This window comes from Musca domestica, unplaced genomic scaffold (assembly GCF_030504385.1).
Source record: "Musca domestica strain aabys unplaced genomic scaffold, Musca_domestica.polishedcontigs.V.1.1 8, whole genome shotgun sequence".
Taxonomy (NCBI): Eukaryota; Metazoa; Arthropoda; class Insecta; order Diptera; family Muscidae; genus Musca; species Musca domestica.
Window position 1 is genome coordinate 952,473 of NW_026712409.1, and position 67,759 is coordinate 1,020,231.

General features: G+C 36.4%; 6 protein-coding genes across 10 annotated transcripts; 3 read left to right on the plus strand and 3 right to left on the minus strand.

Moving 5' to 3' along the window:
- Window positions 1-201: 201 nt before the first annotated feature.
- Window positions 202-17,815, minus strand: LOC101893791 (uncharacterized). 2 transcript variants are annotated; one of them, XM_005177924.3, is made up of 14 exons: window positions 17,030-17,815; window positions 6,803-7,150; window positions 5,603-5,710; window positions 4,010-4,107; window positions 3,793-3,945; window positions 3,453-3,584; window positions 3,130-3,366; window positions 2,940-3,071; window positions 2,735-2,864; window positions 2,500-2,622; window positions 2,335-2,424; window positions 1,674-1,797; window positions 1,119-1,426; window positions 202-1,058 (listed from the first exon to the last, which is right to left on the minus strand). In XM_005177924.3, exons 2-14 carry the CDS (start codon window positions 7,127-7,129, stop codon window positions 906-908), a joined length of 2,115 nt encoding a protein of 704 aa, XP_005177981.1. In that variant the 5' UTR covers window positions 7,130-7,150; window positions 17,030-17,815; the 3' UTR covers window positions 202-905. The 2 variants fall into 2 exon arrangements, with proteins under 2 accessions (XP_005177981.1, XP_058986865.1); XM_059130882.1 differs by lacking the exon at window positions 17,030-17,815 and having other exon boundaries at window positions 6,803-7,845.
- Window positions 17,816-19,860: 2,045 nt separating this feature from the next.
- LOC101890526 (uncharacterized) lies at window positions 19,861-23,797 on the minus strand. Of its 4 annotated transcripts, none has more exons than XM_020034858.2 (9): window positions 23,286-23,797; window positions 22,638-22,987; window positions 22,102-22,293; window positions 21,884-22,035; window positions 21,464-21,802; window positions 21,274-21,372; window positions 21,095-21,201; window positions 20,192-20,380; window positions 19,861-20,135 (listed from the first exon to the last, which is right to left on the minus strand). In XM_020034858.2, the coding sequence occupies exons 1-9, from the start codon at window positions 23,407-23,409 to the stop codon at window positions 20,017-20,019; spliced, it is 1,671 nt and encodes a 556-aa protein (XP_019890417.1). In that variant the 5' UTR covers window positions 23,410-23,797; the 3' UTR covers window positions 19,861-20,016. The 4 variants fall into 4 exon arrangements, with proteins under 4 accessions (XP_019890417.1, XP_019890418.1, XP_019890419.1 ...); XM_020034859.2 differs by having other exon boundaries at window positions 19,861-20,114; window positions 23,286-23,796; XM_020034860.2 differs by lacking the exon at window positions 23,286-23,797 and adding an exon at window positions 23,064-23,214.
- A 2,351-nt stretch (window positions 23,798-26,148) lies between these two features.
- LOC101890814 (transcriptional coactivator yorkie) lies at window positions 26,149-30,787 on the plus strand. Its single transcript, XM_005177906.4, has 6 exons — window positions 26,149-27,329; window positions 29,602-29,675; window positions 29,743-29,922; window positions 29,982-30,085; window positions 30,156-30,324; window positions 30,388-30,787. Exons 1-6 carry the CDS (start codon window positions 26,467-26,469, stop codon window positions 30,513-30,515), a joined length of 1,518 nt encoding a protein of 505 aa, XP_005177963.1. The 5' UTR covers window positions 26,149-26,466; the 3' UTR covers window positions 30,516-30,787.
- A 2,695-nt stretch (window positions 30,788-33,482) lies between these two features.
- On the plus strand, window positions 33,483-40,015 carry LOC101891161 (uncharacterized). The gene is made up of 4 exons (XM_005177908.4): window positions 33,483-33,936; window positions 33,995-34,332; window positions 34,437-35,292; window positions 38,648-40,015. Exons 2-4 carry the CDS (start codon window positions 34,195-34,197, stop codon window positions 38,896-38,898), a joined length of 1,245 nt encoding a protein of 414 aa, XP_005177965.1. The 5' UTR covers window positions 33,483-33,936; window positions 33,995-34,194; the 3' UTR covers window positions 38,899-40,015.
- Window positions 36,762-38,166, minus strand: LOC101890988 (protein lifeguard 2). Its single transcript, XM_005177907.4, has 4 exons — window positions 37,982-38,166; window positions 37,711-37,868; window positions 37,395-37,643; window positions 36,762-37,337 (listed from the first exon to the last, which is right to left on the minus strand). The coding sequence occupies exons 1-4, from the start codon at window positions 38,046-38,048 to the stop codon at window positions 36,981-36,983; spliced, it is 831 nt and encodes a 276-aa protein (XP_005177964.1). The 5' UTR covers window positions 38,049-38,166; the 3' UTR covers window positions 36,762-36,980.
- Window positions 40,016-40,928: 913 nt separating the features above from the next.
- Window positions 40,929-43,810, plus strand: LOC101891332 (mitochondrial-processing peptidase subunit alpha). The gene is made up of 5 exons (XM_005177909.4): window positions 40,929-41,170; window positions 41,228-41,618; window positions 41,679-42,095; window positions 42,800-43,445; window positions 43,510-43,810. Exons 1-5 carry the CDS (start codon window positions 41,124-41,126, stop codon window positions 43,677-43,679), a joined length of 1,671 nt encoding a protein of 556 aa, XP_005177966.1. The 5' UTR covers window positions 40,929-41,123; the 3' UTR covers window positions 43,680-43,810.
- The last annotated feature ends 23,949 nt before the right edge of the window (window positions 43,811-67,759 follow it).

Here is a 67,759-nt window from a genome sequence, read left to right on the forward strand (position 1 = left end):
TAACTGGTCTCTCACTAATACGCTGCCTTCTTTTTGTTCATTATTCTATGGTACATGGATAAACCATTTTTTGGAACACTGTTCTATTTCCAGCAGGTGCTGTCCAATAGTTTTACGTAATCCTTACTTACCCTACATCATCTGAAAATACACTAAAATGTTGTCCAAGAAACAAAACAACATTTAGGCCAACAACATTAATTCTAGAGTAACCCTGATCGAGGGATCGTCGGGAATTATAATTTTTTATTACAACACTGATGTGGAAAATACCCACACTTACATATATTAGTTTTGGCTTCAAAAATACAACTAAATAATTTCACACACTTATAATCGTTGCCGCTTTGGGTCAATCTGGATCTGAAAAGGAGTCTAGCATGTTCGATTGGATGTCAACTTATGTTTGGCTATTTCGAATTAAAGTAAACGCATTAATACTGGAGTTAGAGTTCATATTTCGATTGCTGTGAAAGGGTGGAAGGAGTGTAAGCAAACGTGGAAATTGCTACAGAAGCTCTAACACATCATTAATGTGGCCAACGGCAATGCTTCTGTCTTACGTCATTTCAGCAATGGCTGGCACCGTCAATAATAGGGTGACAATTTCTATGGATTGTGGACATTGGCGTAATGGTAATTGTATGTGGCAACGTGTTATTTTACGAATGTACATTCACACAAACACACATACACACTACCATTGATACGTTTGGAAGATCTTTCGAATGTGCTGCGTTTGTATGTGCCAAAATAAAAAAAATAAATTCAGTACCTCCCTCCCAACGCCCAATCTCATAAATTGCGATGTGTGAATACAATTGCAAACGCTGGAGGCGGACCAGGACGATGGGACACACATCAAAAATAATAAACAAACTTCTCGTACACTGGAATGATTCGACTCATTTTTTCAGTTTGCTACTCCTGTAGGCGGGATCCAATTTTAGATTCTCCAAAAAGACCGGCTGCATGTCGGCAAACCAGGCAATTTCCTCCCGGACTTTGACGGGCCCATCTTTGCAGGTTAACCAATAGGTACTCATAAGGCCTTTACCCTGCAGAGAGAAAGATGCATACAAAAGACCAGATGCACACGTACAACAAATTAAACGTACCTTCACATCAATCCAGCCACGGTGTTCCGTCTTGAAGCCACCGACCCTCATCAGGGCCTCATTCATTTCCTCCGTTATGTGGATTTTGTGTGCCTCGCCGGTTGACTCCATCCGGGATGCTGTATTTACGGTATCGCCGAAGAGACAGTAACGCGGCATTTTTGTGCCGACAATGCCAGCAACGACGGGGCCCGTATGAACGCCGCATCGTATCTGTAGAATGTCCATGGAACGTGGTATCTTGAAACATGATGAAGCGTCCAGCAAATCAAGGGCCATTGTTGCTATTTCGGTAATGTGTTTGTTGCCTGCATTCCAAGAAGGAGGGAAAAGAAAAAGGAGAGAATTTTAACATAATTTTGTACAGCGACGTACGTAGAAATGTATTTCGGAACCATGTAAAAATTTCGGCAGCTCCCCTCCCTCTTGAACTCGATTGAACTCAACAGGTGCGAGTGGTTCCAGAGCTATACAATATTCTACTCTTGCCACTATCCACAGACGAAGACAGTGTCAAACATCTTAGGCCAACAAAACAAACAAACAAACACTTACCATTCTTAACCGGTAATCCAGAGGCCACCATATATGAGTCGCCTATAGTTTCCACTTTATAAACGTCATAACATTCGATACGCTCGTCGAATACCCGATATATTGAATTAAGGAATGTAACAACCTGCCCGCCATACCGAAGGCAACAACCAATGACATGGTATCCAGAAGAAAGTAGACCAAGGAACGGCAATGTCACGTGCGAACGAAAGAAAAAATCATTTATATTCATTGATAAATCGCCTCCAATATGATGTGTATATGTATATAGGCATGCATGTATGTGTGAGAACGTATATATATATTTGGGATTGGAAATATTTCTGGCTTCCTCCGCTCCAATCAAACCATCAGTGCAAAAAGCAAAAGAAGACAACAACCTTTGGTATTTGCACAGGCATCGAAGATCCAACAGAAAACATTAAAACGTTCGATAATCCCAGCAATGGAAGCAGATTTACTGATGAACACTTTTTCTGTTATTCTTGCTCTGAATTGGTTTTGCTTAGAAATCAAGCACTTATCCCCTCATGTCTATAGTGAACTTGAACGCTCGTTTCACTTAGCCCAAACGAAAAAGTTGAGGAGCGGTACATGACTCCAAATTGATACTGGGTGTGCGATTCTCGAACTAGCCACTAGAAGTGCAAGTGATACATACCTCCAATGGAGTACAACGAGCAGCTATTTCCGTGAAGCCAACAATGTCACTGAAATATACAGTTGCCGATTCGTAGAGTTCCGCTGGAACCTGTGCAAAATAAAAAAGGGAGAGACACGTTAAAAAGATCCATAGCGCACAACTATTTGCCAAATGGCGCCCAACCTGTTGTGTTTGTTTCAATTGCATAGCGACACTGGGTGGTAACATCTGGAAAAGCAACGAGTCACTTTTCCGTTTCTCCCGCTTCAGCTCCTTAGCCTTTTCTGCCAGATTTAATGCATACATCTAAATGGAACATAGAAAATGGCCTGCATCAATTGAAAAATCCATAGAGACGGAGGCACATAAAAAGAATGACATGTGCCTCCGTTTTAAAGAGGTTCAACGCTTGACCTACCTGAATGGTAGCTGCGGCATTTTTCACCAGGACAATAATTATGGGCGAGACACACAGCACCACGACCAAAATCGAAATGCCAATGGCCTCGTTCTTGGCCGCCACTTTCAGAGTTTCCCCCACGTATTTCCTATGGCAGCGAAAACCGGTTACAGTTACATAAACTCAAAATAAGGACAGAAAGAGAAAAATAGTTTTGGCTTACTTGATTTGCTGTCGCAGATCCTTTTGCAATATCCTAAGGTCGTCGGTGTAGTTGTGCATTGCGTCGTAGTATTCAATTGCACTTTGGATGTCGGACACATTGCGGCGTTTATTTTTCAGAACTACGGTGCTCCTAGTGGCAGAACAAACATCAGACCGGGGTCTATTGTGTCGAACCCATTCATACTTACATGTTTTTCATTTTTTTGTAGGTGTTCGTTTCTGTGATGTTGAGGTACATCTTCCTCAGGGAGGGCACATAGTTCAGCGTGGAGTTAATAAGTTCCCTGGCCAGGAACTCGTGACGAATGAAAGAGGCAAACCCCTCTGAGCCCAGCAATCCCCGACCATAGTATTTGATGCCGAACGAGGAGGCTATATTTTGGCTCTCGATGCTCTTCAGCAGGTTTTTGAACCCTACCAGATACCTGCAACGGTCAAAATCGAAAACAAAAAACAAAGCAACATTTTAGTCCCTCGTTTAGCTTGTCAGGTTGTCAATCAAAATGCGAACCTCCACACCCCGCTGTTGTCCGCCTCCTTGATTTGCTCCGAGAGATGGTATAGCAGAGCCTTGTTAATCGCTGTGTACCAATTCATGACATCGGTGATTGAATTATCCTCCGGCTCGGTACGCACCCTGTCCCTGTGGTGGTGGTGAGGGAGATACAAAACGTCAAACATGCAAGCAAATCCATGGAAGGATTACAAAATTTACATATTAATTACATTACAGGCGCACAACGACACACCCCCTCCCCCCTCGAACTCATATCCACATCACTTTTATTTACACAATGGTAGGGGGAGGGGGGCCGGTAAACGTCGTTAACCTCAGTAATTTGGGCATTTACCTAAACTCATTGAGACGGCTTTGGAATTCGCTGCGATTCAGTAAAACCCCATAATCGTCGTCATCATCACGCGTTGGGACACTGACCTCACTCCACGTTGTCATGTTGTTCAATGCCTGGTCCGTGACAGCGAAACGCTGGGTCAAATTAGAGCTGTAATGGAATTAATTCCGGATGTGAGGACAGACACACACACTCACACGATTGCACGCCTTACCGAACCTTGCTGCCATTTGTGAATATATAAAAAGCTACCTCTGATCTCTCCAACTGCAGGTGAGTAACGACTTTTCCCAAATCCGTGGCAATGGTTACCTATAACAAAGCCGCCAGAGGTTACAGGATTAAAGATTTTCGAAATTGAAATTAATGACCGCCGATTCTCGAAATATTCGTCTCCAATCGATTACACAGCGCTACAATTAAATGTCATTCACTAATTAAACATTAACCCTCTGCACTCCAAGCTATCTATGTTCGTGCCTAAGCGGACAACGCGTCGCCGTGGTCGGGTGGAGCGGCAATTTGATTCATAAAAACTAAAATTAATCTAAAACACACACACAAACACAAATGGAGATAAAGTGTCCGCACGTGACGCAGAAGATGGCATAAGGTTTCAGCTTTTACTGCAACAATCGTTGCTGGAAGCCGTTCCAATACACATATGTACATACATACGTAGGACATGCAACAGTCCAAAGACAGGATTGGAATACGAGTGTACGGGTACGTTTGGTCGACACTCCTTCCGATCACTATTAGACCAATAACGGGTTCATTCACGGGCTGTAAGCATTCTCCGCACCTGGACGAAATTTTCCACCGAATGTCTGGATCCCAAGGACAAGGGTTCATCTTGGTCTCCCCGGTCAAAGTATTTTGTTACCCCAACTATCCCTTTCCTGTTTTACCGGCTCAGCACATGCACACACACACGCACACACAAATACAAGTATCAAGGATGTGACTATGTACACACACATGTGTGTGTGTGTGTGCGCTCAAGATGTCGATGTGCAAGTCCGAGTGTAAATATTTGCACGCAATTGATGTCCCTTTCCACAAGTATTCCTGATGCCATCTACTGACCATGTAGGGGCGGGGAGGGGGTTGTTGGACTGCGATGGTAACATTTCATACCGGCGACATCTCGCACACATATGTAGGTATGTACATACATATGTAAATAGAACGCATTGAACTCGAACTGACAGCAGTGTTATCAGGTCGGATGATTGAACTGGTGCGATAAATTTTAATTACCAACTGTGAAATAATGTCCTCGTGAAATGCGTTTCGTACCTCGTTTTTTCTATTACTATGGCCTGCTCGAAAGACAGACAGACAGACAGACGAAAACGTTTTCTTGGAAACACATACACAGGTATGTAGTGTCGAATGCAACTTTTTTGGTGAAGAATACCTATCCAGAACCATACAAAATAAAAGAAATGTTAACACTTGGGAGCTTTCCTCTTGTTTTATAACAATGTAGATCAGAGCAAGTGCAAATGTTTTTGTAGAACAGTCAAGTTTCAAAAATTCACGCATCGTTTCCCTGCATTAGCAATTAGAGCTCGGAGAGGGACAATATAGCCCCACTCCTTTTAATACTTCCCATATAAAAGTCAAAATAGAAAACAGAACAATAAAAACAAATATATCGTAGAGAGCGATGTTGGTATTCGGTTTGGCAGAAGCTTCGCACATCTCAATATATCTACCAACATCTGATCAGGTGCGATATGCCGATCCACTGTTTCTGGTACCTGTCATCCATAACATGTATATAATAGAGTCAACATACCTGTGTTTCGATGTCAGCCACCTCAGCTCGATATTCCAGAACATCGTGCAGCGAGATCGATGTCTGCACAATCAGTGCCAGTATCGGTATGAATGGCAAAATAATCATCTGAAACGAAAAAACAAAAAGATTTCGAGGCGTTTTAAAGCAAGTAAAAAAGCAGCTAAGTTCGGCCGGGCCGAACTTTTAATACTTTTAACTGTCTGAAAACTACCACTTAAATGGAAACCGTTATATGGGGACTATACGAAGACGTGGGCCTGCTTGTGAAATTTTTTCTGAATAATTTTAGCCATAAGTTGTAGTATCCATTAAGATCTTCCAATGCGAAATTTGAAACGATTCCGGTAAGTAATGTCGCTAAAATCATGAAAATACCGAATATCGGAAGGTACCGTTATATGGGGGCTATACGAAAACGTGGATCGACATGGCCCATTTACGAACTTAACCTACCTACTGGTAAACTATGCATGTGTGCAAAATTTTAGCCTTCTATCTCAATTCGTTAGAAATATAGCGTGATTACAACAGACTTGGAATTTTACGCTGATCCAGGATTGAATATTTCGAGGAGTTACAAACTGATTGACAAAGCTAATATACCCTCCATAGAATGGTGGAGGGTATAAAAATAAATGTTGACAAAATGCATTCTGAGAAAAGGGCATGTGGCATTAATATTTAGAGTAACAACTCATGACAGAGGCATTTAAATATTGAAAACACAATTATAGAACAAAACGATAGATAAGAATTGGAAACAAAAAATTGTGTTCAAAAGTTCATTCTATAGGCCATTTTAAATAGTTGAGTATTACCCTAGCGGCTAAAATCACTTAAAGTTGGTAACTATGTTGTTATGATATCATAACGACAGTGGTAAATACACCTGTAGCCCTATTCTGTGAGCTTTTTTTACAACTTCATTCACTGTTTATTTTACAAAAATTTACAGTTGGCCTACTGTAGACCTATTCTGTAAATTTTATCGATTGAAAAGTTGTTTAGAATTTATTTTATTATCGTAACCAAAAACAAAACAAATACGAAAATATGCAATGAGTAAAGTTGTTACATCCTTATAAATTGGTTTTCGTTTTATTAAAAACTTTGTGGTCTACATTCCCATACGATAGGATCCAAATTAAATGCTAATCGAGATATATACGGAATATGAGAGTTTGACCGAGTGCTTACCTGCATAAGTTGTATGCGTCGACCCGTTTTTATAGCCGGATTCCGGGCTGCGGCACTACAGCACTGGCCACCGTTCGAAGCCGATATATCTTCGGAGCTGACCGAATGGATGGACATTTTGTCAAACTGCAGCTTTTGGTTGTCTGATGCTTGTACCACGGCTACGGTGACAGGTTCCCCCATGGCAATGACATCTTTGGCCTTTCGTGCTGATGCATTGTTTACCGTCGACAACGTCTGCGTCTGTGGTCTTTTGGCAAGGCTCTTTTTGGCTGGCATGACAGCGACACGGCCCGCCGAGAAATCCCCTGGCCTACCGTTCAGCATATTGCAAATGATCAATTATTTCTAATGGATAAATAAAAAGTTGCCAACATAGGGTCATGAATAGATAAAGATACAAAAAATGGCAATCTGTACGTATGCACGTACATATGAATGTTATGTGTGCATCTGAATGTATGTGTGTGTTTGCGTATGCGGACATTCAGTTATGGAAATCAATTGTCTGCAATAATTGTTAATATTTCGTTCTTACATGAATACCTACAGGAAACCTACATATGCACATATGTCACATCATGCCATGATACAATAACGGCAAGGTAGGACAGGTTGATTAAATGTACAAAATACGAATCGGAGAATTCATATGGGTAAATTTGAAGTTACACGACTCTAGCTTCAGGGTTGTGTTTTTAAAAACTAGTCTTTCTGCCATATCTTGTAATTATTGTAGCATGCATCATACTGCATTCGTTTTCTATTTGAAAATATGATACCCTAGAGCACTCCAGAGCTGCCCTCCGTCACAAATGTTTTGAGGTTATATCGAAATAGGTAAAAATTGGAAGGGGAAAGGATGTTCCAGAATCTGCAAGAATCTTCTAGTTTTGCAATTTGTTCCGATATCATAAAGGGAAAACTGGATATCGCAGTGAAAATGTGAAGTTCTTGAAGTTCTAGAAGAGGCCAAATGTCTCAAATGAATGTATCGGAGTATGTTACGGCTTTGGGACAGCCTAAATTGAATGGATTATATTTATGTATGGACACTGTACATAAGTTCATACCGATTTCAAGTTACTTTGACAATATTTGATTTGATTTGCTCTGTTTTTCGATATCATAAAGGCCAAATAGTAAAAACTTTTACATTCTCGCACTTCTGGAACAGATCGATTTTTATGCAAAATATTAAGTGAAGCATTTGATAATTAAATAAATAATGAAAAATTAAAACAAAATGTATTTAAATAAATAAGGGTTGGGATTTTTTTTTTTTTGAAATTCTAGGGGCCTTGCTGTATAAATACTATTATTATCGCTCTCCAATTATACTCTTGAGGGCTCTTGAATTTGACGTTGGGTATCCTCAATTTGGAAGGCTTAATTTTGGTCTGAACCTCACTTTGATCGTAAAAATGTTGCGTGGTTTTTCCAGAACTTATATGTAATCGGAGAGACTGAACTGAATTCCCCCACAATCAGTCAGGTTCGTCAATGTACGGAAAAAACTAAGCGTGTCTTTTTGGTGCAGATGCGGTCTGCTAAAATAATTCGTTGCACTTTTACACAGTTTGAAAAATGTCATTATTTTATTGGAAATATTATTAATTGGTAAAAAATAAAGAACTTTCTTTCCATTTACACTTCAAGCAAAGTGGGCTGAAAGCAACAAGGCCATGCCTCTTATGTACCTTAACTTTGATACTTTATTCATTAAAACATGTCCTTACTTTTGTTGGTATTTATTCAACCACCAATATTTGATAGAAATGTTATCCTCTCGAAACAAATACGTCGATTCGGAATTCGACTTAATCTCTTTTCTTACATCTTTCTGCTCCCTGGATTGTTCAGATTGAAACATAATTGACAAAATATTTCGCACCACCCTAATGTATTTTCATGTCGCCTCTGCCTACAAATATCTGACTGATGTGTATCCCTCCGTCGGTTTATTGCTGTCTTACTTGATAATTAATTACGAATTAGTTGTGGGACATTTGAGTTCATTAGCACTCCTTCAACGGCCAGCCACATCTTACCCCCTGACCCCGCCCTCACACACACACTTCATATTTCACCGCTGTAATATAATCTGACATTGTGTGTTCAGGCAGTGGATCAAATGTCGGGTGTTTTGGTGGATTATTTTTTTTTTCATCGCAATACATACTTGTCAGGTGTATCCAGTCGTCCGCAAAACACGTCTCTCTCTATGTGCGTCTGCCTAAGGCCAACGGCTCAATCACAAAACACTAATTTGGTCACACTTTTTTCTGTGATTGCTCCCTTTTATATAAATGAGCAACTCAAAATGTTTTTTAATTGGCAATTCAAAAATTGCTAGGATTCATTGTGGGTCATGGCTTGAAATGTAAAAACTAATGGGTCTTGAGTCACCATAAGAGAGAAAACTATGGGAGGACCCAGCCCTATTTGGCGTACTTTTAAGTGGTTCAATAAATGTCTTTAAAAAAATCGGATCAGCAGATGTCGTCTATGTCGTTTCAGGGGTATGATTGAAGATATTGAAGTCACTTAAAATTAAAATTTTGACAGGATGGGATCGCAAACACGGGAGTAATCAATTGGCGTGCTTGAAAAGCGACAAAATGGTTTTTCGAAGTTGAGTAGGTCGAACCCCTCTCATCTCGTTGTTTACAAAATTTCCTCGATTTGCTAAGTTTAACTTAGTTCCTCTGACCTTAGCAACACCTTGATGAAATCCGTCCAAACATCCCCCCGTTGGCTCTGTCAATGTGTAGATTATTATTAATTAAAATAATTATTTTTCCAATGTTGTAACTTCTCCATACTAAGGTTTTTTTTCGTGGATTGAACCAGGTTCCCCACGTCTCGTGGGATTAGCCATTCAACTGCAACAACCTGCTGCAGTATGAATTCTTCAATTGCAATGGCACAGAGATACCTCAATGTCAGCGAATGTAAAATCTTTACCAACATATCTATGCAGGAACGTATTTACGAACCATTTCTTTGCGCTCCTTACTGGATTTGCATTGTTCTCCCTCTCTGTCGCCTGCCTCTTAGTGACGGAGGTATTATTATACTTGCAAATTTTATAATAGATTGTCGGATATGAGTTACGAGTACGAATAGCCATGGCAGGAATATGATTTAAAATTTAGTTCATATACAAAATTGTCGCACATAATTCTAGCCAGGGCCAACACACTCCCACCAACATTATCTTAATAGTGCCAGGTAGGTATGACGATGCTGAAAGTTTCACTTGGTGATTTTGAGGTTTACTTTTAAAAGGAATTTCAGGTGGGAAATTTAGTCATGATTAGTTCTCCCGGTAACTTCAATATGAAAGACAGTAGCCAAACATGGTACCGAGGGCAAGGACAAACCAATAAAAATATGACTTCGACAAGAAATCGTGACATGTGCGACCAGAATGCCATGCACTATTCTCAAAATGCTGATTATGTGTGTCCACATAAAGTGTCCAAGGAAAGATCAATGCTGAAGTGCGATGGCAGTTTTTTTCAAATATATGATTGAAATCCCTCACTTGGAAAATGTTCCCCACCTAACATTTCTTTTGGTTTTAAAATTTGAATACCCTGTATACTCCAGTCCACACTTAGAATTTGCCTCCCTAAATAGAGAATTTATTGAATAAAAAATGTTGGTACCCAATGAAATTAAATGAAAGTCGTCCAATACGATTCAATGAATTCAAAGGATGTGTTACCTGCCATACATCGAATATGTGTACAAAATATTGCAAGAAACAATTCACCAAGGCAAATGTGAGACTACCCCGTACAAGAATTAAAACATATTTTTCCATTATATGTGGATCGCTAGCTATAGGGATAATTTCACTAGGGAAATATATATAAATGCCTTGTGGAAATTAAGTGCGGAGCCTTGAACTTGAAAATCTCATTTTAGGTCCATTGACACCTCGAACAACCTCCTTCCCGTAGAATCGTCAACAACACCAAAAAAGGAAATGCGAAAAATTGCCATATTTTTATCAATTGGTCTGTTCTCGCTCTGCAAGAATATTAAAGTTTTTACCCTTTATGATATCGAAAAAATGCAAAACTAGTATATTCCTGCAAGTTCTGGAAGAGACCCAATGTGTCCAAATTTGTAATACTATATAGTTTGGATTCTCTTTATTTCCCTAGGTTACAGTAATCAGTTCCACTTTGAATCCCTCACTGTAAATGCTTACAAGCGAATGTCGTATGAGCTAACGAATTAACCATGGTAGAAGAATACCATACATATGTCAAAAATTTTTAAATGTTTTGTCAAAAATAAGCAAACTTTTATAAGTTTTCCTATACGAAGCAAATCGGTGGTGGTTGTAGTATGTATTTCCCAATAATTTTTACAAATTTCAATAATTTTTTATTCAACATTTTCTATTCCACAATCGGGTTGACAGTTCATTGTCCCAACAGCTGTGTCGAAGCGACTATCTGTATTCTTCTACCATGGCAATTAACTGTCCCTTCAACATGGCATTATTCTAGTTCCGGGTTTACAATGAAGTACTACTGATGCTCATTTCCGTCTCCTTTATTTGAGTGTTAACATCCATTACTAATTTATATTCGCCACTAACGTCTTTCGTTTATTTGATGATAAAAATAAGTCAATTAGTCTTGGGTCTCATTACTTAGTGGTATTTGTATTAGTGCAGCTTATTACCAGGGTTGGGGTTATTCAAATTACTCCAGATAGAATTTTTGTAGCTTGAGGTTGGATACAGGAATACGAGAACTAATGCACACTATTTGGTTTCCATTAATACTAGAATAGCCTTTATCTCTATTCTCATTAACTTTTTTAGCATGAACACAATGGACCGGAAGCCTAGGAAGGAAGTGGTTGACAAACAAAACAACAAAGCGCAATTTAAAATAAATGAAATGGTGTGCAGAAAGAACACGTCTGACTTCTCGTCGAGAGGACAGTCACAGAGCTCTCTCTCTCTATATATAAGCACTGACATTTCCCCTGTGGCTGTTGTTCTATCAATCAAGCGTCACACCGAAAAATGTGTATCGCGTTCAATCTGTGTTGCATTAAATATCAATTCTTATTGTACCGTGGCGTTACATTGATTGAATTATAATTCAAATCACAAATTGTTATGACGATCTAATGATACCATTAACGACTACTAGCGATAGCTTAGACTTGTTATTGCCTCTAATTTCCACAACTAAAGTCAATTGTCGGTCACCGAACATTGAACCGTGATGTTAATTTTGGAAGTTAACATTGAAATTGGGTACGATCTCAATGCACGATGTCGATGTACTTGCGGCGAAATCCATACAAATTAAGATTTTAATTAAAGTTGAGATCGTTCTCCTGATTGGTGAGTCTCAAAGCCTACTCAATTCGCCTTTTACTTTTTAAAATATTTACATAATTAAATCAAAGTACACAATTACAAATCTAGGAAAATATATTTGTGAGTCGCTTAGGGAAACAACCACAATTCTGTTGCAAATTAAGCATTTACAGCGTTTGGGGAGAATAAACTTTTGCTTTTTTAACGAAAAACTAAGCCATATTAAGAACTCGAAGTTGTTCTACCTTGTAATGATTGTACCATGGTAGAAGAATATAGGTAGACGCGACGACACAGCTGCTGGGACAATAGACTGTCAAACCAATATTGGAATTGAAAATTTTGAATAAAAAATTATTTAAATTTGTAAAAATTTTTGAAAAACGCGAATTTTAATAGCCTCCGACTGACTAGTATAAGGAAACATATAAAAATCTACTTATATTAAAAAAAAAACAACATTTAAATTTTTTTGACATATCAATGCTTCCAAAAGATGTTGCATCTACCTTTATTCTTCTGCCATGGATTGTATTATACATACTAACGATCATGATAAGCTATATAACAAACACATGTTTAAAATAAACCTATTTTTACATATCAATATTCACAAGTGATAATACATCTACCTGTATCCATCTACCATGATCACTGTAGTATAAGAACGTAAACAACTTAGAATAAGGCATAAACGTCCTTTTGACACATATTTTTTATCTTACAAGCCTTGAATTAAATAACTACGATCACACCTCAAATATTAGGTGTGTCTGGTTACTTTTCCAGCAGGAATTGTCCAGCAACTTCTTTCTGAGAGAGTAAGGTAGTTTTATTCTCTTTTGCAAGGAAAATGCGAAAAGTAAACAGACGGTATTCCTGCAGAAGTTTGCAAATAATCAGCTGATTTGTCAAAACAAACCAATTTGTCCCCATAGGGAGAATTAAAACAAAGGAAGCAATACTAATTTTACAAGTTTTTTAAATAAAAATGTTGGAAATAGTCTTTTATTTTCTTATTACATATTAATATTTACTTTTTTTCACATTATTTTACGTTGTTCTCAAATTGAAACTAAACAAACAATAGAAAACATCTGATTGAATGTCGATGAATGAGAAGAAGAAGAGTTGCAAGTGATTGCAAGAAGAAATTTGTCCAGCAAGAATTTGCAAACTCTCACTGAAAGAACTGTCAAAATTTCTCTCTTTAACCGCTCTCTTTTGCAGAACTTTCGGGTTAACAGACGACTTCCAGTAACAATTTGTAACAATTGTTACAAATTTTAGAGTAACCAGACACACCTATTATTGATAAAACAGTTTTTTTTAAGTTTTAATTTTATTGCCTATTTTTATTTTATATATTTATATATTATCCATAATAGTTAGCTGCAGGTACAAATCTTGATATACGTCATGGAATCGCTGGGAAAAACACAACGTCCAATTCAAACTTGAATCAAAATTCTTATATACATAAGATGCACTACATTTAGCAATTTAAGAAAACATGAAAAATACTACTACATTAGCCAATGCAGCGTCGCTGTTTCTATACCGTGAAAAAAGCTTTTGCATCGTCGTCTTTGGGGTTTTGTGAAATATAGCAACGCATTCTTATTGGGATAATAGGGATAATATGAAGAGTACCCTATAAACAGTCAATTTTAAATTATCTCTAAACCGGATGTGAAGGTTCATCATCTTTTTTTGGGAAGAACAAAAGTGGGCAAAAATCTTGTAAATACAAAATATCATCCCAAAAATATCCCCAAAATATCAATGGCGGCGAATTTGATGAATCTAGTTTGTAGAGTAGAAAAACACTCTTTTAAATATGTATTTCCATATTAATATAATTAAGTCAGTTGTATTCCAACACCTGCAATATAACACTAATTGTACTATCTTTACAACTCCAGAATCGAGTAAAAACTTTAGAGACAAAATAAAGAACATGCACACAAGTATGACCCTCTCTTTTACAACTTTTTACCAAGGTGATAATGTCTCTTCTACTGTTGTTAAAACACAACTTATTAATTAGAAATATGCTAAAGGTATTATATACATGGTACAATCTACTGAAATACAGCCCTTAGGCTATATCCGCTTCCTGTCAGAAATATCCAAAATTATATGCAACAAGTTGTTCTTATTATTATTTTTTTAGATGAATGAAATTTAGATTTGCTTTCTTTAAAAATGTGATCCATACTTTTTAATCTTTTAATTACATGACAAAGCGGGGTAATGCCTTTTATCAGTGATTTACAACTATTTTGTTTTGTATTTTTCAAAACCATATGTACTCACTCAAAATTGACAGAAGTTGGACATACTGAGAATAAAAAGGAAATCAGCTCTACATTTTAATTGTACTATGGTTACATCCATGGCACAATTACAGAAGGTAGAACAAAGCTACCCCCTTAATACAATTTTTTTCTTTCGGTGCCCCTATTCTGTCAAAACAAGTTCACAGTTTGTATGTGTATTTGTATTGTTTTGAATAAAAATGAAAATAATTTGAAATTATTTATAACGGGCAATGTAATGTACAATTTTGGGATAAAACAATCTTGTTCTACTATCTTGGATTCAATTTTGTGGGTAAACTCTAATATTCCATTCAAGTTTTGTTGGTTTTCCCCAATATAATAAATTTGTGAAAAATATTAAATAAAACCAGTAAAGAAAGTCTTAAAGTCGGGCGGAGCCGACATTATGATACCCTACACCACTTTGCTAATTTAGTAGAGCTCCGCATAACAATTAAAAAGTTTTTTATGGGAGAATGCAATCATACACGCTATGATTATAATTGTAGTTTAAAGTTCAAAGGACTAAATATGCCGAAGCATTTGTATCTGTTAAATTGTATTGCCCATTTGGTGCAAAATTAATTTGAAATCAGATAAAGATATATATATATATATATGTATATATATATATATATATATATATATATATATATATATATATATATATATATATATATATATATATATATATATATATATATATATATATATATATATATATATATATATATATATATATATATATATATATATATATATATATATATATGGAAGCTATATCCAAATCGGAACCGATCTCGATGAAATTTGGCAAAGATATTTTTTAGCTGTATTTGATATATTTCCCTGAATATCGTTGTTACATAGTGCATATTACGGCTGTGGGTAACAAATATAACAAATCGGATGAACAGTATATATGGGAGCTATAGCTATATCTGAACCGATCTTCACCAAATTTGACATACTAGCTTCTAGACTCAATTCGGTCGTAAGTGCCAAATTTCATACCATTTGGGCAAATATTAGAAGTTTGGTGCACAATAATAGGTAAATCGGACAAAGTTATATATGGGAGCTATATCCAAATCTGAACCGATCTCAATAAAATTTAGATAATGTATTTCTGAGCTGTATTTAATATATTTCCCCAAATATTGTTGTTACAGAGTGCATATTACGGCTGCGGAGGACAAAAATAACAAATCGGATGAATAATATATATGGGAGCTATAGCTATATCTTAACCGAGTTCGATCAAATTTGGCATACTTATTTTCAGGTCCAATCTGATCGTACGTGCAAAATTTCATACTATTCGGACTGATATTACACGTTTGGTGCACAATAAAAGGCAAATCGGACGAAGATTATATTTTGACCGATAATCTCCAATTTCAATAGGGTTCGTCCTTGGGCCAAACAAATGATTTGTGCAAAATTTCATCTGGATAGGGAAATAAATGCGAACTGTACTTTGTTTACAAAAATACATGGACAGACGGACGGACGGACTTGCATAAGTCGACTCAGAATGTGATTCTGTGCAGATCATCAAAAGGAAGTATGGGTCTATCTCGTTTCCTTTTGCCTGTTACAAACAAATGCACAAAGACATAATACCCTGACCACCTTGTGGTGTAGGGTATAAAAACCAATTGTTGCATATTTAAAAAGTCTATTTAACATGTTGAATTTTCCTAGTTTCCTTGAAGTTGAGCAATCTTTCTTATTGAGCCATGGTTAAATCTATATTTCTGCAAATTCCAAAATAGCGTATCAGATTATTATAAAACTTCTTTGAAAATGGTTCAAAATACTAAAAGACTTGGATATGGAATGTTTAGCTACATTAAGAATTATTTCGTTCTGTTCCATACTACAAAATGATGGCAGTAAATTATAAATTCAAATAAATATTTTTAGACAAAAGTCAATTTCGACACTTTATAGTTCTTTATAAGCCTTCACATTTTTCTGATTAAGCGTCCCGAAGGACCAAAACTTTCGAATCTTTGATTTCATTTTATATGTTTCATAAAAATGTTTATTATTTTACAAATTCGTAAATTTCACTTCAGCAATGGGAGCAGACGAAAAGAAAACATAAAAACCTCAACACATTTTTTTTTATTTTAAAATAACTTAGCCACAACATCTACGAAATGTTTTGATTAAATCAATCTTTTTAAATTTTGATAAACAATTCCATTTCATCAAAATGCATTCAGACGATGTGAAACTGAGACCGTCTGGTGTAGATATCGGTGATGACGATCGCTGTTTTATCGTGACCGTTTAATTTAAAGACGGTTTTAGGTTTATTTCAATTTATTTCATACGTGCCGAATGATTCAATCCGTTCAAGGGTTTGTTGCTGTTGCTAATGTTTGTTGACGGAATCAATCGTTTTTGAGAAATTGAATAATTGTCGGAAGGAACTGCTAATTAAAATTCTGTAGATGTTTGCACTTCTATTTGCTCATGTCAATCAATCGACCATGAGACGTATCACTGACTAATGGTTTAATGCCAACCGACCGTTTTAAATTTTCCTGCTCGGATAATTTCCTTTTTTTCGAATGTTTTGATCCGCACGCTTGAACTTCTCTTGGTAAACTGAAGTCCAACCTGTTGAGTACGTTCGTGTTTATAGGAAAACAATGGCAGTCGTAAAATTCAGTTGGGGGATATTTTCACAATGTAGGGATATTTGCAACCCTCCAAAATCTTCAATATGCACACATCCTCCGTTATGTTGTTGTGTGCGTCAATGTGCGCACTAATGTTGTTTGTGACGTAACTGGGGTTCACATGGTTTGGTTTTTAACGGATACTGTTAAATAGCTGCTACGACTAGTTCTGTTCCAGTTCCTTCAATAATCTACTACACTTTAATAAAAACAAATCGCTACTCGTTTTTCTTAATTATGAAACAATTAAAATTTGTAACAATTGTTGCAAAAGCACTGCAAAAGAGTGTGATTTGAGAGAACAATTTCGACAGTTCATTCACTGAGAGTTTGCAAATTCTTAATGGACAAATTTAGTCTTGCAATCACTTGCAACTTTTCTTCTTCCCCTTCCGGTGATTTATATTTGGACTAGCAATTTGAAAACATATTTATTTCGGAAATGGTAAAGACTGAAGAAATTGCATTATGAAAAAATAGTTTATACGAAAAATAATTAATGGCTTAAAAAGCACAATAACAGAGCAGTTCTACGTATAACATTTTCTGCACACAAAAAAATTTGGGCTCAAAATTGTATTTCTCTGGCGATTTCAATTAATAGAATATTGGCTTTGCTGTTAGAATCACTCAACATTGGTGAATATGTTGTTACGATATCATAACAACAAAGGTAAGTCCACCTGGTGTCAATATTTTGACTCTGACTTGTCATATCGTTATACTTCTATGATTTGTGTCGAGTTTCAAATGGCATGTAAAATTTTCGAAATAAAATTGAAACGTGGGGAACTACAAAATAAAGTTCTGGAATTACATCTAAAACAGTAAAGTTGTAAAGAGAAATTTGCCTACAAGTAGTATTAGTTTTTCGGTTTCAAAAAAAATATAGATGGCAGATTCTTCCATGTTCTGGTATCCATATATTTATAACACCCAATGATTAATACTGTTCAATCTTTCATTTTCTCTGCAAAACAGGTTAATAGCTTTAACGCGCGACCCGCAATACAAGTTTCTTTAAACCATTGATTTTGAAAATGTTTGGTTTTCATTTTTCAATATAAAAATTGAAAGTCGGGCACACTTAGAAAAAAATTGTAATCAAGTGGTAGCTCTACCCTACCTTTTATTGTACCATGCTATCTTGTACTAACTTGTATGTTGTGGAACAACTTTTAATTAACATTGGATACATGAAAAATTGGAGGAATTCAACCAATGGTCTTCAACCATAATTTTATTCAATTAGTACAGCCAGAAAGTAGATAAGGCGAAACAATTTGTATTTCGTTATTGAATCACTGGAAAGATTTCCTACACCGTTTCATCGGGTTTGCAACTGACAATCCTTGGAGTGTACAGTTTATAAAAAGAGAATTTTGACGAGATGTTGTCAAATAAATAATTTTGAAAAAATTGTAAACATGTGGTTGTTTGACCCTGGGTCCAAACTGTTCAATATTTCAATTTCATGGCAAATATTCTCGAATAAATGTTTCTTCGTCAGTGAATTTGTTTTTTATTTATTTTTCACAACAATAAGTACCAAAACAAAATTGGCACAAGTCGGGATCAGAAACCTTACATTTTTTTGTACCATGGTTAAATCATTTTTTTCGGGAATGTGTTTTTTTTTTTTTTTGATTTTCCGCGCGACTTTTAGTTTTTAAAGGAAACTACTGTTTGCGCCTAGTTTTCAAAATGCTTGGCTAATAAATATGTTCAGTTTTTTTGCAACTTAGTCTTTTTCAAATTCAAAGCTTTTTTCTTAGGCCTATTAAAATATTATTTTCAAGCATGACTCAAAAAGAAAGGTTGCTCAACTTCAAAGAAACTAGAGAAATACAACTCTGTGCTGGAGTCTTATAGTGTCAAATTGAGTTTTAAATCTGCAACAGTTGGCTTTTATTTTTTTTTTACAAAACTCTTATATTGGGACAAACCTACGAAACAAGAATTAAATGTCGTGGTTATTCCACAAGATGGAATATAAAATAGAAGGACAATACAGTTTTATAACAAAAATGTTTTGACAGAATAAGGGCACCAAAAGAAAAAAAATGTATTTGGGGGTAGCGTTGTTCTACCTTCTATAATTGTGCCGTGGTTATAAGGTATATATTTTTTATTATAGAAAATTCGAACTGACAATAATTGCAAGTAGAAAATAAGATGTTTTATTATTGGCGCACACACAATTATTACATATACAATCATAGCGTCGTTCTGGAACAATACATTCATTTTATATCCAAACTTATGGACTTGTTTCCGCAAAACACCATTAACACCAGCCGAATTTAACTTGACAAATGTTTTTTTCTTCGTAATAGCCAATTTTCAGGTAATAAATTTCATTTGATTTATCGTTTTCAGATAAAAATCACGAAAATTTGTTTTTGTTTGTTAGAATATATTTCTGTAAAATTATAGTATAATACCATTCTTAAACGATTCTACCTTCCACTCTCTCTCTCTGCAATCCGCAGTCAAACGACTAAATAATAACAATGTTTGAAATTTTTCGATTGCATGAAGCCCCTTCTTTTATTTCTCGTTACATTTCATTTGATACGCATTTTTTGCTTATTATCCATACTAAACTGCGGTATTAACAGTGTCCAAATATAAAGAAACTAAAATGAGATCTTCAATAATATGATTAAAAACGAAACGTTTTAAAAACAAGAAAATTTTTAATTGCATATAAGAATATTACAGAAATTCGTGTTGAACGAAACAGTACGGAGAAGGAAGATAAATACTATTTAGATTAATTGTAGACCGGGCTACAAAGTGACTCAAATTTTCGAAGACTCTCATACTGTAGAATCAATCACCCAGGACATGTATGTCATCTTCATGGTCCTTTTCTCGTTGCCGCACAGCAACTGCAGTCTCCACCAGCAGGTACAAACACTTAAATTTGTCTATTACATGATTAGAAACACCTGAAAATGTAAAAGCTCTGTTCAAAATTAAAACATTATCGATCGATCTGTCTTACCTTTGAATATATGGCTAATAGCATTGTTCGAAACAAAGTCATTATTGTTCAAGGAATTACTGCCAATTTGATGAGCGGGATTGTTAGATGTCATAACTGTAGCTTCAGCACCAACACCAGAGACTTCTGGAGCAATAACTTCCCCACTCGGTAGAATTACACTCGTTGATTGATGTTGCATTGTGCTACCTGTATAGATTAAAAAAGCAAGAGTATATCGGGGGTTATCATCTGGGGATGTATGTATATAAAAGCAATTGCAACTTCATAAGTTACCGACATATCCTACATTGTAGTTGTAGCTTTTTATATCGATAATTTGTCCAAAAAAATCACATCACAAAAAATCAGTTTCGAAATCTAGATTGAAATTAACCCAAGAATTTTAACGTCTGTTACACAAAAAGAAAGGTAACCATAAATAAAATTATTTGCAAAGAGGTGACCAGATATCAGTGTAAGATCAAGTATGGTTTGAAGTGTTTTAGTACTTCATAAACTCAATATACTGTTTATTGACTCATGTCAAACTCTATGTAAAAATAGCTGTAACCCATTGAGTTCTACAAATATCAACATGACTATTTGACAGTAAAATATAGATAGGTTCGTAGAAAGAAATAGAAATTGCTTTGACACTCTTATTTTTGAAAACGAGCAATATATGTCATATATTCGACAACATTTTTTAAATATAATTTTTGAGATATTAACAGTAATTATGTTTTTTATTCAAGTAATTTTAAAGGTTTTGGGTAATAGCGATTTGAAAATATACCCTAAAACGTATTATTGGCGTACCTCGATCGGTGCTTTTGCAAATGTGTTTATTTTATAATAAGTAATACTAAAAGAAATGGGAAGACTTTAGACAATTTACCCATATTTTGTATGTATATTTACCTGTTGTTTTTTCGGCGGAAGGACACGCATGTGACAATGTGGAGTGTGAAGAGGACCAATACGTGTGGTTTCCTGTCGCTGGACTTGTTGTTGTCACTTCTTCAGTACTAAAGTATAAAGAATTATTTTTATATGAATGATGGTCAATGTGTGACAAACGGCTTTTTATCAAAACTTACTTCATTACCGATTGCCAAGCATCAGAGTTTTCAAATTTCCCCTCTTCTCCACTAGGTGCTTCGCAGGTATCATATTCGTTAGCACTGTCGTCCTCCGACCTATTATCAAAAATAAAATGCACATTTGTATTATCAAACACATGAATTACCCGTTAACATTCAAATCACAATTCTTAAGAGGAACAGCTACCTCAATTCTTTTATTTTGCTTTTGCGATAGTTGTCTTGGTATTGCAAATGAAAAATTTCGTTCAATGTCTGTGTGTATAAGTTGCATTCCGCTTTGGGTGAATATTGACAAATGGATGAGGTTGTGACAAATGGATGCTCGGACTTAATGTAATGTTTTGCATTACAATACGATTCCGAGTTATTTGGACCACTTTTTGAACAAGGTAATGGCATTGACACATTGGTAGATAATTCTGGACATTGCTTGGGCTCTTGAAATTTTTCTATAAACTTGGATTTCACTTGTGATCGTATAATATGGAATTCTTGGGGACTTGTATCGATTCTATTTTCGCATCTTTCGAATTAATATTTTTGGGCAATCTTATTAATACTAGAACAGTTGAAGAAAATTCACCTGCGTTATATTATTACATACCTGTATATAACACTATCATCGTATTCTATATCTGGTTCTACCTTGACCATTTGCCCACCCGGTGTTTGGACGAAATGGCCCAATGCTGTTAACACACTGGCCACCCCATCATGAACTTCTTCGCCTTCTACTTCTTCCGTTGCTCCTACGATCTGGAACATAAATTGTTTAAATAATTATTAAGCTAAGTTCAAACAAGAATACGCAAATGAACTCACTACTTCTGACGCCGGACTGCCTGTAATTGGGTTTGGCGCAATCCCCGACATATTTAGACTTCCTGAAGAATTCATGGATGAGTTATGCTTTTTACCTCTGCGAGAAATAGTAAAATGCAGAGGGTCATTTCCCTCCCGCCTAATCATTTCTGGCAAAATGCGTCTCCGTGCATTTATGAACCAATTACACACCTAAAAATACCAAATATACACAAGGGTTACAACTATATACAAAGAAGTGGTATTATTTTTGTTGTTGCAAAACGCTTAAAAGTGTTGGGAGTCTCATTATGGCAAGCAGGAAATTTATGGCAGAAAGAATAACAAATTTTCATGATATAAATACATTTGTTGAAGATATGTTTACAGAATAAAACTATTGATGCATGCATCTGGGCAAGTTCAATGTATATTGTTACAGGGGCTGCTTCTGCTACACAACACTCACATTTGCTTTATACTTAATGAACATAGCTTGGGACCATAAAGCTACCATTATACCTTTATATAATAAATGTTGAAAAACAGTAAATTACCTGCAATACAGTTAAATTTGCCTCTTGTGATAGCGTAAATTTTTCAGCATCACTTGGGTAAGCATTATACCGATGTTCATAGAGCCACCGCTTGAGAATTTTAACAGAATGTTTTGGGAGATTTCCTCTTCGTTTGCGGAGCATACTTCCATCTTGCGAGTCCATCATCACATCTTTGTATTCTTTTGTTTCATGAATTTCCGACATATCGTGCTCGGAAACATCTTCCTCCACTATGGTTTCATGTTGATCATCTTCCACCACTCCCAGAACGGTAACGGTACCATCATGACCCATATTTTCATGTCCATCATCTTCAACGCTTGACGTCGACTGATATCTGTCTCTGGCTAAACACACAAACAAAAATAAATTTGTTTATCACGATCACAATCGCTTTAAAACTCTACAAATTCAGTTCTTTACCAAATTGGCATTGTTATTATTTCGAGGCAGATGACATTTCCAACTAGACATCTAGAGAACGACATTTGTATTTTCGGTGGTATGTCGTATGCATACGTCAAATTACGTAATCTGACATATAGCTTGTTGGAAAATATTATGGCAGCCAAATGACGGACGTTACCGTCCGTCAATCAATACACAATTTGGAGAAGCCAAAACATAACAAGCATAAGAACATACCTTCGTGTGAAATAATTTGTGCCTGAATTTGAGCCTCCTGAGCCATATCCTGTATATCCTTGCGAATCTGACGATCTAGAGCCGAATTCACCTCCTCCTGGTGATGTAAATCTGGCGACAGCATAATTCCGAACAAACAGCGAACCAGTGCTAATTACTAGCAAAAGAAACCGAATGAACTTAGATGCACCTCCTCCGCGGCAACGTCACGACCTAACTATTATTGTTTTATTGTAAATCTATGAAGGAATTGTCGAATTGCGACCGAGAATCGAAATATTGTAATTTCAACGCCTACTGAGCACGCTTGCTTTGGTGTTACACTGTTATACAAAATCTAGCATTTCCCAGTGTTTTGTTTAGTAAATCATTGAGTGTCGGTATTATCAACTATTTCAACTATTTTCCTCAGTTCTTTCATTTGTTTATAAATTTATTTGGCTATACATACATATGCATGTATATATAAATTAGTTTGCGCCAAGATTTGACAGACAACATAAGGTGTGTCTGGTTACCCTAAAACTTGTAACAATTGTTACAAATTGTTACTGAAAGTCGTCTGTTAACCCGAAAGTTCTGCAAAAGTGAGCGCTTGGAGAGAGAAATTTTGACAGTTCTTTCAGTGAGAGTTTGCAAATTCTTGCTGGACAAATTTCTTCTTGCAATCTCTTGCAACTCTTCTTCTTCTCATTCATCGACATTCAATCAGATGTTTTTTATTGTTTATTTATTTCTTTTTGTGATTTTAATTTGAAAATATTGTTTTGGAATTAGCAAGACTAATTGTTTTTGGAGAACAACTTTACAAAATGTGAAAAACGCTAATTGCTAGTTTCCTTTTTTTTTTTAAATGTGAAATTGGTGGTGCTTCCTATCTTTTAATTCTTTTCATGGGGGACAAATTGGTTTGTTTTCATAAATCAGCTGATTAATTGCAAACTTCCGCAGGAATACCGTCTGTTTACTTTTCGCATTTTGCTTGCAAAAGAGAATAAAAGCATGTTACTCTCTCAGAAAGAAGTTGCTGGACAATTCCTGCAGGAAAAGTAACCAGACACACCTATATATGTCAATTTATTTATTTTGACTTTCTCTCGAAGTAAAGAAAATGGCTGACAAATCGCCGTGGATTGGTTACAAGGTTTCTAAAGGTTGGAAAAGACAAGCATTAGAGTTTACAAAATCGACCCTTTCCGATAACACACTTTTGTCCAATTTGAAGAAGTGGCAACATACCAAATTAGGATGTAATAGGATGCTCAAGCTGGGTTTCTTTTGATAGAATGTTAAAAATCAGGTTCTGAAACAGAGCCTTTGTTTGACGAAATTATTAAAATAAGACAGATAACCAGTTGAATCACACCGATAGATTTCAATATGCATAGTAATTATAATAGTTGTGTACATGGCAAAATGATATTAAAGTTAGAGTACATAAAGGTGTAGATACAGAAGTATAAACTAAAAATGGATTCTGAAGCACAATTATAGGAAAGAATGACAAAAGTTTGAATAGTCCAAAATATTCGAATCCATATACCTTCCCAATTAATTGCATATTACCTTAGCGGTTTAAATTGCTTAGTATTGGTAACTATGTTGTTACGATATAATAACAACAGAGATATTTTTCACAGGGCTGCCATATTTTTACTCTGTCTGGTCCTATCTTTATACTTCTGTCTTTGTTTATAGTTTTTAAAAATGAAACAAACAATTTTAAAAAAAACATCGAATCCAGAATACGCAGGAAAGAAAAGAAAAACTTAAGGTGAGAATACAGAAAACTCTTTTTTGACAGGCTCGGATGGCTTCTTCGTAAAAGAACAAATGAACGTAAGGTCAAAATCGAACTAAGTCAACATAAAACTCCTTTGTTCTTTTCCGAAGAAGCTAGCCAATGACTTAAGCCACTCAAAAAAGCATTTTTCTGTGAAACGTGCATTCGTGATAACACTCGAAGAACAAAAAGTCTGAGCACTAAAAGCTGTAACACTTTGTCGCATTCATTTGAAAAATTCCAATTGGAATTCTATGGTATAAAAATGTTCAAGCAATTACAATTTAGGAGGTAAAGTAATTATAAATAGACAAATCCGTTTCTGAATTTTCTGTAACTTACCTTGTCAAATTTAATTGCAAAGAAAACAGGTTCCAATCCATGATATTGTTTATGTTATATATTTATACATATATATTATATATATTACAATGAAATTTTGTCAAATGAATAATTTTGACAAAAATTACAAATAAAATATAATTATATGACCTTACCTTCTTAAATCCACCATGTTTACAATAGAACCGTTTCTTATGGTAACTTTCTGTGAAAACATCTTAACAGATTACATATAAGAAATTGGAGAGAATACATTTTTCAGTTTTGGGATAAAAACAAAACATAATCATGTTATGAATTTTAAATTTAAAAGGAAATAATCTTGTTGACAAACCGGATCAAGAAATATATCCTAATAATGAGTGTCAGTTCGGATAAAATGTTTTCAGGGCAACACGCATGGTAGAAGAATATAGGTAGACGCGTCGACAATGAACTGTCAAACCAATTTTGGAATTGAAAATGTTGAATGAAAAATTATTTAAATTTGCAAAAAATTGTTGTAAACGCGAATTATAATAGCCTTCGAATGACGTAGTATAAGAAAACATATAAAAATCTACTCATATTTGAAAAAAACATTTAAATTTTTTTGACATATCAATGCTCCCAAGCGTTGTTGCATCTACCTGTATTCTTCTGTCATGGCAACACGACAGACAGCTCGGCGTATTGCCACTTCGCTTTAAAAATAATTTAACTATGCCAGATCATGAAAATGAGAGTTGTTCTATTTTACGTGTGGCAACCATCGAACGAGAAATACCAACACACTGAAGTTCCAAATATAAACTTGTTGTGAGAATTTTTTTGTTCGTTTGGTTTCATTTCATTTCCTAATTAAATATTGCGTATATATGAATAAAAAGAAACAATATCGAAGTTTTGTTTCAATTTTCGAGAGAACATTTTTGGAATATTCGTAGGAGAATTTCTTGCATTTGGAAATGTTGTGCCAGCTATTATTTTGACGTAATTAAAACGGAGAGTATACACAATTTTTTCATTTACGATAGTTCGTTCGACCTGTTTTTTCTTGTATAAATACACACAAGAATGTCGTTGAGTAAGTCCAGCGCGAGTGACGACGCAAACAAATGCAGCGTTAAGACGGAAGACTCGACGTCAGCTGCGTCGAAATCTTCAATTAATCTGGTCGTTCGTAATTATCAAAACTCGGATGAAAACTTGCGAGCTCTCTTCGATAGCGTCTTGAATCCAAGCGAATCAAATCGCCCATTACAAGTGCCTTTCCGCATGCGCAAATTGCCAAACTCGTTCTTTACTCCGCCCGCTGCCAGTCCGAAGTCTCCAACAGTGTCACACTCGCGAGCTAATAGTGTCGACTCCGCCTATGATTGTGGTTCTCAGCCCAATATCAATCAGACTTCGGTGGCATCTTCCCTCTCAGATTTACAGACAACGGCCGCAACGGCTGTACAAGTGCAGCAACAGTCCACATCGACAATTAATTCGCAATCCGCTGCTTCAACTTCGGCTGCACCTCAAGGCGAACCACGTTTACAAATTTGCCATTCGCGTGCCCACAGTAGCCCAGCTTCCCTTCAGCAATCTTATAACATACACGGCGGAGGCAATGTGGCAGAAGAAACACCATTTTTGCAGCAACAGAGTGATGTGGCTCGAGCAGCAAACAATGCGTCGAACGCTCCTGGCTTCCCCAGCAACTTGTTGGGGTACAACGCGGCAACTGCTGCAGTAGCAGCGGCAGCAGGTCTTAACAACAATAGTATAATCGGGATATCTGGGGCTGGAGCCCCGGGTCCCCTGCAATCCTACCACATGAAACAGCGTTCGTACGACGTCATAAGTCCGATACAATTGCAAAATGAATTGGGCCCCCTACCACCCGGATGGGAGCAGGCAAAGACCCATGATGGTCAAATTTATTATCTAAAGTGAGTACATACGTTCCTTTTTGGTTTTCGTTGCAGCAATCATAAAGCTAAGTGTTATTGCTAACAATGTCTATATGTTTTTGAACCTATAATCTCTCTACATGCTGCTAAAAATTGATCCATGCAGAATTACGATAGTTCCAAAGTAAGGTAATTGTCTATCCCTCGAAAATATCACCGAAACGTGCGATGAATACTTTTAAGAATTCTAACCCCTGTTAATTAATTTAAACTCTATCCAACCCCAAACAAGCGCTTTCAACAGGTTGCGGAACGAATATGAATATCATCGGTACGTTGTATTCTAATTTCAATTGGTGTTACCTTAAGTCTTGACATCCAATAAGATTTTACCAAAATAATATTGAATTGAAATCTGATTCGATATTTATATTTTGGTGAAAGTAAAACCACTTAGGGCCGTTATTACAAGCCACCTGTTGCTATCGGTTGGATTTGTTCGAACAGTTTCATATTTTTCAGCTTTAATAACAACAAATTAAGTTTAGAACTAAAAGTAAATAATTGATCAGTTCGATTACTTTTCCATTCAAGAAATATAAGTAAACGAACGAACAACACATAGTTATGTTATCTAGTAAACCTGTCAATTCAAGCTCAACAACATTTCGCTGACAAAATTACTCCACTATTCTAAATATCCACCATGCTTTGTTTCAATCAAATTTGAATGCAGCAAGTGAGTGTTGCTTCTGGTTATATTTTTAGTTCACTGAAATTTCAGCGAACTGTTAATAACGGTCCTTAATACCATATTTGTTTTTTTTTTTAATGTTTTGTTTTATTATTTAACAATATTGTTTACTATCCGTCCCCACAATTTATTTTGCAATGTTGTGGCAGGGTCTACATGTTGCTTATGGGAGCAGGCAAAGACCCATGAGTGCCAGTAAAATTGTGGATGTTATTTGCTGTTTGTATTTGTGGATAAAGTCGACACATCTCAAATATGTTAGTTATTTGTTCCTTGGTAAGGGCTATTGCAAGTAAAATAGTTTCGAAAAGCATTTCTTGTTCTGCAGGCGCAAAAATTGATTGCGATTGCTTAATGGTTTTATATTTATCCTTTAAAAACTATGGTAACCTGATGATGATTACTAAAAAGGAAACTTTCGGATGCACCGTGTAAGTTTTGTGCCCAGTTAAAATTGACATTATACGTTTTTGAAAAATTAGATTTCGAGGAGGTTTTGGTCTGTTAGTAAACGAACTAAAACTTAGAACTTATAATAACGTATTTTGTTAAAACTAAACGGAAAACTGAAGAAATACGTTTCGATTCTATTTCTGGAGTCGGGTTTGGGTATATTTTACTGGTCTTTCATGACTTAAGGATGTTGTTCTTCTTAAAACTTATTTTCAATTGAATTTATTAACAATTTTTATAAAAGGCACTGTGTTTTCTTCATGGGTATTCGAACGGTATATATTGTGCTTTGCAAAGCCCCTTCAATTACTGTTTTTACCATACAGATCAAAACCGTGTAAATAAGTTTTCTGTCAAAAATGGGTAATAAACTAGATGATTTTCCCAGGCTTAAGTAATCGGTTGGCATTTTCGGTGTAAGAAAAAACATTTAGAGTGACATAAAAATCCTCTTTCCCTCAAATACGTTATTAGTTCTAATCTATAGTTCACCTGAAAATCCTATTTTTCTATATTTAATAATATACATTTAGATGGGAACAATGTACAGGGTTTTATTGAACCTCCACACTAATTTTGGTTATATATACAAAAGTTCAGAACTTGCCACAATGCTTCCCACCCAAATTTTGTTAGCGTCTTTTTATTTTTGTGAAGTTTTCATTTTTATATTGTCTTTTTTTACTGCCGTTTCATTTTAAGCGATGTAACTTGGCATATTGTTTTAAGTTTGTTATAATGTTTGGATTTTGAATTTATGATAAACCACAATATACTTTGATTTAATGTAATCAAAGAAGTTAAATCCATAGAGTTGCAGTAAAAAGAAAGAAATTTAGCCAAACAGAAATTTTTCGAATGTGAGTAAATGTATATGTTTCCCACCAAATATCCTTATTTAGGAAAGTTTATATCGAAAATGTTTTCGAAACTCCATTAGCGCTTATTGGTCCTTATTACCATTTCCGATTAAAATTATTTTTTAAATTAAGTTGTACCTTTTTCTTGCGTTCTTCGTAGTATTTAATTGTATATTTTCTTAGTTGTCTACGTTAGATTGTTATTTTCAAATGCAATTTCAATAAACTGATTTTTGTCTTTCAGTCATACAACAAAAACGACGCAATGGGAAGATCCAAGAACACAATTTAAACAACAACAGACATTGAATTCTGCTTGTGAGTATACAAAAGCATTGTTTGTTTGAGCATGGGCTCATATTACTAAGTTATTTTCCATCTTTAGCCAATGCAAGGGCTATAGGTAAGACCGCAGCTGGAGAAAATATCTTGGCTTCAAGTAATCTGGGCCCATTACCAGAAGGGTGGGAGCAGGCAATGACGGAAACTGGAGAAGTTTATTTTATCAATCATATTGACCGTACAACATCGTGGAATGATCCACGACTTAGTGACCCAAGATTTCGTAAGTATTCTATGCAAAACTTTGCTTTGGGAAAGTATTCTAATATGCCTGGCTTATAGCGATTTTAATTCAAAAAGAAATTAAGCCCAAGACGGAGATGAGTTGGGTCAATGCAACAGAAATTGACAAAGATTCCGACATGTTCAAACAGAAGGCGGGACAGGTTTGTAGCAATAAAACCACAAAAAACACATACAAATGAACGAGGATACTATACTTGTTTTCTTTTTTAGAAATCAGTGAATAAACACAACATCAGTTTACATATGGATCCTTTCTTATCTGGCGACAACCACGCTCGACAGGAATCGAGTGACAGTGGATTGAGCCTTTCATCTAATTCATTTGCCGTAAATAACGACTTTATAACTCATATGGATAATAGTATGGACTGTATAAGCGGTAAGTATGCCAAGGACAAAGAATAACGTGTTCATTCACACTGATTATTGAATCCCTTTTTAGAAAATGGCAGCATAATAGATAATTTGGACACGACCTTACAGCTTAATGACAATATCATTATGATGAACGATATGCTCAACTCACCATCGAATAAGCCCGATAATTTGGAATGGTATAAATTAAATTAATTTATTTGTTACAGCCGCGACCATAAACTTATCTATACACATATGTATATATATTATATGTAGCGGGGGAAATTCAATATTTGTATGTTCATTAAAAATGCTAAAGTAAAAGTATTTCCATTTTTCATAGATTTATTATAATTTTTTGCAAGCAAAAAATTTAAACAATCAAATTATAAATATCAAGATTTATATATTTTTCGCAATACTGCAATAACTTACATTTACACGACAGCTTAAATAAAGAAAATTGTATTTTCTATAAAACTAAACCAATGTTTTTTAAGGATTCTGTTTTTTTAGTTTTTTTTTTTTTTTTTTGCAAAATAGGCTTAAAGCCATAATTGTTGTTTTTATAAAAACAACTGAAATAGACTGATGCATGGCAGACGAATACAGTTAGATGCATCAACACTTGGAAATATTGATATGTGAAAAATATTATTAAATGCATAAATTTGAAATAATTGTAAACAAACGATTACATGACTTTATACTTTACACAACACCATCGGCGATGATGCGGAAAAGCTTTTCCCGGTGAAGGAAAAGCGACACCACTTTTGGTAATATAGTCCATATTTCACGTTTCCTAAAATTGCAAAATGAAGAATACTTTGTGTTTATATGCAGTTTGGTTTCAGTTTGAAAGAGATGTTGCTTTTTGCACAATTTTCGAACGATTGCTTGAAGTGTTGAGAGATTTGGACCTACAGCTAACAAGTATACATTCAGGGGAATGATTTGAAAGCATTAATTAAATATTTTTGGACATATTACGAACAAAAAGAAATTTGAATGTGGATGTTGTTGTACAACAACACTTGCTGTTACCTGTATTATTCTACCATGTATTATGCAAGCCACATACGATACAACCTGGAGGGTTGTCAAACTGTATGCTTCGGCCACAAACGATACAACTTTGTATACAATCTCTTTGTACAACTTCACTTTTCGAAGAGTTCATTTGAGTTAAGATGAAACCGGAAATAATTTTGGGCTTAACTCTAGTTTAGTAAAAACTCTTCAATTTTTTCGAACATTTTTGCAGTGGTAGGTATTTTAACCATATTTTTTTCTTGGGGGACGGACCCGGGACCCCAGATTTTTGACCCGAAAGTCCGGGATCAAGACCCCGCCTGGACCCGGATCCACTTACACGATATAGACAATATGGGTATCGATTGAAAGCTTATGGAAATACCTATCCAACAAGTGGTCACATGGGGTAAGATGTTACGGTTTGGAAGTTATAGTCAAATTATCGATTTTTTGGACCCGGATTTTTTATAAAACCCCCAAAAAGTCAAAAAAGGTTCCATTATGGGGGTTAACAAAATTGATGCCAAATTATAGCTGACAATTCTACCTTTCCAAACTAGAGTTGTTCCTAATTTTGTTCTCCATAATTTACTTAATGGCCTTTATTTATTATTAATTTTTTGAAATTCGGTTTCATATATATTTTTATGTTTTTATATTTTCTTTGAAATCATACATTTGATTGCATTTCGTGTTGTTTTGATGTGCAAGACAATGGTGTTGCCTCTTTGAAAATAAGCACAAAATGAAATTGTATGCGACATGCCCACAAACATTAAAATCGGTTGGTACAACATGCCAAATATCAAAAAATTTTGATTTTTTGTGCAATCGAGACACAACTTCGTACAACCAGGCCACAAACGATACAATCTTGAATACAACCTCTCCAAGTTGTACAACCAGTTGCTACGTGTGTGGCTTGCATTACAACATTGGCCAGTTAGTGTATAACGTATAAATTTTCCAAAATCCCCAAATATTTGCATTTTTCCCAGTCGAAGTCAGAATAATCCCTGAATGCTGACAACACAGAGATGGGAATCTTTTTTCTTTGCCACAAAATTTTACAAGATAAATTACAGAAAAATGCAGAGTTATGAATTCTAATTTGAAATGAGGCTACCTTCATTTAATTCGTTTTTAAAGAGAGGTAAAAAATTGAAGAGTTCAAATGTGATGTAGAAAATTTAAAAATTAATAACAACATAATTAGTGTAAGTAGTATTGTAGAAAATATCAAACTAACCAGATCTATTGACAGAAAAGTGCTTTAACACGTAACGTCGTTTTTTAATAATACAAGCCACTTGATTTGCTTTCATTTGATTCAAAATCTAGACGCATGTTAGAAGCATTGTTTCGCGGTTTTTGTTTTTGTTAATACATTATAATGTCTAATAGTGTCTTATTTTGCCACACCGTAGCCTTTATTTGCCCGATTGATCCGTTTGGTTGTTCCGTTCACGTACGTCTGATATTTGGTTTATCGTGTATATCATGGTAGAAGAATACAGGTAGATGCATCAACGCTTGGGAACATTTATATGTCAAAATTTTTTTAATGTTTTTTCAAAAATAAATATATTTTTATAAGTTTTCTTATACGAAGCCAATCGAAGGTTGTTATGGTACACATTTTTTAAGAATTTGTACAAATTTAAATAATTTTTTATTCAACATTTTCAATTACAAAATTGGTTTGACAGTTCATTGTCCCAGCAGCTGTTTCGAGGCGTCTACCTATATTCTTCAACCATGGTGTATATTTAGCTTTTGCTGCTTGTTTTTCGAGTTGCATTTACATACATAACGATTATTGGCTCTCTGTAAGCTTATTGGAACATTTTTGTAAATCTTTTAAATAATTCACAATAGAGCAGATAATCAGGAATATAGGAAACTTAACCATGGTTTGAAACGTATCTTTTTTGTACTTGTATATATATTGTATATATAGCTGTAGTTGTCAACCTCGCCCACACATGGTGACCCCTGTTTTCGCTAAAGAGGCTCTGGCGAAAAACTTACTCATGGAATGCTCCTGGATCCTGTGTGGATTCAGAATTAACAACCGCCATACAGGCTTCACATGCTTCTTCTTTTTCACTAGACATTCCCAACGTATCAAGACTTGTTTTTGACGTTTGGCTTGTCATCACACAACACAAAAAACACACACACACCTATTGGGCTACACAATAAATAAATAAGCATTGCGGAAAAATAAAAAATATAAAATATTCTTTATCTTTGGGAAGCATTGTGTTCCCTATAAATATAACATCAAAATAGGAAGTAGTTGTTTGTCTTTGGTTCATCAATGCCCATAGCTCGTCGCGTCATATAAGTGGAGTAAAAGGAGTAGTTAAATTCAGACAGTGTAGTGAGCATAAAGGAACGAAGAAATAAATGGACATAAATTCAGGAAGAATATATTTATTATTATGTAAACTCTAAATGAACAAGTGGTATTATCCTACTTTTTGGAGAGACTCGCTGGCTGGTTTAGTAATCTGTCCGGATATCTTGGTATCACCAGCTCTGCCGCCTGGGGAAGCATAGCAAAAACGAGCGTAGCTACACACTTTTTAAGGTATAGTGGGTAGTGAATATTATGTTATCTTTTGGCTATAATGCAGTGTTTTTTCCAGGTTTATTCAATGTCCATGAACATGCGGAAGTTATAAATGAATTCCCTGTTATAAGACGAATATTATCTTGCCTATGTAACGGTCTAGGCCGTGATCGACTCACTTGTGACGTTTTCTCCTTTCAAGCAATACAGTTCACAAGTCTTCATTCCATTTTATTGCATTAGAAAGTGAAACAACAAAATAGATCCGAAGCAGCAATGAGAACAAAGCACTTCATTGTGGTTCTTTGCTGTATTATTACATCGACTTTATTATTTATCATTTTGGGTACAAGCGAATCGAGCGACTTAAAAAATATTGTTTCACACACTCATCAACAAATCAATAAGATTCAGGTAAGAGTCCTTTAGAGGCTGATGACATTGGCACTACTCATCATTGTTTATTGATCCTGTTTAATGCATAAGCGAATGTAATATCTTTTTGTAAACTCTTTCAGGAAAATTTACGCGTTTCTGAGGAGAAGAAGCTAGAAATTGATGCGAAATATCTCACCCTATTGGGATTTACGACCTTATCGTCAGCTGCTCATAATGCGACCAAAAATACACTGACTTCAAACTATTACAAATATGATGCTCAGAACACAAAGGATCAACGCTCATACAAATATCCTGGCTATATGCTTGATGTGGAACTTTTGCCGAACTCGAGAGAGGTGCCCGAAAATTATCAGCACTCACAATTGCATAATGCTGCCGTTCACCTATTTAATGGCACTAAAGTAAATTTCACAATTGTTACTTACGTTCAGGAAGGGCAAGCGCCATCTGCCATTCTTTTGTCGCAGAATATAGCTTTAAAATTCCCAAATGAATATTTAATCATATATGACTTGGGATTATCCGAAGAGGAATTACGTGCCCTGACTGCATATTGCAATAATTCGCACTGTACCGTAATATCGTATGATTTATCAGTGTTCCCATCTCATGTGTCCGACCAACGTATGCATGCATATCGTCCGATTATAATTAAGGACGCATTGATGCGATCTAAGTCCATTTTATTTGCCGAAAACTACATACGAATTCGGGGAACGAGTCATGACTTGATTGACTTAAAGAGACATTTACACTTGGTTGGAGTGCTTGGCTGGAATACACCAACTGCCGTTTCCACACGAACGCACCCAAAAATGTTTGATTACTTTCAAACCGATGCAGATGATTTCATTTTCCTAAGGATGGTGGATTTGGATACGGTTCTGTTTGAGGACACATCTTTTGTTACCGAAAAGATACTTCTGCCATGGATAAAATGTGCGCTTACACTGGAATGTTTGGATCCCATAGGTAAGTCTTAGCTATTAAGTCTAGAATTTATTTAAAGAAATAGTAGCAACCCACATATGCGTAGTTTGATTTGAACCTGTCCAAGTTAAACGTTTTAACATTGCAAATTTATTGGAATTAATGTGAAGAATTGAGTGGCTTTCGAACTGTCAAACAAGCTTAACGCTTATCCTTGACATCACTGGAAGATGATCCTAACGTGTTCAAATATTCCAACGTGTTAAACAACTAGTGTGTTTAAATATTGTATAACAGACGCAATGTCCATGGCAAGTATTGCTATTCTGCTAAAGTACACGCAACAGCGGATTTGAGAATACTGTTTTGTTTGCGTTATGGGGCATGCTACAAACAAATGATTTATTGAAATATACATTTTTACAATGAAAAAATATGTAAATGTATACATTTACGAGTACCGAGTGGGACGGACACTGATCTCTAATTGCTATCCATAGTCGATCTCTTGTTCGTATACGAATCCAGCGATGTTTGGAAGTGAATCATCGTTTATATCTTTGCATTTTATATATTTGTTCCTTTTTATTAACTACTTACCCCAATTAAATAATGATAGTTTAATCCTACAGATATCAATCTACAATTATTCAAACACATCGGTGTATAGGAATTTAATAATTTGCATGCATTTTATATGACAGCGTTCTGGCACACTTCACTGAGCTCATATGTGTAACAAATGATCATTTAGATTGCCTACTATTTTTATTTTTTAAATAAAAAATGTTACCTCGTAAGTTTGTTACACCGACAAGATTCTCTTAATAATTAGGTTGTTAAAAATATTTTCTTGATGAACTGTACTCTATAAAATGTAACAGTGTATCACAGTGTAAGGTAAAATCACAGTTGTAGATGAGCTTCCTTGATAAAATCAAGGAGTTGTGTATAGAGATTGGTGTCTTTGTTTTGGAGGACCGTTGTCAGTTTATGGTGAAGGGAGAAGAGGCTAGGAAAATTGGATCTTATGTTTACAAACCTCAGGCATTCAAAAATACAATGTTGGGCATCTTCACGACTGCCACATGTATCGCAAATATCATTACCAACTGCTCTAATGCGATGTAGAAACACCTTGTCATAAGGTTGACCAACCATCAACCTATTTATTAATTTTGTATCCTTCGAGGATAGGTTTAGCTTGAGGTACCAGGGACGTGCAAAAACATTTTCACAAATTTGGAAAAAGTTTTATTTCCCTTGGTTGTTGAAATTTGAGTGAATTCCTCGTTCCAGTCATTGGCAATTTTGTGTTTAATCATCATTGGCCGAGAGCCAACCTCTTCATTGAAAGAGATACCGCTATGACCAGGAGTCCATATAACATGACAACGGCCGCAAGACTGTCTGTAAAAAGGACACATTTGTCTTTTCTGTCTTCCATAGCAATCTGAAAAATCAATTTTAGAACATCCCTCCTTGTTAACAAATAACAGTGACTCACAATATTGACTACACAAGATTAGAATATTTTATTGCAAATAGGTGATTTACATTTGTTGGTAAATTTTCTTGTAGTACCGTTGATCTGAAAATAAAAAAGTCAATTGATTTTAATCATTAGCTTTCTAAATAAAAGGTATCATTTGTGACATTGTTGTCATCCTGTAAATTCTTCGAGTATGTAGAGGTGGAACGATTGCTCTCGAAAACGTTTTCGCCGTCATCTACTTTCTGTTGCCAATCAATTGTAAAACGTAGAGAAAGATGCGAATAACATCCATATAAAGATTTAATGCAGCAAATATGTACTCTTCTGGACTGATGCTGTATTTGTGGTCACCACCCATCATAATCTGTGTATCGTATATAAGGAACACACAGGCCAGCAATGCACCACAACCGGCATATATGGTCTGTACAATGTGTGCTCTCCAAAACATTCCAACAATGCCAAATATCATCAAACAGACAAGGGCAGCGATGAGGAATCCACCACATGCAGTGAAGTCGTACTTTGTTTGCATGGCAAAAATCGTCAGTGCCAGACATAATATTGCCGTAATTCCAACAGCCAAAAATACCTTCAGATAATTTTTTATTTAGAACTTGGAATGACAGTCGAATGCGCAAATATTTACCGCTTCCGAATTGTATCGCCCGGCTATAGCACCGACCAGGAAAGATTCAGCCAGTGTGAATACTCCAAGGCATATAAAGTTGACAGGAAACGAGCGTCGAGCCGTTTCACAACAAGCCATTGCTATCACAACAACTAGTGTTGTAATTGCAGCTCCAAGTACCAAGCCCGGATTGTTTTGAGAAAATTTTAACGTGGGCTCATGGAAAAGAAACAGAGCCACCATTCCGAAAGTAAAAAGAAGTTGAGCCTAAAACGAATGCAATCTACATGTAGACTTTGTTATTTATCCCTCTCCCAACTACACTTGACATTACCATTAGTATGAGGTATACTTTACGAATGAATCCTTTGCGGACAGTTTCCTCGTTAAACGAAAAGTTTTTGGTTTGCAAATTTTCTGGATCCAAGAAGCCTCCCCCGCTGGACGGAGAACTGGATCCCGACGGATTCGGCTTCCATCCGTACGCCTGGTCTACAATGATAACAAACAAAAGAAAACACTCAATTCATGCAATTCCAGTGTCGCCTATTATTTAATTAATTCGTATTTCGTCCTCATTTCGGAAACACGGACAATTTGTGTACCTCCTGTAGAAGTTGATGCATGCTGGCCACCAAAGGCCTGCTGTTCATATCCTTGCTGCTGACTCATACCGTTAATTAGTTTGGTTTGCTCGGAAAAATATACACCAATATACCATAATACACACAATACACCACAAAAAGATAGCTTGAGTGAGTGAGTTTCCCGGATTCTGACTTCCCACAATGTTCGCAAATGAGTTTCTTCGATTCCGTCTTCTCGCCACATTCGTCGTTTCAAGTCGAGACTGAATTAGTGAAGTCGTATACAATGTACGTTACCAATTGATTTCAGGGGTTGCCCTCACATGTAACAGAAGACACGGATCCCATAATGATTTTGGTCATTTATTTTCTAAAATAATATTGAGCTATAATATTTTTGATTAATAAATAATCTGAAAATATAAGAAATAGGTTTGCCAGTGCTGAAGTTATCTTAGTCGCTGACTGCATAATTAAAGATACATTTGAACTTTCAATTTCAATCTTAATAAACTGGCAAATTAACAAACAGCTATTAAAAATGCGATGTGAAAATGAAATTTAATTCTAAGAAAACCCTACAAAACGAAATTTGATTGGCAAGGGTATCAAATTTGATGATAACGTATATCATCGAAGGTACATGTATTTTAATCTTCCAATAACAATATTTGTCTTTTATAGGTGCACAATCGAATGGCTGCAAGTATAACAAAAAGCCACAGTATCGTTACTCTGGGTGTCACAGCTATGATACTTCCGCGTTCAATATTGTTCTGGGTTTAACATGGCATCTAGATGACTCGAAATATTCACTGCCGAGTGAAAACTATAATATATTTTATAGAGAAACATTGGAACAAGCCACTAAAATACTCGAAAACCGAAGACGAAACAGTAGCGAAACATCGGAACATCCATTTACCGATGAATAAAAGACATTTTTTCAAATGTCGCTGGAGTATTATTTTGATTATCCACATTAAAGATCAATGTTCTCAGCGAATGGATATTAACATGTTTACAACCTAATTTGGTGTTAATCTTACATCACCAAAAAAAAAAAAAAAAAAAAAAAAAAAACTCCAAAAGAGTGTATAGGAATTTGCGACACGATTTTATGTCTTCGGTTGTTTATTTTGTATGACTTTCAACGAAAACAATATGATACGGAGCTAAGACAAAAGTAATACCGCGAAAAAAACAATTCGAAACGTGTCGCAAATGCCTAACCTAAGAAAGCAGTACATTTTTTATTTTTATTGATTTTTGTGTGGAGACCATAGATTTTTGATGCACATTAAACCAATACAAATAACTGTGACTTCTCCAAACCCTTGAACGTTGTTCCAAATGGGGACGAGGAAGACATACATATTTTAAACGAATCGTCCAATCCACATAATTATATACGTATTATTAAAGCAAGATTTTCAGCTTGTGATGCACGCCTATATTCAGATATGCTCACAAGGGCCCTACATACCGCAATGGACATAATAAATACAGCTGCATAACTTCTTTCAGAGGATGGGTTGTTCCAATAGACTTCAGGACCAAATTTAATGTTCCAAATTTATTGTGAAAGCGGAACACGAATCGTAAATATATTTGTTAAACAAAACGATCATACGGATATTTTAAAATTGCAATAATTTTCTTAGAGAAAATTAAAAAGAAAACACTTAACCATTATTGCAAACTAAATAGAATGCCGTGTATTTTTAAGAATATTATATTTGTTCATATTATTCTATTTTATATTGTATTATTATTTATAAATAGCAAGTATTAACATTTCGATCCAATGGCACCACTTTATAATATATTTGATAAATTCTCAGTTTATTTGTGTAGATCCCAAAATAAGGTGGTCAACTTAAATGTGATTTTCAGTTTAGTCAGACTATGGATAAGAATATAAATGATGTATGTAACTTTGTAATGAAATAATATTATTCAGCAAATACCAAGTAGTAAAATACTAATTGTAAGATTAATGAAATAAAAACAAATATTATTTATAGCTTAATACCAACATGCGAACGAAGATTGGTTATGGTTTTCTTTTATTATTTATTTAGCTGCGACCAAGTAAGTACGTCTCTTTCTACGTGATGATCTTGTCAAAGCAGTTCATTAGGGAATATCAATTGGATGCAAAATGTAGAGGAAACAAAACTTTCAAGACTTTCAAAACTTTCAACTTGATTTTGAATAAATAATTTAAAACCGCGAAAACTGAATGAATGGTCAAAATTTCTTTTCAATATCATGTTCTATATGTCTCTTATGGTTTATTTCCCGACAAAAACTGTAGATTTTGTCGATGCATTCGTTGCAATAAGCATTTTGAAAACACCCGAATTTGAATATTTTCTGAACAATTTTTTATTATTGAAAAGAAGACACACACATAAGCAAATGAAGTTGGCATATTAAGCCAGAAAAATAAAAAAATTTAAATCATATGGTAGTTCTGCCCTACCTTGAATTCATTGTACCATGCTTCATACATGTTAACACTTTTAAAATGTTTTTTTTTTAATAAGTAGATTTTTATAAGTTTTCTCATACAACACCAATTGAAAGTTGTTATGATATGAATTTTTCAACAATTTTTATAAATTTGTATAACTTTTCATTCAAAATTTTCAATTTCAAAATTGGCTTGACAGTTCATTGTCCCAGCAGCTGTGTCGATGCGACTACCTATATTCTTCTACCATGGTATTATTGTCTCAATCGTGATTTTACTCTATTTAAATTTCAAATCACAATTAAGTCTTGACAGCAAACTTATTTGTTCAATGTTTTTATATAGGGCATGTCTCATATTGTCAATTCTTTTGTTTACGTTCACATTCGCACTATTGCATACGTTTGTAATCAGCTGGTCTCATCGGATGACCTTATAGATAGGCCGTGAATACTACATTTGCCGCAGCTGGTCATCTGGATAAGTTGTCAAAACACTTATTGTGATTGAAACACACACAAGCAAATAAGGTTTGACATTTCGTCTGGTATGGTGGTGTAATGCCATGGGCTGGCTGTCAAAAAATTCTTTCTTAAAACTTGTGGATAACTAAAAAAAGATTGCATTCACCCAATTCTATATTATTTTGGACAAATTTCTCGCCATTTCAACAGTGATAAAATGCAGTTACGGGCGAGTTTGCGGACGTTAAGGAGCACTTGGCAGAGGCATGAGTTCTTATCAGTTTTCATTTGAAAAAATAACCTCAATTGGCTTTGTTTTAGTTCTCCTCCGGGTTTGGTGCGGCGTTTCTTTGCAACAGAAACGTCAACTGATGAAATTGGAGGTGGCACAGGCATAGGGAATATTACCGGTGCTTTGCGTAAAAACGAAGGAGGTCTATACACCGTGAACGAACCTTCGACGAAGGTGGTGACAAAACTGCCTCCATTGACACAACCGTTCAATAAAGGCAATGTTGAATATGAATATGCAAAGCCTTTGGAGGAGGGCTCCACTACTAAGGTAACGGTACTAAAAAACGGTTTGAGGGTGGCCTCGGAACCTCGGTTTGGCCAGTTCTGTACAGTTGGATTGGTAATTGATTCCGGTCCACGTTATGAAGTGACATATCCCAGTGGAGTTTCACATTTCCTCGAAAAATTGGCTTTCAATGTAAGTAAAAGTTCTTATTTGTCTGGATGGCAATCAAATTTGTATTGCGTTTTCTTACAGTCTACAACAAATTTCCCCAACAAAGATGCTATATTAAAAGAACTGGAGAAAAATGGTGGTATCTGCGATTGCCAGAGTTCCCGGGACACATTAATATATGCGGCAAGTATCGATAGTCGTGCAATTGAATCTGTGACACGCCTTTTGGCGGATGTGACTCTGAGGCCAACGTTGCATGAGGATGAGGTATTGTTGGCACGACGAACGATTCAATTTGAACTAGAAACTTTGGGAATGCGTCCTGAGCAAGAACCCATATTGATGGACATGATCCATGCTGCAGCTTATCGCGAGAACACTTTGGGTCTGCCTAAGTTGTGCCCACCACAAAATTTGGATTCGATTAATCGAGATGTTTTGATGAACTATTTAAAGTATCATCACACACCCGAACGAATGGTAATCGCCGGTGTAGGGGTAAGTCAATAGTTGATGATATATGGCTTATATTGAGTTTAAGGGTATGTTGATTACGGCAAAGTATTTTTTCGTTGGGGAAAGGTTCGGTTACTCGATTTCATGACGTGATTTGTTGTACATACACCGAAGTGGATAGTCTCAAGCAAATTATTAAAACTATCAAATTTAGAAAAGCTATAAAATTCGCATGTCCCGGTTGATGGCCGAATATTCAAAATGACTTTTAAGTTGAACACGCGTAGGGGAGAAAATCTCAACATAATGATTTCTATAATTAATATCATGCGAACTAAAATATATTGAGACATTAGACACGTTTAAAGTTCTATATCTATGTATAATCAGGGTAAAAATTCCTATCTGTGATAAATATTTAAAAATTATCCCTGCTTATTTAGCGTAAATGTTACGTAATACTGATGCAACAGCTAGGTATAATACCAATGTATATATTGTGTAATTCTTGTGGAGTTGTGAAGTAATTTTTTACTTTTTTCGCGTGTTCAATAGCCAATGATTGTAAATCAATAGTCTAAACTCCACAATCAACTAGACGATGATATTCAATTGATTCTACTAAAATATAACCGATTCAATTGATCACATTTACAACGCTAGTTTTATTTTGTTAATGTTCGTACTGGCATGGCGAACGGAGCTAAATACATTTATCTCTGATTTTTCATTTCTTGATACTATAGGTCAACCATGACGAACTGGTACGTCATGTAGAACAATATTTCATTGAAAACGCAGCTATTTGGGATAATGAGGAAATTAGAACCACAGGAGCTCAAGCGGTGGATAAATCTGTGGCTCAATACACGGGGGGATTGCGGAAAGAAGAGTGTGAGATACCAATATATGCTGCAGCCGGTTTACCGGAACTTGCTCACGTGGTCATTGGCCTCGAGGGCTGTTCTCATCAGGATCCGGATTTTGTTGCCCTATGTGTGCTAAATATAATGATGGGTGGTGGAGGCTCTTTTTCTGCGGGTGGACCGGGAAAAGGCATGTATTCACGACTATACACCAACGTTTTGAATAGGTATCACTGGATGTACAGCGCCACAGCCTATAATCATGCATATGCCGACACCGGTCTGTTCTGTATACATGCAAGTGCCCCGCCCACAAACGTCAGAGACATGACCGAAGTCGTAACACGTGAATTGGTTCACATGACATCCAATCCAGGAAGAGAGGAACTTAGTCGCTCAAAGATTCAACTTCAGTCTATGTTGTTAATGAACCTGGAATCGAGACCAGTGGTATTTGAAGACGTTGGTCGACAAGTTCTGGCAACTGGTCATAGAAAACGTCCAGAGCACTTTATCAACGAAATCGGTGAGTTTGGCGAAAAAATTGTTTAAATGTATGACTGATCACCCACTTTTAATTTGGAATTTAGATAAAATAACGGCAGCGGACATTCAAAGGGTTGCAAAGAGACTGCTGAGTTCCCCTGTGTCGATGGCAGCTCGTGGCGATATCAGTGGTTTGCCAGATATTAAAGAAGTTCAAAACGCTTTACACCGAGACGGTCGTATATCCAGTCGCAGACTTTCAATTTTCAAATAAAACCAATGAATTAAGCTATGGTGTATTTCACTTTTAAAAAGTGTCATAGCTGTAAACGAGTTGATGTAATTTGGCCTATTTCGATAATGAAATAAATTATTTAGTGTTTTCTAGGTTTATTTAAACTTTAATTCGTTCTTCTACTGCCCGTTCTTGTTTATTTGTACACTTTTCGCCCAAATTTGAAAATGATGCTCCTAAAACCAGATATTGTTAAACCAAACTGATGGCAATTTGCAATTTCTTTTAATCATTGATATATTAATAATGTTCGTTAAAAGTCGAAAATAAAGATATAAAAATTGTACATCCATCAATAATTGATGATAAATAGCAAGGTAGATCTAACAGGTAACCGCATCGGCGAATTGCTACAACAAAGTAACTTTTGTGGTCCCCTCAAATGTCAAAATTGGCATCTAAGGCGAAAAACATAGATTCGCCATGACATTTAAAGGTTGCGGCAAATTTGTTTCAACCAATCAGAAACGAGGTGTTTGTTTACATTTTATTTTGTGTGCCTCTCGTCGTAAACGAACGTCGCAATTTATATTCAATAGAAAATATAGAAAAAATGGTTTAAAGAAAAAAAAAACGTAGCACCAATATCGTTCTATGCAAAATCAGGGTACCAACACTCCGAAGCATATGGCCATACATTCACCACATATTCAATAGCAGCAACAGCAGGATATGAATATCAAAATCTCAATAATTTGGCCAATAGCCAACAACATAATATCCAGGAACAGAATCGCAAAAAATTGGATAGAATTCATTGGAGCCGAATTCTTGCACTACTTCCCGTGATGTGCTTTGGATTAAAATGGTCCATACAAATCATAGATGTTGGGGCTAACTTAATTCCTCAAGCTGCACTCCATTCTAACCTCCTTCCTTTGTCTTTAGGGACACTAAATAGTGTTAAATTTCCATCACAATATTTCTTATTGCAAATCGAGCACTTTTTCATTTTCTTTTAATTTTTTTACTGGTTTCACTCTAAACTTGCTCTTAAATTAATTATTAAATTATTTAGGGAAGAAAACATAAACAAATTTGTTGTTGCATTCATTTAGGGCGAATTCATCATTACAACAATTTGTTTTGACATTTAATGGTGCCGTCAGCTGGGCTGATGCGATTACCTAGTACATCTACCTTGATAAATAGTTACAGAATCGCATTAATGATGCCTAACTTTCGCACGCGTTTTCGAGAGGTTCGATATCGTGAGTGAGTTTTTACTCGTCACTAGGCTTCATGAAAATTCCATGTTCGAGATGTATTTTCTTGACGAGCAAATGTTAAAATTTTCTAATGATTACGCAAGCTGATAAGAATATTTTATTTAAAAAAAATTAAATTAATTCCATCCATATAATCATGCAGAAAAAAAGACTATGTGTATGTGTATGTAGTCTTTTATCAAAAATATAATAAAATAAAGATATTTAACAAAATCGTCTTAGAAATCGTCTTAGAAAAATTTTGTGTATTTCGTTTGGGTCATTTTACCGCTGTGTTGTTGCATTTTTTTCGTCTGTACCTATATATGTCCACGTTTTAATTGCAACACTTTTTTGTAGGCAAAAATTCGTAAAAAATAAAATTATCAATAATAATCGTTTGTCCCTCAAATACATTCCTTCGAACTAAGTAATAACAATTAGAGTAATCGATTTACAAGATTCTAGAAAAAAGTGGAGGGAATTGTCAAATGAAAGTTTTCCCAAATGATTGAAACATTATTTTTTAATTCGGAAATGGAAGAAAAATTTTACGGCAATAATTTCAATATTTTCAGCGTTACTTAAAATTCGACGTACCTTGTACAAATATTCAACTTCCCCACCATGGTGAAATGCTTTGTACGTCCGTATTACCCAAATACGACAACGTTGTAAAAATTGATACTTTTTTAAATTCACCCAATTGTAACATTTTCTAATTGCAAACATTTAAATTTTTTATATTATTTATTTCTTTTTGTGTGTATTACATGACCGAGTACGTCGAATTTTAGCTAATGCTGTAATATACCATCACATAAAATAAAAAGTAAAGGCTGTTTCGAATATACTAATAGAATACAGAATATACCTGATGCCATGCTTGCTTTCTGTCAGAATATTGGAAAATGGCATGCAACAAGTACTTCACATTCATTTGATTGTTTCCCTCCATTTATAAAATGAAGTAAAAATCGCGTAAAATGAATGACACCAAGATTTTCTTTTGAAATATGATTGTTTCATTACTCCTTTTCATTGTAAAATTGGTTATATTCTTCTATGCGCACACTCTAATAAATATTTCTAATAACCATTGTACAATAAAATCATGGCAACCTCATTTTCCGCTCTGCATTTTCTTTATCTTTTTAATTTATGTTGTGAAATTAAACTTTATTGAAAATATATATTCATAATCAGCATAAAATTCTAAGTCGATTTAACGATGTCCGTCTGTTTGTCTGTTGTAATCACGATACAGCCCACATTATTACACGTAAAAAATTAGCAGAGCAATTTGTATTGTGTCTAGGATGGTTGGTATTGAAAATGAGATATCGGTCCACGTTCTGGTATAGTCTCCATATAACGGTACCTCCCGATATTCGATATTTTGATGATTTATGCAACCTCCCGATATTCGGTATTTTAATTTTTTTTGCCAGATTTTTTCACGGATTTGTCTAAAAATGGTATTTGTTGGTCATAATGGGTTCCAGCTCCGTTGGCGAAATATTGCATGTATGGGTCCATGATTTGGTATAGCCCCCATATAACGGTACCTCCCGATATTCTGCATTTTGATGGGTTTTGCCAAATTTTTTCACCGATTTGTCTAAAAATTGGTATTTGTGGGTCACATCGTATGTATAGGTCCACGTTTTGATATAGTCCCATATAATGGTACCTCCCAATATTCGGTATTTTGATAGTTTTTGCCACATTTTTTCACTGATTTGTCTAAAATTTGGTATTTGTAGCTTATAATGGGTTCTAGCTCCTTTGGGAAAACATTGCATGTGTAGGTCCACGATTTGGTATAGCCCCCATATAACGGTACCTCCCGATATTCGGCATTTTAATGGTTTTTGTCACATTTCTTCTAATGTTTCCTTTACCCTAAGGTGAAGGGTATTAAAAGTTTGGCCCGGCCGAACTTAATGTTTTTTTTTACTTGTTTATTCTACCAAGCTAATAGTACGTTTTCGTTGTACAGGATTTCGAAAACCCCGTAGGTTTTAAATGTCAATTCTATTGTATATACCATGGTAGAAGAATGTACGCGTCGACACAGCTGGTGGGACAATGAACTGTCAAACCAATTTTGGAATTGAAAATGTTGAATGAAAAATTGTTTAAATTTGTAAAAAGCTATTTATATTTGAAGAAACATTTAATTTTTTTGACATATCAATGCTTCCAAGCGTTGATGCATCTACCTGTATTTGAAGTATAAATATTGGATATGACAATTTTAATTCAAACCCTGTGGGTTAACCCATTTATATTTAAACGTCCTTTAAAACTGTGTATATGCTTTGACATTACAAGCATGGTACAATGAAATCAAGGTAGGACACTGCTACCAATCGATTTTAATTTTTTTCATTTGCCTGGCTTAATTTTGTGCATGTGTGTGTTCTTTTCAATTGTATGAAAATTGTTGAGAAAATATTCAAATTCAGTTGGAATTAAAATGCACATTCCAACGTATTTATGGACACAATTTACACTTTTTGTAGCGAAATAAATCTTTAGTGAAATATAGAACATGATTTTGAAAAAAAAAATTGACATTTCATTAAATTTTCCCGTTTTTTTGTTTATTTACTCAAAATCAATGCAACAAGTCGATTTGCTTATTTGATACAATACAACTTGTTGCATTGGCTTTGATAGTAATTCTCAGGTAGGTCTCTTTACTTGCTAAATTTTGCAACCTATCATACCTTCATTGTACCATGATTACATAACTATCAAAAGAAAAAATGTATTCAGGTGGATTGGTGGACCATCAATGGTCCACCTTGGAAATTATTGTTCCATTCTAAAAAACAATAATAAAGATAGGAACACATAGAACAAATTTTTTTATTGGCTGAAGCCTGGTTGACTTCTTCGAAAAACAAGTGCAGTCTTTTGAATATAATAAAGTGGGCGGTACCAATATATGAGCGCAATACCAAAATGCGAATAGACATACATAGGCAAATTTCTGTAATCTATTGCATGTTTCAAAATGTGGCAAAAATTATCTATAAATCGAATATCGAAACATTTCGTTATATCCATGGTACAATAAGGTGGTAGATTGTTAAACTACAGGGGTGTTACAAAGGCAATGAAGCATTTTGCTTACACTACTTTACATGGCAGAGGCATATAAAAATTTAAAAACCTATCATTATGTCGAAAACAAAAAAATTGCGGAAGTCCACTTTGGGCATAAATACCTACTTTCGGCAACACTGATTTTAATTCGACCACTGTATGTTCTTAATAACTTAAAAGTCCAGTAAAAAAGAGCGATTTGGGAGAGTTTTTTTATTCTTGCGGAGAAAATATTCGGTATTTGGGGTTACGATCCTAATTTCCATTTGTAAACAATTGTGAAAATTATCCATATTGGGCTCTCCGTTGGCAGGCTTATGGTCAATTTAGACCCACTATTTGGTACAGACCCTCCAGACTTTATTTAAGGCTTGTCTTTCCAAGATGGCTTCATCTATGACGACCTCTGCTAATTGTTTGTGGCCATGGCCTGTTCATATTCACATTCAGCATTTAAATGTAAAACCCAGAAAAGCTATTACACACGAGTCTATTGAACTTTTCATTCGCATTGGAAGCGAGTTGAGTAAATAGCCTTTGCTACTTGTCGATCATTCATTCACGTCTCCCACGATTAATCATTGTTTCCATCGATCACTTGGATGTCATTGCCATTATTTTTATGTTTGTTTTTATAAATAATGAATGCTCCAAAAACTATTGACCACACAGATGTGTTGAATGGACAATACGTCACCCACTGTTTGACTGATGGCTAGCTGCCGGACAGACAGTGTGCAGCAAAAGTCAAACTACCACCGTTGACGTGCTAAACGTTTTAAAGGAAATAAAAAACAAGTAAAAGCTGCCGGACAGACAGTGTGCAGCAAAAGTCAAACTACCACCGTTGACGTGCTAAACGTTTTAAAGGAAATAAAAAACAAGTAAAAAACATTAATTTCGACCGGGCCAAACTTTTAATAGCCTCCCCCTTAGGGTAAAGGAAACATTAGAGCCCATTATGACCCACATATACCAATTTTTAGACATATTCATGGGAAAATGTGCCAAAAATCATCAAAATACCGAATATCGAGAAATACGGCTGTATGGGGCTATACAAAAACGTAGACCTATACATACAGTTTTTCGCCAACAGAACTAGAATCCATTAAGACCAACAAATACTAATTTCTAGACAAATCCGCGAAGAAATGTGGCAAAAACCATAAAAATGCCGAATATGGGGAGGTACCGTTATATGGGGGTTATACCAAAACGTGGACCTATAATTACAATGATTCGCCACACGAACTGGGACCCATTTTGACCTACAACTACCAATTTTCAGAGAAATTCGTGAAAAAAACGTGTCAAAAATCACCAAAATACCGAATATCGGGAGGAACCGTTATATGGGGACTATACAAAAACGTGGACAAGCCATCAGTATATGAGCGAAAAAGATTTGCTAGTAGTTCCAGGGTTTCTTGCGTTTAATTCGCATATGCCTAATTGGAATAAGTTCGAAATAAATACTACTTTCCAAGGAAAGCCCTTGTAATCCATCATCGCTTAACGCACCATTGTTTTCACCTTATCTTCGTCGCTAACTTACCGACAAATGTCGTTAGTTACCAAGATTATAAGCAGTTGCAATACTATTGTCATTAACTATTTAAAAAATTCCTGAATACCCTAATTGTGGTGGCAGTTGTTGTAAATTGTTTCACAAAAATTCAGCAAAAGAGATGGAGCGACTCTTTTGCACGTGAAACTTTGTTTATTTTTTAGAGAACCTCACTACGGTTTAAAGTGAAATTAAGACAGTTTCCTTAATTTCTATAATTAATAAACAGTTTATCTGTTACAGAACTGCCGATTTCCCTTTATGAAATCAAAAAAATTATTTCATTTTTTATTTATCTGTTCCGGAACTGCAAGAATACTATGATAACAAATTTTCCCTTTATGATATCGAAAATACAAGTAGATTCTTGCAGGATCTAGAACAGAGTAATAGTAAAAGGCCAGTTGCTGACTTCTTCCACTGTCAAAGCGCAATGTTTTAATTTAATTTAGATAATATATCTATTTTGACAAAAATGTACCTGAGTATATGGGATAAGGTAAATAAGAAAAGGAGAAGAAGTAAGCATCAATGGACACCTGTGTAAACAGATGAGAGGAGAAGGGGAGAATGTGTAAGCGGCAATAAATTATGACAAGTTTAGATCGATTTTTAAGTGAGGATTAATTTCACAAGAGAAAATTCAAGAAAGGGTGGGGTATTAGGGGCAATAAATTATGCAAAGTTCTGATTGATCCCTTTTGGGCCAATGTTCTTGTGTACGTGTTGTGTGTAGTAAGAAAAAAGTATGTTTATGTTGTTGGTAAATAGAATAGCGGAATTGTTCCAAAAATATTTGTGAAATAGAGCAATCCGACAGACAGTTTGATGGTGTGGGAAAATATAGTTTTGTTTGACTTGTGTGTATTCACACCTACAGTTTGTTAACCATTTATAAGTTTTTGTTGTTGGTAACAAGAAAATAACGAGTGGTTCCTTGTATAGGAATTTTTACGTATACGATCGTACCTAGGAAGAAAATATCCAAGCGGTTTTCTACCTTTCATTGTATGTTTCATATCTGTTTAGTTTTGTAGAAACTGTACATGTTGTAAAAATAGTTTGTGTGTTGAATGTTCTTCTTTAAATTCTATTCTCATTATGTAAATTAGTTAAATAAAGTAAACACTTAAGATGCATGTGTTTTCCATATGCTAGGTTTATGGTCCGTAATAAATAATGTAATAAATGTCACGGCCATAAATAGAAGATAAGAAAGAGTCGATCACAAATTAGGTACGTTTCGTTTTCTCCCGCAACGTATTGTGTGCGTTAATGCACAGCGTGCATTAGTAAATAAAATGCATGTGTTAATGTATTAGATGTAAGCTTTCGTGTTAAGAATATGTTGTAAATAAATTGAGTTCCCTTCCAGCCACGGAACAAGAAAGATCATCTCGCGGCGTTTTCTTTTTTCTTTCGTTAGTTACATCGCTTTGTGATGAGGTTAGGAGTCGACCTCATCATTTGGTGACCCCGACGTGATAGTATCGCGTGTAGATAGTGAAGTTATTCGATAGGCTATATTTTCAGTGTCCGAGAAAATATTAGTTTATGCGAAATAAATGACGTGATAGGCGCGCATTTTCGTAGTAGTGAAGTGTGTTAGGCTTATTTGTTGTAGCGACGTAAAAGGTGCACTGTTGAAGCAAAGATAGTGTTAGATCTTTTAGTTGTGTAAAAGGAGACATGATAGGTAGCAGTGAAAGATTCTGTCGATCTATCTCTCCATATACTAACGCAATAGACGTGTAGAAAAAAGTGATTAGTTTATTCGTTTATTTTTTGAGTGCACATATATTTCGTCAATATGAATTTTGTAGACTTCATTCAACATCAAAGGATGTTGGGCGAGTATATTGTGTCACTTTATTTAGAAATGGAAAAAATTGCTCTGTGTGGTGTAACTGAGGAAGTTAGGGAAAAATGTACCAAATTAGGTAGTTCCTTTACAGAAGCAAGAAAGGAATATTTAGATAACGAGAGGGAACTCCGTCGTATGAAAAAATTTACATACTCGGATTACATAGACGCCTTGGGAGTGTGCTATGCGACTAAAGATATCGAGAGAGTTCTAAACGGCATAGGTGTTTTTGTGCCCATAGAAATACCACGTTTAGATATCGATTATTTAGCTGAGGTGAACAGCTTAAGTTCATCGGAACAGTGTGGGGAAAATTCCTTACTGTTCCATTCACAGCCGCCAGATATTGGGATAACGGTAAACTTTATCGATGCAGCATTTGATTTTTGGGAGGAGATTAGAAGAGGTATTTTCTCAAGAATAGAAAACATCGATAAGAACTTTCAAACCTTATCGTCACAATACGTGCGGTATTTAAATGTAGTTGGAAAACAGGATGACTACACAAGTTATTACCATTTTCTTAGAATTTGTTACCGCATAGTGAGAAGTGGGAACATTTCAAGAATAGCACCTGAAAAGGTGAACATGAAGAAGCATGTTGATAATGTTAAAGGTAGTTTAGGGACTCATCAAAAGGTAGTTGAGGACTTAGAAGCTATCGAAAGAAAAAATGAAAACGATCGCCTTGATGTTCCGCGAATCGAAGGAAAAATAACGAGAGAAATTAAAATTGAAGAAGGGCTGCCAACAAGGAATTTGCAGGAACACAAGAATCCTGTATTTGTTCCTCCCCAAGAAGAAGAAAGTGAAACCCCGGCCAAGCATTGTATTAGCGATGGACATAAAGACAAGATTGATAATTTCCGTCTGGAACGCCCGGGATGGTTCAGAAGTCGTGGAGAACATAACAACATGGGTATGAGTAAACGACGTATCCATGCAGAAGATTTGTCGTTGAATCATGGCAAGGATTTAAAAATATCCCAGGTATCTGGTCATCGCTGGCGGAGAGATCCAGACTTCAAGTGGTTGGTGGATGTCATGGGTGCAATTACCTAGTTTCAAGTAGCATACTTCGGGGTTTATTATTACGTTAGAAATTAATTAAAAAATAAGATATAACTTTAGCACAGTTTTATTCAATTCTTAATATTAAGAAAATGATGTTTATTTTATTTAATTAAAAAAAAAATAGAATCGATCGATCTATGTTTGTTAAAAGATTAGGATCTTTTAAGGCCGGGAGTATGTTTAGTTTTGTAGAAACTGTACATGTTGTAAAAATAGTTTGTGTGTTGAATGTTCTTCTTTAAATTCTATTCTCATTATGTAAATTAGTTAAATAAAGAAAACACTTAAGATGCATGTGTTTTCCATATGCTAGGTTTATGGTCCGTAATAAATAATGTAATAAATGTCACGGCCATAAATAGAAGATAAGAAAGAGTCGATCACAAATTAGGTACGTTTCGTTTTCTCCCGCAACGTATTGTGTGCGTTAATGCACAGCGTGCATTAGTAAATAAAATGCATGTGTTAATGTATTAGATGTAAGCTTTCGTGTTAAGAATATGTTGTAAATAAATTGAGTTCCCTTCCAGCCACGGAACAAGAAAGATCATCTCGCGGCGTTTTCTTTTTTCTTTCGTTAGTTACATCGCTTTGTGATGAGGTTAGGAGTCGACCTCATCAATATCAACAACCTTATTTTGGATAAGACATTTTTATTTGATTGTGGTTACGTGTGTGACATTATTTCGAATGTTTTTATTTAAATAGTACAATATCAAGAGACCGCTTTCGGTTGTGTTTAATCTGTGTTTTGACCAAAAATTGGCGCTTATTTTCTGCTATATTTTTATTAACCCTTTAGTTGTTTATGTCGTTGTTAACTAGAAAATTACGAGTTTTTCCTTTTCACATGTTTTGCAGTAGGAAGAAATTTCAGAGACATTTTTTTAGGCGTGTGTTTTACACATAGTTGTGAGCTAAAGCCAATTCTAGTGACCATTTGATTTAACAAGAATGGTTTATCTAGCACACATCCATGTCATTTACATCAACAACGGAAGCAAGAACTTCACAGATCACATCAACAACAAATTGATCTACAGCAGGAGCAATACAGTTTTCATTATCAGCACCAACTATATCAAATATATCAACTACAATACAATATTTTTCAACAACAGCCACAATGTCAAACAAGTGCAGCAAATGGAAAATATCAAAGGAAATGAGCAACAATATAAAACCTTTGAACAAGAACAAATGGGCAATCTCGAAGGAAATGAAGAAAATATTCAAATACAGCAGGTGTCTAAAAAAAGAGTTAATCACATGTCTTTAAGTATTGCGGTTAGTGTAATAAAAATGTCCAAAGAAATTTGTAGTTCAATCACTGTAGAACAAAATCTCATAAATAAAAAAGTTCTACAGTTATTGATCCTAGAATGGTATTGATAAACAATGTAGACGATTAATGTAGACGATAACAAAGATGATTATGTATGCTGTGGACACATACATAGTTTTAAAGTTTAAAATAAAAGTCGTTTGTTAATATGCTAGGATATTTAAGGATGAAATCAAGGTTGTGAGCATGGGTCATATAACCAAAACGAGTCAAATAACGCTTTCAGATGATGTTGATGAGATATTTAATATGCATATAGACTCTATGAAAAATAAGATGTCCGACTTTCAAGAAATGGACCCTAGAGTGGCCCTATCTAAAATATTTTTGCTGGAGTTAAACATAAATAAGGCTGCAAATACATAAAAAGCTTGAAGTCATGGCTAGGCATATTAATGTCAAATTATAATGAAAAACGACGGCAGGATTTTAGTGCGGCTCTGTAATTCCTTTGTGAAATGTCACAAAATAGGCCGTGCCATGACTTCAAGCTTCTTATGTACTTAGCCCTTAAGTCTGCTTCAATTAAAGGATCACAGTATATTAATACTCCTAAAGCGATGAATTCTGTTTCAAATAGTGTTTGATTGCTGCAATGGATAGTACTCCGAATGGAAACCCAAAAAGGTCTTCATCATACACAATTCCGGGCACAAAGGCAGAAAAAATCACTCTCCGAAACGGTGCTACTCTCAATTTCGGAGGAATGGATTTTCTAGTCGAGCTAAAAATATAAATAAATGTATTCGGATACTATAAATCAGTTGTTGGACCTTTATATCATACAAACGCTGGAAAGGCAAATCATATAAATTTAATTTTATAGGTTGAAGCAGATAAGAACCACTTCATATTAGTTTCAAGGTAATATGTTTACATAATACAAAGTATAAATTAGTCTATTTAAAATATAATACAAAGTATAATTTAGTCTATTTAAAATCTTGGTTTCTTTCAGATTGTTTAAGAGTCAGCATACAATGAATGAAAGAATATACTAGTTTTTAATATCTGTCTCAAGGTAATTATTATATAAACAATGTATAAATTAGTCTATTTATAGTCTTGGTTTCTTTCGGATTGATTAGGAATCAACTTACAACTAATGGAAGAAAAATACTAGTTTGAAAAGCTGTTTATACCGCACGTGTAGTCGTGTCGTTACACTCAGACTTAGGCATAGTCTGAGGAAAGTATTTTAGAATTTAAAAATTATGTAAAACAAAAGGGCGTACCATTTGTTAATTATGCAGATTTTGAATGTCTCTTAAGACTGTAGCAGCAGGTGGGGAAAGAGTAAGGAAACTTATTATATATGCATTTGGATTCAATATTAAATGTTCATTTAATAGTAGTCTAGATCTATATATTAACATTATACTGGTGAGGATGCAGTTCAGAAATTCATAGAACAATTAGATGTTTCATGTAGAGAAATTTATAACAATTACTTGTCTGACACAAAACTAAATTGTCATATTTGTGATAAAAAATTATATGATGACAACGTTTGTGACCATTGGCAAATATAGAGGGGCAGCTTATAATGTATGCAACATTAATTATACATTAGCACAATTCATTACAATATTTTTCCATAATTTTTCAGAGTATGATTGTCATTTGTTTGTTGAAGAGCTCTTGACAACTGTAGAGGGTAAATTCACAAAGCCACCCAAATTCCATAGCTCCACACAATTTTGCGATGATCTTTGGGCAATCTAAATGGAGCGACTTTGTGTCATTTACAATAGGTAACTTGATAGAGAATTTTCATCAATATTCTGCATATATTTATTTTTCGCTTTCGTATATCTCATACAGCACTGTGTAAGATCACATCTAATACCATTCTTAATTAAATGAAACATATTCAGATATGTTAATAATTCAAGTCTTACTTTTGTCTGTGCGGTAGAAACAGCTATTACAAACTAGTATTTTTCTTCTATTAGTTGTATGCTGACTAGTAATCAATCCGAAAGAAACGAAGTTTTTAAATAGACTTATTTATATTTTATTTATATAATAATTACCTTGAAAAATGCTTTACTAATATGAAGTGGGTCTTGTCTGCCTCAACCTATAAAATTAAATTTATATGATTTGCTTTTCCGCGTTTGTATGATATGGCAATTGTTTAGATCTTCTCTGGGGGATGCGGTAGAAAAAGCTATTACAAACTAGTATTTTCTTCCATTCATTGTAAGCTAACTCTTAAATAATCCGAAAGAAACCAAGATTTTAAATAGACTAATTTATACTTTGTATTATATAAACAAATTACCTTGAAACATTCTTTACTAATATGAAGTGGGTCTTGTCTGCCTCAACCTATAAAATTAAATTTATATGATTTGCTTTTCCCCGTTTGTATGGTATAAAAGTCCAACAACGTCTTTATCGTATCCGAATATATTTGTACTTATTTCCGGATTATTGGTTTCAATTCCAGATATATTTTTTAGCTCGACTAGAAAATTCATTCCTTCAAAATTGGGAGTAGGACCGTTTCAGAATTGTTTATGTCCGGATTTGTGTATGATGAAAACCTTACTGGGTTTCTATTCTGGGTACTATCAATTGCAGCAATCAAACACCATTTAAGTTCCAGCACGTTTTTCGCAACGCTTAGGAGTATTAATGTACTGCGATCCTTTAATTGTAGCAGACTTATTTATGTTTAAATCCATCCACACTATTCTATATAGGGACTATTCACATTCCCTTTTTTTAAATTCGGACATCTTAGTTTTTATAGAATCTATATGCATATTAAATATCTCGTCAACATCTTCTGAAAGCGTTGTTTGACTCATTTTGGTATGTCTACATACGGATCTGACAGTGCTTCCCTTCTCCCAAAATCCGTACGCAATTTTCACACACACACTCTGCAACATTAGCATGATAGTCCAAGTAATGTCGTAATATTTCCCAGCGTATACTCAATCATATTCGTTCAACGGAAGGATATAACTAATTAACTTTCAAATCAGGTATGAGCTAAGCGTAATAATTCACGAAATAAGCATTAGTTGAAAAAAAGAAGTTAGATTACGAACCCTATAGTACGCCATGCTATACATGTGACACCTTATTGTTTTGGGACCACATACATACATACATGCGTACATTTGTTTTTACATCAATGATTATGCATCGCAATTGGCCGCGACAAGAGCTAATTGAGTGTTAAAAAGTTCCAAAAAGAAAAGTCATCCATGCGCCGAGCGATTTGATTGTTGTAAGACTTTAATTGCAAATGATTGTTAACCACGCAGGCAGTCAGGGTTAAATTAACAATAATACTAAATTAATTGGCTCCAGCAGCACCAAATCGCTATCAAATAAAAGAGCAAAAACCAACCAAAAATACACGCTTGCAATTCATCGTACTTTTGTTTTGCCCGCTCAGGGCGGAGGAGACGGTGATCGCGGAATGAGACACTATTATCTGCTGTGACATGGTCAGCAACATCCTTGACTTAGCATTAACATAATGCAACTTGTGCCACACCACACCTGTACACACATGTATCTGTATGTGCATGTAAGTATGCGTCGGTGTGTGTGTATGTGCATTACCATTTCATTCACTCGGGCTCATGAGATACACTGGTGAGCATAATTTTAGGAAACAGTTTGCAACATGTATCTACACCTGTGTCGGCTATTGGGTATGCCAAAGACAGGCCATTGTCTTTGATGAAAGTCCTGTAAACACTAGGCAACCAAATGTAAACAAATGTCTGTTCAACCCGATCACACACATCAGTCAAACCAGTAAAGAAAGTCTTAAAGACGGGCGGGCCGACTTTATGGTACCCTACACCACTTTGCTAATTTAATAGAGCTCCATATAACAATTAAAAGTTTTTATTGGAGAATTCAATCATACACGCTATGATTATAATTATAATTTGAAGTTCAAAAGACTAACTATGCCGAAGCATATGTATCTTTTCAATTCGGACTTTTATTGCCCATTTTATAAAATTTGGCAAAGATATTTCTGAGCTGTATTTGATATATTTCCCTGAATATCGTTGTTACGGAGTGCATATTACGGCTGTGGGTAACAAATATAACAAATCGGATGAACAATATATATCTGAACCGATCTTCACCGAATTCGACATACTAGCTTCTAGACTCAGTTCGGTCGTAAGTGCCAAATTTCATCTCATTTGGGCAAAGATTAGACGTTTGGAGCACAATAAAAGGTAAATCGGACGAAGTTATATATGGGAGATATATCCAAATCCGATAAAATATAGCAAAGGTATTTCTGAGCTGTATTTGATATATTGCCCCAAATATTGTTGTTACAGAGTGCATATTACGGCTGCGGAGGACTAAAAAAACAAATCGGATGAACAATATATATTGGAGCTACAGCTATATCTGAACCGATTTCGATCAAATTTGGCATACTTATTTTCAGGCCTAATTTGGTTGTATGTGCAAAATTCCATACTATTCTGGCTGATATTACATGTTTGGTGCACAATAAAAGACAAATCGGACGAAGATATATATGGGAGCTATATCCAAATTTTTACCGATTATCTCCAATTTCAATAGGGTTTGTCCTTGGGCCAATAAATGCGAACTGTACTTTGTTCACAAAAATACATGAACAGACGGACGGACGGAATTTTCCATGGATAATCATACGAATTCTGTCCGACTTCTATTCGAAAGCCAGCTAAAACATCAGACTTTCATCCAATCCTTCGGTCCGAAAACACGTCAACCACTAAATATAACATTCGGTCAGAAGTTGGATCGAAGTCGCATACGAAATCGGAAGTTTCTTCCTACTTTCGGTTCGAAGTAGGGCCGAACTCGAACAGTTTAGTTCCCTGGGTATGTACATTTGACCAGCTATCTATTACGATGAAAATGTCATTTTATGCAACAGTTATCCATTGTTCCGTTGGGTCTACATGCACACACACACACACATGTTGGTACCGCATTGTAGAGCGGAATGTGTGTATCAAATTATTAATAGACCAAGGCCCTTTTATCTCAACCGACACACCATTGATCCAACCAATTGCGCAGAATTGTCCCAGCTTATCAGATAACCATTCGAAACGGGCATTTCAAATGCGTGGACTGCGGTTGGGATACTAATCAATAGATGCACACTTGCTTATCTCTAATGGTCACGCATTTTAAAACGATTCCTACATAATTGTAAGCGTTGTCTTTGAATGGACATTTTCAAAAAATGTCACAATCTTCATATTTTTATTGTAATTTCGTTACTAAACGAAATTTGTTGGTAAGTTAGAGTCGAAACAAAAGTGGTCGCTAACAGGCCCACCTAATGTCCGACGTACCCTACGTAAAATGTTTCAGACGGTCGTACTGCCCAAATGCGCAAGGTCCACACCTCTAAGGCTATCAAAAAAATCGCAATTTTAAATATTGTTAATTGTTACCAACCCCCCCCCCCCACCTGGTAAACAGTACTACCTTTTTTTAAAAAAAATTGTTATTATGGCACAGATATTCATGGTAATTTCCATTCGAAAGAAAACAAGCTTCAAGAAAATAAGAAACGATTTACTACAAAAAATGTGCACAAACATATATTTATCGAACAGGGACACTTGTAAATAATTGCGATCGCTACACAAAAACTTAAATGTTTGAGTGCCAGAACAATATTCGGCTTTCGCCTGAGGTTCATTAAATGCCATAGCCTGGAAAATCGCATTTTGTCTCGGCTGGTGTTGCGTGGTTCTGTACTTCTGCCTGCAGTGATTCGTCTGGTAATTACTCCGCCGAAAAGACAATTAAAACTTAGCAACAAGACATTAATCTAAACAAAAAGGACAGCGGGTGGCTCGTAGCGTGTTCATAGCACCAGAGGTGCTAATTAGATTAGAACTATTCGTACAATTTAGTGTTGTCGTCGGAGTCTTTCAAAAACATTAAAGCGCTCGCTAATGTTGTGAATTTTGGGTGTCAAGCCATATCCGCACCACTACCGGGGTAATTTATGTAAAACGCTTCATTTTCTCAACGCCAGAGGAACACAAAACAAAAACAAAAAACGAAAAATAATGTGTGACCGGACAGCGAATAAATGAAAAGAAGCAACACTACATACACCACGCGAGCAGTAATCTACCAGCCAACAAATGAACGAATTTCCAATTTCCTCACTTTTTGAAGGTTAGGACGCAATACCAAGAACGCTGTCGAGACTTTTGTTGTTGTCGCTGTTGTGGATGGTCGTAAAGTTTAAGTCCAAGTTAATGGCTGATGGCTTAAATTTATTTGGATGATGGTTGCGCCGATGCTGATGGTCTTCACGGAGGGGCGACGTCAACGTAGTCGACTCGACGTCATGGTTTATGCGACCATTTTCCCTCCAAACAAATTTCAAATGCTTCCAACACCACTTTGCCTTAGTTCGGCTATTTGTGTTAAAGTGCTTTGTCGATGTTATTGTTATCGTCTCTTTTTGTTTTCAGTTTTACTTTTTCAAGTTCAAAGTGAGTGACCTTTGGCGATGATAATAATGGGGATGGTGGTAGGTAGTGCCGTACCATTAATGGTAATGGAGTCGATATTGGTCACAACTTTTTTGAATGCCAGCACTGCAAGGTGTTTGTCGGAAAACAAAAGTCTTGCAACAATGTGGTCCGACGGCTGTACGAATGTACGTATCTACGAACAGAACATGCGTACATTCGTGCAGAAGAACTCTCTAGGCGCTACATTGCTTTTCCATTACCGAACTTCTTCGGCACTTTCGCCCCTTTACAGATTTTCTCTTTCCAACATAAGAGTGAGTCCAACGCTGGACCCATCGATGATGCTCTTGGCAAAGACGACATGCTGGAAAGTCATTGCTCATCGCTTGTGTCTTTGTTATTCAATGCTCGCTGAAATGTTCTGTTTATTTTGTTTTGTTTTTGTTTTTATCGCGCACTTTGGTGAGGAATGCTCGAGTCGTTTGTTTTCAACGGTATTTGGTATTTCCATAAATACCAGTACCAGTTGCTGGTAGCACAAATGCCAATTAATAAAAGTTTCATTCGACCAAACTACATAAATAACGCTAAATGACTGCTGTCAAATATTCTCTTCAAAACAGTTGCCAAATAATAAATTATTATTATTGGAATTGACACTGAATATCTATCTACACATACACACACACACATATGTAGCCACCACATACGTAAGAGATACGCAGAATCCGTTTGTATACAGCAGAGCCAGATGTGAAGATGTGGGTTCTTGTTTTGACCAATTGTCAAAACATCATGTCGGAGTGATACATCTTCAGGGTAAGTATGCATGTACAGCGAATGAGAAGACATTGTCGATGTTCAAAAAATTATAGCAATACTAATTTATGTACATACAAACATACATATGTATGAATGTATTTGTATGTTTGTTTGCATGTGATGTGATCCTGGTTGTGAAACTTTTACTGGGCATGTTTACTCGTTGTTTTGGTCCGACTGATTTGTTTGCTTTCATTTCAAATCATACAAATGTTCTCTTCCACGACTTGGAAGAGTCTATTAGTTTTCCCTTTTTTTCGATGGTATAACGGAAAAATAGGTTATAGTGGTAACATTTTTACATTATTGCAGATTCTACAACAGAGCATGAAATACATACATTGGCCTGTTTCTTATTGTGCCATGTATCTTCCAAATACATTGCTCCATTGGTTCCAGAACTGCAAGAATGACTTCAAACTGCCTTAAGTTTTTGTTTTAGTACATACAGCAGGTATTCGACAACATGTTTCAGCTGGTAATTCATAGTGTTTTGATCCTTAAAGACTGACTTTAAATAAAACGTCACTCGACGCTACACAAGAACCAAAGTCACCGAGATCGATTCGTTTTTATATGTTTAACCCCAGAAAAGATAAATAAACTTGGTCTTCCTCAGATATGGAGCATATATGTGTTTTTACATATCATGGGACGCCGAAAAAAAAAGTTTATTTATTTTTATACCCTCAGCTATATGGTCAGAGGGGGTATATATCATTTGATACGTCCAAGACGTGCCTCCTCGAAATAACGGCTGTAGACCTCTTTGGACCAAATCAGTTTCAGGACATTGAGAGTCGACCTAGGGGTATCCGTTCATCTATTTGGTCAAAAGTTCGTAGATAGGCAACATAGGTCCACTCCACCCTTACACAAGTTTAATTTTTCAAAAAAGAAAAATAACTGACCTCATAGAAAGAGAAAGGATCATTAGATTTTGTGCAAACTTTGCAAATCCCAATATTTTGTAAGTGAAATGGACAATACCGTCCCACTCCCTCAAGTACCTCTCCCACAAAAGGTCAACATTTGAATGAATTATAACTCCTTTAAAATTTCACAAAGTCCGATTATCTTAAAATTTTGTACATTCCAATATTTCTACCAACACAAGATATGGTGTGAAGACAGAATATATCGGGCTACTCCTTCTAGTACCTCCCACACATTCCAATATTTGGCTACAAATTTAGCACATTCCAATATTTCTACCAACACAGACTGAATATATCGGACCACTCCTTCTGATACCCACTACGGGTGACAATTTTGAATAGCCGTGATGGTTGTAAAATGTGAAATAAGCATCCGATTCCTTTCAAACTCGGCACATCTTAATATTTTTATCAACACAAGACCAAGTGTGAAGTTGGAATATGTCGGAACCTCCCCCACAACGGGCCAATATTTTAAATAATTACTCTCATAAAATGCGAATTAAGCATCTGATTTCTCTTAAACTCCACATATCCAAATATTTTTATAAACTCGAGTTGAATGAAAGTTCTGATGTGAATATGGAATCTATTGACTCTCTCCTTCTTGTACCTCCGCCACAAAGGATACAAATTATGATTAACAATTATTCCCAAAACAATTGGGTATAAATGTCAGATTTTCTTCAAATTTTTCACATTCACATATTGTTGTCAGTATTAAACAGTACTTCTTGCCATGGTACAATAAAAAGGTAAGGTAGAGCTCCCAGCTGATTACAATTTTTTTCTAAGTGTGCCCGATTTTGAAATGAACAAAAAATATGAAATAAATGAAAACAACTTGTTGCCTATAATTTTGAATAATTCTGACAGGAATCGGACATAGCCTCAGGGCTGTATTTCTGCAGTTTTTCGAAGCTGTTCTACCTCCTTATTGTACCATGCTTCTTGCATATTTATCAGGGAATAATTTTACCATTAGCGCGTCAAGCTTCAGTTTCCTCTTTTACACTTGATGCAATAATGGCAAAGAGATATAGGTGCGTTAAGTTTGAAGATCGTGGACAATTTTCATATATTTTGAGCGTTTTGATTATTCAAACGTTTTGAACTCCAATTTGAACATCGTATTTTCTTATCCAATTTCAAGAAAAAATAATACAACTATTCTCATTTTGCGATTACACGCAAATATTTCTGGTATTGCTGTATCTCGACAACAGCTGATCGGATGGCTATAATTGTTGCGAGTGACGCTTTAATAGCTAATCGGACATATTTAAGCACTGTAACGCCCAAAAGTCATGCTTTCGTTTTTGGGGTACATTATTATTGTCCCCTAGTAGAAAGAAGTATACTTAAAATACAACATTGGAACCCCTGGTGGCAAATGGCGGAACTACGCAAAACTGTCAGATTGGGATCAGCTGCTGTCATGAGAAAACAACAATCGTTGTCCAGCCAAAAAGGTATAAAAGGAGACGCATTTCACACAATCGAGATCAGTCTTCTGTTGATGGCTGGTAAGTCAAGTGTGATTGGGAGGAAGAAAAGGCGCGCAACCTCGGTTGAATTGAGTCTGAGTAAGCCAAACAATAAGCCTTGACTATTTGTGGTGACTGGACTGGACTGAACGCAGGGTCAAGTGAGGGTTGTAGCAATACTCCCTATTCTTCGGGCTGCGTTGACGGCGACTGAACGCAGGGTCAAGTGAGGGTTGTAGCAATACTCCCTATTCTTCGGGCTGCGTTGACGGCGACTGAACGCAGGGTCAAGTGAGGGTTGTAGCAATACTCCCTATTCTTCGGGCTGCGTTGACGGCGACTGAACGCAGGGTCAAGTGAGGGTTGTAGCAATACTCCCTATTCTTCGGGCTGCGTTGACGGCGACTGAACGCAGGGTCAAGTGAGGGTTGTAGCAATACTCCCTATTCTTCGGGCTGCGTTGACGGCGACTGAACGCAGGGTCAAGTGAGGGTTGTAGCAATACTCCCTATTCTTCGGGCTGCGTTGACGGCGACTGAACGCAGGGTCAAGTGAGGGTTGTAGCAATACTCCCTATTCTTCGGGCTGCGTTGACGGCGACTGAACGTACTCATCGGGCCGCCGCTGTGCCAAGCTGCCGCCACTACTACTCGCCGCTGACGTATTCATCGGGCCGCCGCTGTGCCAAAGCCGCCGCCACCCTATTCGCCGCTCGCCTATTCATCGGGCCGCCGCTGTGCCAAAGCCGCCGCCACCCTATTCGTCGCTCGCCTATTCATCGGGCCGCCGCTGTGCCAAGCTGCCGCCACTACTACTCGCCGCTGACGTATTCATCGGGCCGCCGCTGTGCCAAAGCCGCCGCCACCCTATTCGCCGCTCGCCTATTCATCGGGCCGCCGCTGTGCCAAAGCCGCCGCCACCCTATTCGTCGCTCGCCTATTCATCGGGCCGCCGCTGTGCCAAGCTGCCGCCACTACTACTCGCCGCTGACGTATTCATCGGGCCGCCGCTGTGCCAAAGCCGCCGCCACCCTATTCGCCGCTCGCCTATTCATCGGGCCGCCGCTGTGCCAAAGCCGCCGCCACCCTATTCGTCGCTCGCCTATTCATCGGGCCGCCGCTGTGCCAAGCTGCCGCCACTACTACTCGCCGCTGACGTATTCATCGGGCCGCCGCTGTGCCAAAGCCGCCGCCACCCTATTCGTCGCTCGCCTATTCATCGGGCCGCCGCTGTGCCAAGCTGCCGCCACTCTATTCGTCGCTCGCCTATTCATCGGGCCGCCGCTGTGCCAAGCTGCCACCACTGCTACCCGTTTATTAACATTTCGACTGAACTTTGTGATTTAGTGTTCTTCGTAAAAAGTTCTGAACGTGATTTTATTGTGTTTAGTGTAGTGTTTAGTGTTATTTAAGGAAATAAATTTATAACGTTTTAAGAAAATATTTTTGCTTCGCTCTCTCTCTCTCTTGATGTCCTAACAAATAAATTTTTGTGACGACTCTGGCCCCCGCTGAACCTACCCCAGCTTCAAAGTGAAAACACGTCGTCACAATGGCGCCCGAGCAGGGACTATAAAAGAGAGAAAGAATAAATAAATGAGTGAACAATAATTAGACAAATACAGATGAAAACCCAGTGAAAAAAAAAAACAGTTAAAAAAAAAAAAAAAAAAACTGAAACAAGTAAAAATAATGTCAAACGAAAAGACAATGTTGAAGGTCTCCTGGGCCTATATGCTAAAGCAAGAAGACTTGGTAACATATCTTACTGAATTCAATCTTGATCCAGTTGGAAAAGTGGACGATCTCCGAAAAAGATGGGCTAAATTTCTCCACAACGACCATGAAGCCGATGTATACAGACGGCTTATAGAGTTGCAGAACAAACATGAAAGTACCAGTCCGACCAAATCGCCGACATTGCGAGCCCCTGGTGGCAAATGGCGGAACTACGCAAAACTGTCAGATTGGGATCAGCTGCTGTCATGAGAAAACAACAATCGTTGTCCAGCCAAAAAGGTATAAAAGGAGACGCATTTCACACAATCGAGATCAGTCTTCTGTTGATGGCTGGTAAGTCAAGTGTGATTGGGAGGAAGAAAAGGCGCGCAACCTCGGTTGAATTGAGTCTGAGTAAGCCAAACAATAAGCCTTGACTATTTGTGGTGACTGGACTGGACTGAACGCAGGGTCAAGTGAGGGTTGTAGCAATACTCCCTATTCTTCGGGCTGCGTTGACGGCGACTGAACGCAGGGTCAAGTGAGGGTTGTAGCAATACTCCCTATTCTTCGGGCTGCGTTGACGGCGACTGAACGCAGGGTCAAGTGAGGGTTGTAGCAATACTCCCTATTCTTCGGGCTGCGTTGACGGCGACTGAACGCAGGGTCAAGTGAGGGTTGTAGCAATACTCCCTATTCTTCGGGCTGCGTTGACGGCGACTGAACGCAGGGTCAAGTGAGGGTTGTAGCAATACTCCCTATTCTTCGGGCTGCGTTGACGGCGACTGAACGCAGGGTCAAGTGAGGGTTGTAGCAATACTCCCTATTCTTCGGGCTGCGTTGACGGCGACTGAACGCAGGGTCAAGTGAGGGTTGTAGCAATACTCCCTATTCTTCGGGCTGCGTTGACGGCGACTGAACGTACTCATCGGGCCGCCGCTGTGCCAAGCTGCCGCCACTACTACTCGCCGCTGACGTATTCATCGGGCCGCCGCTGTGCCAAAGCCGCCGCCACCCTATTCGCCGCTCGCCTATTCATCGGGCCGCCGCTGTGCCAAAGCCGCCGCCACCCTATTCGTCGCTCGCCTATTCATCGGGCCGCCGCTGTGCCAAGCTGCCGCCACTACTACTCGCCGCTGACGTATTCATCGGGCCGCCGCTGTGCCAAAGCCGCCGCCACCCTATTCGCCGCTCGCCTATTCATCGGGCCGCCGCTGTGCCAAAGCCGCCGCCACCCTATTCGTCGCTCGCCTATTCATCGGGCCGCCGCTGTGCCAAGCTGCCGCCACTACTACTCGCCGCTGACGTATTCATCGGGCCGCCGCTGTGCCAAAGCCGCCGCCACCCTATTCGCCGCTCGCCTATTCATCGGGCCGCCGCTGTGCCAAAGCCGCCGCCACCCTATTCGTCGCTCGCCTATTCATCGGGCCGCCGCTGTGCCAAGCTGCCGCCACTACTACTCGCCGCTGACGTATTCATCGGGCCGCCGCTGTGCCAAAGCCGCCGCCACCCTATTCGTCGCTCGCCTATTCATCGGGCCGCCGCTGTGCCAAGCTGCCGCCACTCTATTCGTCGCTCGCCTATTCATCGGGCCGCCGCTGTGCCAAGCTGCCACCACTGCTACCCGTTTATTAACATTTCGACTGAACTTTGTGATTTAGTGTTCTTCGTAAAAAGTTCTGAACGTGATTTTATTGTGTTTAGTGTAGTGTTTAGTGTTATTTAAGGAAATAAATTTATAACGTTTTAAGAAAATATTTTTGCTTCGCTCTCTCTCTCTCTTGATGTCCTAACAAATAAATTTTTGTGACGACTCTGGCCCCCGCTGAACCTACCCCAGCTTCAAAGTGAAAACACGTCGTCACAGCACGGATAAATATAATTAATGAATTTGTCAAAGCCGTTATTGTTGTGTTGTAGCGCCAGAAGTGGAGAACCTCGCATGCAAATTTCATTTCGGAACTATTTTAATTGCCCTCTCTCTGGATGCCTGGTGTTGTCCTCTCAACGGATTCCTTTAACATTCAGTCATAGATAAATTTGTTTACGTGTGTGTCTCCACCGATGGTGGAGCAATTTTTTTAATATCGGAATGGAATTCCGAATCAATTGCAGCATCTGATCTCATCTGCATAAAATGATTGGCGGCGAAGAGTGGAAGCGGTCAGCAATGCTACAAACAATAACGACGATGACTACGAAGACAACAACAACAACAAAATGAAAGTATTGACGCTGTATTGGAGATCGCAAATTGCTCGGAGGTGGTCCTCTCTCTCTCTCTCTCTATAGTCTAGAATATAAGATTGTGGATATTTTGGCCAATTCGCTCCATTGGAAATTCCGTTCACGTAATGCCATCGCTGCCAACCAAACAAAAGCGATCAGAATCTTTTGTCTTCGATTCGGCGTGGTC

Coding starts and splice junctions, on each gene's coding strand:
- LOC101890526 (XM_020034858.2), bottom strand. CDS start 23,409: ATGCTGTCGCCAGATTTACATCACCAGGAGGAGGTGAATTCGGCTCTA. Junction 22,036..22,101: donor GCAGTCCGGCGTCAGAAGTA/GTGAGTTCATTT, acceptor TTTATGTTCCAG/ATCGTAGGAGCAACGGAAGA. Junction 21,373..21,463: donor AGCAAAATAAAAGAATTGAG/GTAGCTGTTCCT, acceptor TTTTGATAATAG/GTCGGAGGACGACAGTGCTA.
- LOC101891332 (XM_005177909.4), top strand. CDS start 41,124: ATGCAGTTACGGGCGAGTTTGCGGACGTTAAGGAGCACTTGGCAGAG. Junction 41,619..41,678: donor TCGAAAAATTGGCTTTCAAT/GTAAGTAAAAGT, acceptor GTTTTCTTACAG/TCTACAACAAATTTCCCCAA. Junction 43,446..43,509: donor GCACTTTATCAACGAAATCG/GTGAGTTTGGCG, acceptor TTTGGAATTTAG/ATAAAATAACGGCAGCGGAC.
- LOC101890814 (XM_005177906.4), top strand. CDS start 26,467: ATGTCGTTGAGTAAGTCCAGCGCGAGTGACGACGCAAACAAATGCAGC. Junction 29,676..29,742: donor ACAGACATTGAATTCTGCTT/GTGAGTATACAA, acceptor TTCCATCTTTAG/CCAATGCAAGGGCTATAGGT. Junction 30,086..30,155: donor TCAAACAGAAGGCGGGACAG/GTTTGTAGCAAT, acceptor TTTCTTTTTTAG/AAATCAGTGAATAAACACAA.
- LOC101893791 (XM_005177924.3), bottom strand. CDS start 7,129: ATGCTGAACGGTAGGCCAGGGGATTTCTCGGCGGGCCGTGTCGCTGTC. Junction 2,623..2,734: donor ATGCCGCAGCTACCATTCAG/GTAGGTCAAGCG, acceptor TGTTCCATTTAG/ATGTATGCATTAAATCTGGC. Junction 1,427..1,673: donor TGGATTACCGGTTAAGAATG/GTAAGTGTTTGT, acceptor CTTGGAATGCAG/GCAACAAACACATTACCGAA.
- LOC101891161 (XM_005177908.4), top strand. CDS start 34,195: ATGAGAACAAAGCACTTCATTGTGGTTCTTTGCTGTATTATTACATCG. Junction 34,333..34,436: donor AACAAATCAATAAGATTCAG/GTAAGAGTCCTT, acceptor AAACTCTTTCAG/GAAAATTTACGCGTTTCTGA. Junction 35,293..38,647: donor GGAATGTTTGGATCCCATAG/GTAAGTCTTAGC, acceptor TGTCTTTTATAG/GTGCACAATCGAATGGCTGC.
- LOC101890988 (XM_005177907.4), bottom strand. CDS start 38,048: ATGAGTCAGCAGCAAGGATATGAACAGCAGGCCTTTGGTGGCCAGCAT. Junction 37,869..37,981: donor TGCATCAACTTCTACAGGAG/GTACACAAATTG, acceptor TTATCATTGTAG/ACCAGGCGTACGGATGGAAG. Junction 37,644..37,710: donor AAGTATACCTCATACTAATG/GTAATGTCAAGT, acceptor CATTCGTTTTAG/GCTCAACTTCTTTTTACTTT.